The sequence below is a fragment of the Mytilus galloprovincialis genome, chromosome 9 (assembly GCF_965363235.1).
Source record: "Mytilus galloprovincialis chromosome 9, xbMytGall1.hap1.1, whole genome shotgun sequence".
Taxonomy (NCBI): Eukaryota; Metazoa; Mollusca; class Bivalvia; order Mytilida; family Mytilidae; genus Mytilus; species Mytilus galloprovincialis.
This window is the reverse complement of record NC_134846.1, coordinates 7,198,656-7,270,744: the sequence shown is the minus strand read 5'-3', so window position 1 is coordinate 7,270,744 and position 72,089 is coordinate 7,198,656. Positions and strand designations below refer to the sequence as shown.

Sequence of the window (72,089 nt, the reverse complement as noted above, 5' to 3'; positions counted from 1 at the left end):
TATAGCTTCTCTGATACTAATATACACTTAAATTACTACCAAGTGAATATACAAGAAGAAAGACGACCGTTCCCGAAACTTGATAGGAAGTTTGCTGTACCAATCAGTCACGATAGGTTATACATGAGTATTCGAATTTAATGCTTTATCACAACCTGCAAGGAGTGCCAAACATGAATATATTTGGATAAGTGAATATCTCAAATGTCCTATGTAATTAATCCACATTTCTATGTGATTATCATCAAATTAAGTTAAACATAGGAAAGGAATTTTAGATATTGAGTTCCTTATGGTGATGATGATTTTAGCGACAAGAAAAATACTTTGTAATTTACATTGCACATCTGTGTAAAAAAACAAAAATGAATTTAGATGAGACATACATACGCCTTCATACTTATTTTGAATGAACCAACAACGATGAAAATGAAGAACTGACCACAAATAAACATATTGTAAAAGCTTTCTGTAAGCCAAGATAGGGGGAAAAACAATAAGCAATATCAAATGAGTTAAAATCTAAAACAAAAAAGTCCCTCTGGTATCTTTCGCCCCTCTTCAAAGATAAGATGTAAGATAATAATGTATTGTGGACATTGATGATGGATGACGTTTATGAAAAATCTCCATCTACGACAAGTGTTTGGAAATTTTAAAATGTTATAAGAAAGTTTAGTCGAGTGGTACAAATAAAGGCAACAGTAGTATACCGCTCTTCAATTAGGAAAAAAACAACAACACCAACACTTGAAAAATATCTTTAGTAAATAAAGAAAGAGACAGATGAAGACACTTTTGTTTAAACCTTTGATCCTTGTACTCTAATATTAAATCGCTCTTTTTGTGTACAACGTTTTTTAAAATAAATGAATATGACATCAAATCGAATCTTCCAAAAAAGTGTTGAGAATAGGCTTGAAAAACGCTTTATGCTTTTAAAGCAAATATTTATAATATGGCTTTGTTTGGTTTTTGAAACATGTATGCAAACAAATCTCCGAATTATGTTATCGATAGGGTAACCTTTAGACAATTAACTTCTTTAGAACTGGTGTAGTTTTATAATTTTACTAATCGTTAAAGTTAAGACTGGCAAAAGAGATGGAAACCTTTTTCTCTTCTGGCAAATTTTTATAAACTGATACTTCAAAAGTAAAGTATTTTCTGTTATTTGTGTTAATGTTGTACATAATCTTGATGTAAGTGTACAACCAATTATTACAAAAATACAGTGATTCAACCACAAATGTAAGATTAAAATCATCAACCTAAATCTTTCCTCGTTTCCGTAAACTAGCGTTTAAAATTACTGTTTAAAGGTCATTAAAAGGTTTTCATTATAACGTCACTGATGAATTTCATGTAGACGTTTAAACACGTGTCTTGGATATAGAGCTGTGTGCCTAGGATCTTAGAACAGTTTGTACAGAAAGTAAATTCGAGTTTCTGTTGTTCGATAAATTAGTTGACAGTCAAACAAACTCAAATTGTTTATTGAGTCTTCTGTCGTTTTCTTTTTACGAATATAAGATAGGCCTTTATTCAAAGCCTGTTTTAAAGTTTTAGGAACTATGCTTTATTATAAATAATCTGCTGAGGGTATACACACCAATAGACGTTCATGACTGAAAATACGGAGCGCCCTATATAAACCCAAATTCGACTTTTTATTAAGCATGTTAAGAACCACAGAGAGAGAATAGTTTCATGTCAATGCAAATTTTCTCTAAAACTTCTTTTTACGAATTATATCATTGTAATCGACCAGTTTATACCCATTAAATTTCACCCGGTTTGAAATTGATATTTAAACATTTATTCTATACTCGATTATATTTACATATTGTGAATACCTTGGATGCAAGATATATCAACATATTTACTCTTGTATTATAAAAGTGAAGTTAAATTGTACAAGTACTATTGCAGAGAACTTCTTGCTATAATGTTGGGTTATCAGATTCGATTTTATAGGTTCCATTATTATTACACCACAACATCTTTTCTAAGTTTTATTCCGACAGCGGCCAAATAAGCAATATTCTGTTCGGCCTTGAATTGGTTTGGTGTCATATCATAATCTTAGCAAATATATATATGAAAATAAGGAGATGTGGTATGAATGTCCCTCCCAATGACAATCCATCAAAGTTCAAACGAAGTGGATTTAAACAATTTTGGCAACCGTACAACCTTCAACAATGAGAAAAAGCTATACTGTATAGTCGGCTATTGCCAGTTCTGTATATGAAATATTTTTATAAAAAAATAATGGCATTAATCAAACAAGGAGGTAAGATAACATTTTGCAAAGTGTTATTCGAACGCAAACACATCAAATGATTAGGCTTTTATAGGATTATATACATTATAAGTTTGAGTGTATCGGAAATAAATAAGAACAATGTCTTTTCCATATCGACTTTGTAATCTTCACTCAACGCATTAATGGAACTCGACTAGTACCTCTGGCTACTATAGGACAGACTTGGGGTAATTGTAATTGTAATCGTTAATCAGCTGTAATTGATTACAATTTTTCAAGTAATCATTGTAATCATTAATCAGCCAAAAATCTGATTACATGTAATTTAATTTAATCAATTACTTTTCAAAATACCCTGTAATCCTGATTATTTTATGATTACATTCTGATTACAATGAAAAAAAAATCTTAAACTGTGTTTATGGTCAATAAATGAACCTTTTTGTTATTCTTATTTAATTACTAATAATATTTAACGTTAAGATAGTTTGGTTTACTTTTTTTTTATAAAGCATGATAATTGGTTTGTATACTTCAGTAAAAAATAAACTGTTACAGTATTGAAACGTCATCAATGGCCTAAGTAAAAGATATTGTACATATATTCACAATTAAAAAAATTACATATATATATTTGATAATAACTGTTATATTCAAGTAATACTTTTCTTTAACCCTTAATTATAATCTTTTGTTAATGTTGTGATTTTTGTCAACTTTGAATTGACAGGTAGGAAACCAATTAAGGTTTGTTTTTGTTGCAATTACCAATTGAGTATAGCTGTAGGACAGATAAATCAGAAATGTGATCATTTATCTAATTAGCACAAAATTAATTAAAAGTTGGACAAATATCTTGTTTAAAATTAGCAAATTTTTATTTGTATGTATTTGGACTTGACATGTAAAATGCAATGATTTTTAGTACTTGTATTTTGTTTACAATTTGATTAAACTGGTAACTTTATATTATCCATATTTTAACTTCCATAAACTGCACTTTGAAACAAATATAAATTAAAGTCTAGAATAGGTCAGAAGACAAACAGCAAACTCTTTTTATTATAAAGCTATATTCAATTAAAGTCAAAATAATTCAGAGATCAATGATGATAAAGTGCAATGGGTCATAACCAGTGACACAATGTTCATGGATGTATGAAGTGAACTTTTGTGGTTTATTAAATAGATGAAGTTTGAAGTTATCATTTGATAATATAGCAAACAAAATACTTTCTAAACAATGCTATATATATACATACAATTTTTTTTTTAAATTCATTGTAATCAGATGTAATCATGATTACTTTGCAAATGTAATCATTAATTTAATCAGACACTTTCAGAAATGATGTAATCATTAATTTAATTTAATCGTACAAATGACAAAGTAATTGTAATTTAATCAATTACATTGAAAGTAATCGGACCCATCTCTGCTATAGGATGATTACTTGACTGATATTAAGGGAAACATCATTTATTGATAAACAAGGTTACCAGAGCGTGTCGCAACCCGAAGGTCAGAAATGGATCGTGGGATTACACTAGGTGGATATGGGAAATGTCACATATTAATATCGAATATGTATATCAAATACTTCCGGTACGAACGCACTACGTTATACTAGGCTGACCATATGATGTCAGATTGGGTTTTGATAAGGTTTTCGGAATGAAAACATTCGAATAGCACCTCGGTACGGTTTTTTTTGTGAGCTATCATGTATATTTGTCTTCAGTTTTATCACACATGAAGAACTGGTCACATATTTAGTTAATGGATTATGATAAATAAATGTGATAGCTATATTATAGAATTGCATGTAAACAGTATTCGGAAATATTCGGATACTCTAACTGTTATACAAGAACATGTTTAATCGAGTCAGATCTCGAAATAAAAAACTTAACAGATATCAGTCAATTTGTTTAAGAATTATTGGTTTTATGTAGGACTAGTAAGTTATATAATAGATGGTTCCTTTGTTTAGTAATCTTTATATCAAAACCAGAAAATAATATTATTACCTTTTACACAGCTGTCCCCCAACACGATGCATCGGATGTACGAATTGACGAGAAGTTTAAACTTAACTTGAATCCTTGATAGGATTCGGAAACTTGGTTTTTACTTATATTAATCCATTTCCTAATGTTAACAAGCAAATTTTATAAATTAAATACTTGAGGAGCATATGTCTGATCTGATTTTAAGATTGCGCATATATATGTATGAGTGCAAGAATGTCCTTTACCGTCAGACACCAAACGGTCATTTTCGGCTACTGTTTGCATCAACTTGGTTAAAATATTACCGTGAATCATAAAATATCGTTATCGTTATTCGTCAGAGGTCTAAAGTAATTATCATTACCGTTATTTTTGGAAAAAAATTAACGTGATTTGTAAAAATTTGTTGAATTTTTCTATCGTCTAAAAGTAAATTTTATCGTCTTAGTAATTACTGTTAATGTCATTAAGCAAGATTTTTTTTACCATTCTTCTTCAATTACCCCAATTACGACCTCATGTATCGGAATTTTGATGAGGGGTTCACATTTTTTTTTAATTATTGACCTCTGACAGACATGTTAATATCTGTTTGTTTTTTTTAGACATCAGCGTCAATATAGTGGAATTTAATGCGACCGTCATTCAAGTGAGAGGTTTAGCTAGCTATAAAACCTAGCTATTAATCCAACATTTTCGACATAAATGTCTGTACCAAGTCAGGAATATGACAGTTGGTATCCTTTCGTTTGATGTGTTTGAGCTTTTGATTTTGCATATACCTTTTAAGCATGTTAAAATTACATATAAACATGAAATAGTATCGTTTCATGAACAAAAAATATATTTTTCTTTTACGAAAGAAACTTTCCCAACATATATATTGCACATTATGAGATATACTGATTATATTTCTATTTTAGATAGAATGTATAGATACTATACAATTACATAATAAAAATTAATGCAATATAAATAATAACAAATAGTATAACACATTAAACACATGAACGAAAAACATAGATTAAATATCTGTTAATCATTCTTCAAGAGTAACGCCTTTTGCAAAGTTACGTAAGGCAACACACAAAAAATCCAGAGAGTTATCAAAGCGAAAATTTCTGTTGTAAGGAATCGTTTTTATACAAAAAGAACATGTATAATATTTCCACCTAATAATATGTATATCACATCAAAATCTTTTTTTATATAAATTTTAAACATAACAATCTTCCAATTCAGTAAGATATGGAGACAGGATCATGACTCTTTTAACTTTTTCTATATCATATTTCCGTAAACAACGATATCTGGTAGAAATATAATACATGTCCTTTCTTAGTAATTAAAGCAACATTTTCAAAAATAAGTAATATTGTATGACGTCAGAGGAGTGATGATGCTGAATGTAGTTAATTCAGTTCATGAAAAACAAGAAAGTATTGCCAACAAAATTTTGACCAATATTTAACGTTTTTTCTATGTATTATTTCCTCACGTATTCACGCATTTATACATCATTGCGTTTCAAACATATTTGCTTAGATACTTCCTAATGAAGGTAAATCTTTTAAAAGCAATTGGTACGCACCAATTTATTTGATTAAGATTATAACACAATGTTGACTGTTGTATTTTTGACATTTCTACCTATTATGTCTGTTTGTTTTGTTCATGCATCGTTGTCAATATAATGGAATTTGATGCGACTGTCATACAAGTGAGAAGTTTAGCTAGCTATCAAACCAGGTTCGATTCACCAATTTCTACATGCCTGTACCAAGTCAAGAATATGACAGTTATTATCCACTTATTTAATGCGTTTGAGTTTTTGATATTGCCATTTGATTAGGGATTTTCCGTTTTGAATTTTCCTCGGTGTTCAGTACTTTTGTGATTTTACTTTATTTTTATAAACCGTTATTAAGAAAAGAGCTTCGGACGCATGTAAATTGCAAATTGATGTTTTTTTTTATTTTTTAATTCGTATCCACGGCATCGAAATAAGATATCTTATACTCATAAACATTGGTCAAATTCGCGATATCAAATGCTGTAATGACAACGTGATAAAATACAAAATCGATACTTTGAATTTCATGTCAAATCGATTTCTCCAATTAAATCATCTTTAACCAAATTTAACAGATTTTCAAAACAGACATACATAAATAAATTCGTTTGGTAATATTATATACATGTATGACAACAAGACAAATTAAAGCTGGACCACGACGACGATGATAATAATAATGACGGCGACGACTTATTCAAACTATCTTGAGATTATTCATATTGATATGCACCATGAATTGGGTTTTCATGAATAAGAATATGGATAACATTCTTCTTTTTTATTATAATAAACAGATTACAGTCAACATTACCGATCAAGTGAATAAAGTATAATGCAATTGCATGCTATAGTTACACTTTGTCATTAAACTATGTTATAATTATGTTGCATGGAGGACATGGTGAGCTATTCATATACTAGTATATATAAAATGTACATGAATAATTTTAATTTCACAATATACAGTGTTATTTAATAAGTTTACATGAAGTGGTTAATTTTGTGTAAAATAAGTTATAGGCATGACACTCGATAAATGTCTGCGGTTAACAGAAAGAACTGGGTGAAACGAATGTATTGTTTTGAAAACAGAATTTTAACTGGCTGCTATCATGATAACTCTGAATTACACGAAATTGAATATCAAATCGTACCTTTTTGGTTAATTCATTCTTTAAAAAAAAATATATTATATAACATCAAGTTGAACCTTTCAAAAAATATCGCAAAAAGGATATCATCAAAACGCAACTGTCATTTTAGACGTGCAATAACTGGGCTTTATTGTCTCACCAAGTTTATATAAATCTAACCTCTAAATGTATACGCTTAATAATGTAAAATAAACAAAATAACCTTCATTAGTTGTTATTTTTGAATAGGATATGTCAAATTTTAGATGTATTTCAAATAGATGACGGACTGGCGAAAGAGATTGCAGATTAAAAAAAGAAGTCACCTAACTATTGGTTCGATCCAGAATATTTTTATCAGTCTTATTTCTGCTTTGTTCGTCCAAACTATAGATATAATGTAGGCTATTATTGAAAGCTTGCGTTAATTCAAAAGTTTGATCAGATTTGGTTTATTATATATAACCTCTTACTGAAAACATTGTGCACCCAGTACAAACAGAATCAATTGTGCTTCTAGTACATAAATAAATACTACATTTGTATGGCTTATACGAAAAGAACATTGTATACCATGGCAATGTAGAAATACTTACATGAATATACAAAACAATGCACCTTGTACACTTTTTTACGAATTGAATCGGTGAAATCGATTAATTTTGTATCCATTTAAATTTGCCTCACCCAGTTTGAAGTGGATTGGTGTCATATGTGATTACAAGATTCATTTACACAACATTGCATTCATAGTTTACAGTTAAAGCCTTGAATTCAAATTCTATATCAAATTATCCACTTTTGTATTATAACTGTGGGAGTTTAAATTATATAAGTTATAAACTAATAAGCAAGATTATTTTCAAATTGCAGTACTTGAACCTAACTGTCTCTTGCTTGGCATGATGATAATCATTGGCGATTGCAATCTATTTGACCTATATAGATCGTTGATTTTGTTTGCTCATAAAAGTAAGTGAGTACATTTGATCTGGATTTTAATCAGATTGGTGCGATAGTAAAGCTACTCTTTACTTTCCTGTCCATATTCTGACAGCAAAGATATAAGAGCGATAAAATATTCCTTCTTTCTTATCACTCGGCGTTTTCTGGTTTGAACTGATAATAAATACCTGGATAAAGTACTAGTATTCACAATTTCAGTTGATAGCTATTTGTCAATCCGGCATACATTCGTTATTCTATATATCCTAATAAATACTGTAAACGGATACTATATTTCGCGTTTAAATTTTTCTATCCCAATGCGCTGCGTTTCAATTTCGCGATTTCCAGATTTACTTGATGTAGTTAGACAAGGAAAGATCCATGTTTTCAATTGTTTGCGACGATTCATATTCGTGTTATTTTTCTTCTCGTGAAGGTCGCGAAAAATAAGTTTACAGTAACCGAAAAGATAATCTGAAAATATCAATGAATGTGGATCGATTGCTGTTTACATTAAGCAGAAAAGCTTAAACATTAACACATGATTAACCCACGAATTACAAATATCTGGATATGTAAGGAGTTATATAACGATAATACCTCATCAAAGATAACAGACTTAATCACGTAAATATTATACAATTATGGCCCGTTGAAGAGATGAATATCCAAAATTGTCAAGGTTATTTCATTGAGGGCGCAGCCCGAAGTGAAAAAACTTTTGAGGGTTGACAATTTTGGATATTCATCGATTCTAAGGGGTCACAATTGTTTTATTATACCGAACTAACAGTGGAAGTGCATTTCGAACACTTACTAGTCTATATTTTTAACATAACACACAGACTGACGTTTAAAAATACATTTGTGTTCGATTTTCTCGAATATACATCTTTTTGTAAGATATTTATATCCCTGAAAAGGACCGTTTATAAAAGACATCATCGGCTGCTACTCTCAACTCTATTTATGTCCAATGCCGTATTTTCTCGTCTCTCGATGGGCTACCAGTGTAACGTGAACGCTGTCATTTTGTGTGACGGGATTGCTTCCCTTAGAACATTTGGTAGATACTTAGTCAGCCGTAAGCGGTTGAGCTAAGGAAGTACTTCTTTAGCTCAGTCGGTATACGCGCTGCCTTGTAACACAGAGGTCCCGGGTTCGAGTCCCGGTGGAGACAAGCAATTTTGTAATGAAATTCGTGCTCTCTGGTTACATTGGCGCCCAACTAAAAAAACCCACGGTAGTTAGAGAGAAATTTATCTAGGGTATGTTTGTGCATGGAAGTATTATATTGACAGGAACTACTACGACCAGACTTCAAACGTTTCATCTGCGATGCCGCGCGCAATTTAATGACATGTTAATTAGCTTGAAACATGGCACGTTATTTACATACCAGCGTGTGGTGACCTACAATATTGTCATTCTCGGTTGCTTTCGGGATTACGGAAATAAACGAAGAAATCGAATGTTGTGATAAATTCTTAGGAAACAGCAATCGGCAAACCTCGGCAGATTCCGTTACCTTACATCTGCATATGTGTGCCGATTGAGTGATTGATGGATTAACTCGAGACATCATTAATTCTATAGAAAAACACATTGACGATGGAAATTTGTACAAAATTTATTGAATAAATGCCCCATTTTTATTGATTTGTTTTTCGGTAGAAATTGGACTAATAGTATATATGTAATATATATCGCAAGTTGTGATTATATAATAACTACTGTTTACTCCACTGAGTGGCACACATTTCCTGCATATTTAAGACGATTGTAAATGATCGTTCTGATAAAATCAAATTAAAGATCAAAGAGATTTTAGATAAATGTAGGAATTATTAGGTTTCGCTCTAAATCCAGGGTAAGATCATTGGTTGGTATATACGAATGTTCAGCTGAACCCCGATGTGTTGTTGAAATTTGTTTTCGCGACTGTTCAATAATATTTACCAGTATCATTAGGACGGTTTCATTTGGTCGGATAGTGATAACATGTTTTAGGGGACAAAAATGTATTATATAAATAGCTATATAACGTAGTTAGATCTCTGTTTTCCTCTGCTGTATTTTATTGATTGGTACTTACTCGATTAATTTTCGAATTGTAAACTGGAAATTTGTACTTTCCAGGATTATCCAGTAACTTAACCTTATATATTACTCTGAACTTCACAGTTTTAATATTTATCAAATATATTTATTGTTAACCGGCGGTAACCGGAACACACCTTAATCGCGATTTAAACTTCACCCACAAACTAATAAAATAATGTCACTCAATATTTCCAATCGTTGTAGAATAATTAATTCTGGGCCGATTTTCATTTTTTATGCATCAGTCGATTTGTTAAAATAAGATGTTCACGGATAATGGTTTATCGACGCGATTGAAATAAATAAAGGTGTTTTACGACAGGTAATATTGTTAAGCTGCTCGATAAAAACCACGTGATTGATAAGAAGTATCTCTGGTCAATTTATGACCGCGGCATCGCAGATAGTCACAAAAGAAATTAACGACAGCGTACTAATTAGACAGTTTCCATATCTTTTCTACAGGGCTACCCGGGTTATAAATAAAAGCTAACTAATCGTTGTAGTTCCTGTCAATATAATACTCCCATGGTTTGTGTGAGAGTCATAATGGTATGATGACTCTTGAGGTGGGGGAAGTGTGACGGGATTGCTTCCCTTAGAACATTTGGTAGATACTTAGTCAGCCGTAAGCGGTTGAGCTAAGGAAGTACTTCTTTAGCTCAGTCGGTATACGCGCTGCCTTGTAACACAGAGGTCCCGGGTTCGAGTCCCGGTGGAGACAAGCAATTTTGTAATGAAATTCGTGCTCTCCGGTTACATTTGTTTATTTATATGTTTGTGACGTCAGTTTTATGGGAGGTAACTCAAGTACAAATAAACAAACTCAAAAGGTTATTCACCGGTGAATAATAGGGTTATTCACCGGTGAATAATAGGGTTATTCACCGCTGGTGTAAATTCTTTAGGGTTATTCGTCCTTCCTTGCAATTGAATGAAAATTAACTGAATTATTCCATGTCACGTGATTACGTTTCACCCAATAGAATTGTTTGAAATATACGTAAGGTATAATAATAGCATTTATTTGACCAGAACATTCAAGGCGATATCAAATAAAAAGACATGCAATTGTTAGATTTTCCAATGGAATTAACCGGAATACAACACACGAACTCTGTACTGACACTTGAAATGGTCGATAATGGCATTATATTATATTGCAACATGATATGTAAGGACCTCACAAAAAGTTACTGTTGAAAAGATTCTTTAATTAAAGAAAGCTAGCCTAGACGTATGCATGCATGATGCATCCGGATTGAAATGGTACACATTGATAAGCAGATACAATCAAATTTGAATTATCAATAGGATTCGGAAATAAGTTGTTATCGTATATTAATCCTTTTCCTAATGGAATCACAAGTACATTTCTGTCATACTATGTTGAATATTCAAGAACATAAAAAAGATTATAATCAATGAAAGAGACAGCAGTTATTCAATGATAGTGTCAATATCTCTTGATAATAACAAACAAGAAAAAAAGTAAGTTGTGAACACACGAATATTTGAATGATGAAGCAAATAATAATAAAGTGCGTGTTTATAATCTGACACAAGTATGTTTGACATGCACTGAGGACTTGTCGAACAAAGAAATATTATCATATGATGAAACGTTTGCTACTGGGAAGGATTTATTCGGATTGAATATTCATTTTTATCTGTTGATACACCGGCCTATTCATTTTCACTTTTGTACAAAAATAATTCCTGAACCTTGTTTCGCAGAATATTAATTTTAAGCCTGTCATTAACTATAAGAATTTATTTGCACCTGATGCATTATTTCCTATTCTAATATGACGGCCTATTATCGTCAACCAGTATAATCGCAATATATCTACCTTTAGCACAAACGCAGTAAAACACAAAAAAAAAAACGGCTGTTCCGCCTACGACCTACGTATTTGTACTGCCAGATATTCTCAATTTTCGACATCAAAACCCCCAGTTTGCGTAGGCCAAGATTCAGATACAATGTATTTATCTCTATTCTACAGCCAAAATAAACAAATCAGTCCATTTCAATTTATTTTTCATGGTAAAATTTCATAAAACGAAAATTCCGTGAAATGATGTTATTGTCTTGGCATGGCAATGAAAACTAGAGGCTCTAAAGAGCCTGTGTCGCTCACCTTGGTCTATGTGAATACTAAACAAAGGACACAGATGGATTCAAGACATTCTTGCTGCTTACAATTATCTCTATCTATAATGAACTTGACCCAATAGTTACAGTGGAAAATGTTAGTAAAATTTTACAAATTTTGTGAAAATTGTTAAAAAAAATGACTATATCAAGGGCAATAAGTCCTTAGGTGTCAATTGACCATTTTGGTCATGTTGACTTCTTTTTAGGTCTTACTTTGATGTACATTATTGCTGTTTACAGTTTATCTCTATCTATAATAATATTCAAGATAATAACCAAAAACAGCAAAATTTCCTTAAAATTACCAATTCAGGGGCAGCAACCCAACAACAGGTTGTCTGATTGATTTGAAAATTTCAGGGCAGATAGATCTTGACCCGATAAAATTTTTTACCCATGTCAGATTTGCTCTAATTGCTTTGGTTTTTGAGTTATAAGCCAAAAACTGCATTTTACCCCTATGTTCTATTTTTAGGCATGGCGGCCATCTTGGTTAGTTGGCCGGGTCACCGGACACATTTTGTAAACAAGATACCCCAATGATGATTGTGGCCAAGTCTGGATTAATTTGGCCCAGTAGTTTCAGAGAAGAAGATTTTTGTAAAAGATTACTAAGATTTACGAAAAATGGTTAAAAATTGACTATAAAGGGCAATAACTCCTAAAGGGGTCAACTGACCATTTCGGTCATGTTGACTTATTTGTAAATCTTACTTTGCTGAACATTATTGCTGTTTACAGTTTATCTCTATCTATAATAATATTCAAGATAATAACCAAAAACAGTAAGATTTTCTTAAAATTACCAATTCAGGGGCAGCAACCCAACAACAGGTTGTCCGATTCATCTGAAAATTTCAGGGCAGATAGATTTTGACCTGATGAACACTTTTACCCCTGACAGATTTGCTCTAAATGCTTTGGTTTTTGAGTTATAAGCCAAAAACTGCATTTTACCCCCATGTTCTATTTTTAGTCATGGTGGCCATCTTGGTTGGTTGACCGGGTTACCGGACACATTTTTAAAACTAGATACCCCAATGATGATTGTGGCCATGTTTGGTTTAATTTGGCCCAGTAGTTTCAGAGAAGAAGATTTTTCTAAAAGATGACTAAGATTTACGAAAAATGGTTAAAAATTGACTATAAAGGGCAATAACTCCTAAAGGGGTCAATTGACCATTTCGGTCATGTTGACTTATTTGTAAATCTTACTTTGCTGAACATTATTGCTGTTTACAGTTTATCTCTATCTATAATAATATTCAAGATAATAACCAAAAACAGTAAAATTTCCTTAAAATTACCAATTCAGGGCCAGCAACCCAACAACGGGTTGTCCGATTCATCTGAAAATAACAGGGCAGATAGATCTTGACCTAATGAACAATTTTACCCCATGTCAGATTTGCTCTAAATGCTTTTGTTTTTGAGTTATAAGCCAAAAACTGCATTTTACCCCTGTTCTATTTTTAGCCATGGTGGCCATCTTGGTTGGTTGACCGGGTCACCGGACACATTTTTAAAACTAGATACCCCAATGATGATTGTGGCCAAGTTTGGTTAAATTTGGCCCAGCAGTTTCAGAGGAGAAGATTTTTGTAAAAGTTAACGCAGGACGACGACGGACGACGACGACGACGGACGACAGACGCCAAGTGATGAGAAAAGCTCACTTGGCCTTTCGGCCAGGTGAGCTAAAAAGTGACGTCACAAGTATGTTTCCGTAAACAAAAATCAAACGTAAATACCGAGAGTTTTAAAGCTTCTTATACGCCTCAGAATGAATAAAATTACATTGGACGAAAATATAGAAGTGAAAAATGCAATTAAAAAAAAAATAATCATTGAATTATATGATGCTACTGGTATTATCAAAATTGGGTAAAATGGAAAAGCCAAATCAGTATGGTACAAATGTATGTATAGGGCTTTCACGGTTAACAAAATTACCGAATTTGACCTATTAGAATCGAAATAATTCATGGCAACCGTAGATTTGTTTTCATTTAACCACGGGTTGGGCATTTATATTCTTATACATGTATTTCTTAATCAAATGTACTGTAAAATTTCTTTTAATGGAAATAACTCAAGTAAAAAGTTTCTTGAATAGTAGGTCTTGAATTGCTAATCATATTCATTGTGACAGTTTTTGTCAATTTATAAGTAAGGGTTTTCAAGATAAAACAAAGAAATGCTATAATTTGTCAAAAATTTTCATTGGAGGCCTTTACAAAACAAATCAAAAGAAACAACACTGTTATTGCCAATCGTAATCTCAAAGACACAAGGATTTCTCAACAAGGAGCAAATAATCATAGTATTTTTGTAATCTTGTATTGCAGATCAGTTTTGCCATTTACGCCAAGGGTTGGTTAGACTTGATAACATGGGCATTCAGTATTTAAAGCCTTGCTAAAGTGTAGTCTGTAATTTGCCTTCCAGGATGTTTATCGGCGTGTTATGCAATTGAACTGTTATATGTTACTAGTATTAAATAAATCATTATAGAAACCAATAGAGTATTTTAATTTTATAGGCCAGACGCTCCTTTCGTCCAAAAAAGACTCATCAATAATGACACTTGAATTTAAAAAGTTTAAAAGCCAAAAAAAGGTATGAATTTGTAGAGCTTTGAGGACCTAAAGTTCCTAACAGTTTTGACAAATACAACTTAGATAAGTTGTCACGTCATGTGGGTATTATGTCATAAAATCTGTAAAGAAAGTGTCTGAACGCCAATCACCATTGCAACAACTCTCTTATGGGTTAATAGGGGTCTATTGCCATATACAACACAACGTCAATTTCACCTCAAAATTTAGAATCTCAACCAACCATGCAGAACCTATCTGATGTATAAATTGTAAATTTGTTTATGTCTTTATTATAACGGAAATATTTGTCACTTGAACAAGCAATAGTCTCTCAGTAATAATTAACTGCATTCCAAATCAATCTTATCTTGCAACAGACAACCTACTGATCCCAAAGAGAGTTTTGTTTTTATTTTGTCAAGTTTGTGTTAAGAATTTATCATCTTTTCTTTTCCATATTTTATATGAATGAAACCATTATAACCTAGAGGAGCTACAATACATATCTAAGTTAACATATGGGCAGAGGAATTGAGAAGGAGCTACCAATACCATCAGATGAATCGCTTATATATTGCTTCATACATGTAACTCCCTACAAATATAGTCAGCACTTCTATGTTGACTTGAGTTATCAATAGGTTCATAATTATAAATTAACTGTTGACAAAACTTTGAAATTTTGAAATACAAAGGTTTTTCTACCTCAGGAATAGATTACCTTAGCTGTATTTGGCAAAACTTTCAGGAATTTTTGGTCCTCAATGCTCTTCAACTTCATACTTTATTTGACCTTTTTAACATTTTTTGATTTGAGCGTCACTGATGAGTCTTTTGTAGACGAAACGCATGTCTGGCCTAAATATAAAATTTCAATCCTGGTATATATGATCGAGTTTTATTGACACTGTCAGGGACAAAACAAACATAAATAAACATGTGATAAAATTTTATTCTGATATAATTACAATCGTCTGCTGATAGCACTATATTATAAGATGGATAATACATGAAACTTACATGATCTTATTGGGTGAAATTTACATACAAAAAAAGGACTAAAAAATGAATTTTACATAATTTAACGTTGTGAATTTAATATACATTTACATGAACAACCAGAGCTAAAAAATATGATGGATTTAGACTGTTAAATGTATATTTTAGTTACAATTCATGTTTTCAATTTCTGTTGTGTTAATGATTCTCTGTTTTAGTATTAGTATTAAAATTCATTTGTATAAATTATTCACATTATAATAATTTACAATTAGGCATCCAGGCCTGAGTTTATAAGAAAATAAGAAAGAAAATTCAAGACATTTTTTTGTACAAAATATTTCTAACTTCTACACTAAATATAAAAACCTTATAAAATGTGACAGCAGAAGAAAAGAAAAAGAAGAATAGAGAATTGAAATTCAGAAGTTATCAACTATACATTTTTATTACAAATGCAACTTGTTTTTATTTGAATATGCAGTTTTAAGCATTGTGTAATACATTCTTGTGCAACTCAATTTAACAATTCTGGTCAAACTCAATCCAGATAGTGTACTTAGTGGAAATCATTCAAATCAAGAAGTTCTATATAAGTTAAGTTTCATTAATCTTGAAAATTTTGAAACAGTAACTTTGGTTCTGACAGCATCTGATATCTTTGATTGCAAAAACCCAACATTAAAACATGTTTGGAACATAAAAATTATACTAAAAGATATTTGCAAAAAGTTTGTTTTTTTAATAATAAAAAAAAAGAAGACAAATATCAATGTCTTAAATAAAAGATAAAGATTATTTTTGATTCCTTTTTGTTGTTTGAACATAAAATCTTCTGAAAACCCTCTCCTGAAATAGTGGGACACACAGAACAACAGTGTTTACAATTGCATTTCAAAATTTCAAAATATGTTATTCTTAAATAATTTGTGATAGTCTGTACAATACAAATAGGGATCTAACAACAATTATACAAAAGTTAGCTACTTAAATTTCAACAATATCTAAATACAAAATCTTTGTATAAAATTTATTGCCTTTATGTAATTCGTCTAACAACCAATTGGTTAAGTAATCAGCAATTTACAAATTAAAATTCCTTAGGGTCGGATGTGCCAGACAACCGTCATCTTTACGTTTGACAAAAAGTGGTTAAATGTGCAATATTTTTCTATATACATGTTGTATGATGGTAAAAATAACCTTGCCATTTTGATTTTACCCTCTGGCCAATTTTTTAAAATAAAAATATAAAAAAATTGATCTGTACCTATTGGTTAACACGTCAATAAAGTTAGCTGCATATAAAATAGAAGTTAAAACTAGCCCTTGATAATATTTAATTGCCTAATTACAGGTTAACTGTTTATAAGGTTGTGAAACTTTGACAGAAAAATATTTTAAATATCTCCTTGGTTGATTCTTGTATACATTTTATTGTGCTGATGACTACCTCCATTCTGTTTACTAATTTATTAAATAGAAGGCCATAGATAATCTGTTTCATGCTAATTTCTAAGATTATGACATTGGCATTAGCTTATGATGTCATCACATTCTCTGATTTAACCTCTCGTAGCTTAATTCAGAAAATTATCATTTCGACAGTTCAAACAAAAATTTATGAAAATAGTAGTAGCTACATAATTTTTAGATTATAAAGCTGATTCTCCTTAATAAATTCCAAAAGAAATTCCAAGAAATCTCAAATGGTTAAACCTTTGAAATGTTTGAAAAAATCTGTAGAACTGATGTGCTAATGAAATACATACAATGTATAAATTACAAACGGAAAAAAGTAACAAAATGTTTTCACCTACATCTAGAATATGAAAAATCTTTAAAACATACAACATCTATGAAATGATCTGAGAACAACTGACTAATGTTTGACACATAATAACAAATATCTAATATAAGTCGGTATAAAATATTTATAATGTAAAGATCATCTGACAGACAAATTGTACATTATTTACAAACTGAATAAACATTTCACAAATAAAACAGGATTTTGTACAACTTAAAGGTAAATTTTTAATAATTTCTACTAATTGGTATCTACTATGGTATGTTATTTGCTAAAAACACTGAGGACTCATTTATAGTTCAGTTTAAAACGAGGGCAAAATGTCCTTCAGCATCACAATACCCCCTTTCTCTACTTTTACATTCAAACATGCTTAATGGCAGTTAAAAATTTACTATAAATTTCAAATAGGATTCTCTGAAACACAAAAAATCTTTTTTTCAAATACTTCAAAATTACAAAACGAAACAAATATTCAACAGCAGGTTTGTTTTGAAACTACATATTTAACTTTTACTTTATAATATGTATTTCAATGATCAATTTGACTAGTAAAATGGTAGACTGCTATTTCCTTCAAGACAGCAGAATACACAAATTTATGTAATAACTTTCATTTGTTAAAACAATTTGCATCAGAGGCGGATTTAGGGGGGGGGGGGGCCTAGGGGGCCCGGGCCCCCCCTTTTTGGGAAAAAAATTGGTTGCTTATATAGGGAATCACTGAAGCATGACTGGAGCGGGCCCCCTCTTAGGTCAGTCAGTGGGCCCCCACTTATGAAAATTTCTGGATCCGCCACTGTGCATAAATGCACAGTTTCTTGTAATAGTTTTAAGATTTTTATATATTTACGTTGTCTGATATACCTTGAATGTTTACATGTCCCAAATTTCAACCAGTCACAGGCAAAGTTAACATATATAACATCCAACATATGTCAAACTATAAAAAAAAATTTGAAAACTATGAACTATAAATGAGTCCTTAGTACTATGGCATATGGAATTCTATTAAAACTGAGCAACTATATCAATCTATAAGACATTTACAATAGATATTCCAGCACAAAACATTTCAAACAAACAACAGAGTACAATACTTTATATAATTATGCAATGGAATAAAACTGCAAACATATCAAATTGTCATTCCTCAGAAATAAATACTCACACAAGCATTGTACAGCAAAAAGCCTGTGAAGGTTAATGTACATAATGGTGCTGTTATTGACAGGTTCTTGCCCAAATTCAGATATCAGAAGGACTGTGAGGATATTGCCCAAATTTAGATATCAGAAGGACTGTGAGGATATTGCCCAAATTCAGATATCAGAAGGACTGAGGGATATTGCCCAAATTTAGATATTACAGAACTAAGGTTCTTGTCCAAATTTAGATATTACAGGACTGTACGATTCTTGTCCAAATTTAGATATTACAGGACTGTACGGTTCTTGCCCAAATTCTGAGAAAAAAGCTCTGGTTTAAAGGGTATAATATGATGAATACCCATAAAAATTAATTTTTCACTGAGCCTTGACAGTGGAAACGGTAATAAAATAGTGAGTACCCATTAAATTTCATTTGGCATTTCTTTTAAATTCTATATAAAATCATTTGTCAAATAACTCTGCTAAGCAAAATAATTTTCAACAAGCTGCCAGGCTATAAAATTAAGTATGTTCTACATTTTGATCAATATAAAATATTTTGGTAAAGCAACAAACTCATCTTTAATACATGTATAGAGCATTTGATGAAAAAGTAATCACAAAGTGAAATATAGTCTCTACTGATTCCTTAAAGGGCAGAAAAAATTCCCTGCCCAGCTTGAGCAAGGGGAAGTACAGTTTACACATTGGAGTACTTCCAAAACATTATGCATAATGCATTTAAAATGACTTCCTTTCAGTTTCTTAAAACCTAAATTGCTGTAACATTGTGTAATCAAACTTAAGTCTTTAGCAAACGCTCTATAATGCTATGATACATGTGGTAATGATCAAGTGATCAGATAAAAAGTTGACCTTTTTTATGGTTGAAAAAATCTGATGCAAATTTGTTTTTAAAAGGCTGGTGTGTTTGACAGTGGTTTCTAATCTAATTTTTGTGTTTCATTGTGAGATACATTGGTCAGTTATCATCCTTTAAATATGCTACATATAAACATTATAATCTCCCTTTTGTTTTTTCTTCAAAGAGGAGGTTGTTGTACTCTTTGCAATCAACGTTTATTATCAAAAGACCCTGTGGTGCTTCTTCACTTGCAACAATCATTTTAATTGAAAACATTAGTTTTTAAGTGCACTGTATTAAATTTATTTGTACATTACTTGATTTAAAAAATGTAATTCTTATATGAATTAACACTGATTAAATATCAATGAAACTCAAACTTTTTTTTTCTGTGATGATCTCTCAAAAATATTTTGAGATTTTTCCAATCATAGAAGTTTAAAAACCCAAAGACAAAGGTGAAAGGTTGGTATATTGGACTTATACTGATCCTAAATATTTAATGATGGACCCACTAAAGCCTCTGGTCAGGGATTATGTTGAGCACTGAAAATTATAATGCTCCAACACACGATGTTCTTCAGGGAGTTGGCTCAAACACAACCTATTAAAGGGAGATAATTAACAAATGATTCTCTGGTAAATATATATGCAAGAACAGATATTTCTTCATCAAATGAGTATCATATTTGGGATTAATAGGAAATATACGGTCTGTTTGGACTGTAAAAAATTAAACATACATTGAAAATGTTATTTATAGAAAATCAATTTCAACTGTCTTGAGGTAGCTAAATATTTATTATGCTTCCAAACATAACATTCGACAATATAAAGTTTGCATATTATTTATAAATATGAATGTGTGAAAATGAAATGTTTTATGTAGATAATGATTGAATTAAATAATGGAATATAAATTTTACAGCTATTAAGACATTCAATGGTCATGATGGTTAACTTGTACAAAATTTATGTTAGTATATTCATATGTACAAATGTAGTTTATAAGTGAGGGCATGTTAGCCATGTACACAAGCATTGAAGCATGGTTATTTGGTTTAAATGTATGATATATAATAAATAAATTATTCTTGCCTAATTTTAAGACTGCAGTTATTAATAACATTTACTCTAGACATTAATTAGTAATGTTAATAATCAAACATTCCCCTCTTAAATTTTGTTTCATACTTTTACTCGAGTTCATTGTGAAAACAACGTGTAATGCATGTTTTAATTATAGACCTGTTTTGATTGACAAATGACAAAACATCATGTGTTATTCATTTCCATTCCATAAGTGATTTTGTTTCAATAAAAATCTAATTAAGAAAGCTACTTGTTAAAAATTGACTTGAAATTAAAATTTTGCCAAAAAGAATTAGTTTTTCTTTATTAAACACCAAATAATTTGCCTGTTTGAAATTTTCAGTTTAAAATTATTAATGTTTTTGTTTGACTTTAGGGTTATTCCATTAACAAGAATGTGGGAGAGTAAAATGGGAGTGAAATCCTCTATACAGCCAATTCACTCTCATTTTAGTAAATTGTAATATAAACCTTCAAAAATAATGGAACTGTCCAAAAATAAATCTTCCCATCCTAACCTCACACATTCATTATAATGGAATCACCCTTATTAAACAGACATCATATATTTTGTTGGTTCATTTAAAATGCAACAGTACAACCTACAGAAACTGATATGAAACACACACTCAATATAAGTTCAAAGTTCAAACCACAAAATATAAAGAAATATCTAAACAAAAATTAATCTGATTAATAGGTTCACAAACAATCTTTAATTGCACAAATATGTAAAACAAATATATAATTAAAAAAAATCCTCACTTAGTCTCACATAAGTTAGGAGTAGTTCTAATTTACACATCAAAAACAAAATTGACAATAAAGAGAACACCGAAGAAAAGAGAAACAAAGAATTATCTCTATTAAAAAGTTTGACATTTTATAAAGCACTGGTATGTAGCCTTAATAAATAAAGAATGGACAGAACATTCTGTGATAGATGTCTTGCTATGATATTCCACAATCCACACAATGTTTTCATCTTAACATTAAGAAATGAAAACTGCATATTTGAAAATAATATAAATGATCTTTTTCAACCACTGGCCTTAATCTTATATATTTCAAACACTCACACTGCAATCAGATGAAAAAGAAAAAACGTACAAAAATGACCATTCTAATCTAAAATTCAATAATTATGGAAAATTTGTGACATGGAAATTTTCTCTTTTTTGGATCAAACTGAAAGTTATTTGATGTGGATTTCAACATGAACATCTTTAACCAACACATTTTATTCTGTATCTTAAAATGGTTAATGTCATCTTATTCTATGAGATCCTCTCTATATATACATCATATAACTCATGCACTTTTATGAATGGATTAGTTAATGTTCAATGAACCGTGGTATCTAGGTCAAAAATGCCTCTACTGATTTAACTACAACGATGGGCTAAATTCAAATGAATATTAATGCTGTAATGTGATTTATATCTGAGTCGATGGAAAATATGACATTATTGCTATCAATTCGTCTGTAAGTTCAAGGTTGTAAATTTTACAAGTAAAGACAGAAGAACAGCTAGTTCATAATTTCCTCCATCTTAAGAAAGAAGATCAAATCTATAAAACTAGATTCAACTTATTCCCAGATAAAATGTTCTTTCTAATTATCAAGTTATAAAAAATTATTGGACCCTTTTCAGAATAATATCTAATTGTCTAAGCCAGATGTAAAATTCTACCAGATATTTTAAATTGAAAAACATATTTATCAAGATAAAACAACTTAACAAATCTAATAACCAGCTTTACCATAGTTTTTTTTAGCTGTACTTTTATAATTCTGTAGACCCCCTTAATAAAATTTTGGCAATAGTGAAAAAATAAAAAGTAAAAAATTCATTTTCTTTCTCCAATATTTTTAGATCTATATCTTTTTAGCAGTTTCATATAATATTTTACAGTGATACCTTTATTTCTATTTTACAAAAGCAAAGAGTTGAATAAAATTAAAGTTATCACCATTTATTTGAACATTTTTTATGTATTTAAATATTGCATGTATTATACATGCATGGTCAATATATATTTATCTAACATTGAACTAAAAAGAAGAACTATTGTCTGTTATTTTATGGAAAACAATATGATATTCTAGAAATACCAAAATCTACTAGACCATTAGCATCAAACAGTCTGTTGTAAAATGCATAGACACAAAGTATGTGGCAGTCCTTCTCTGACATGAGTATAAAAAAACTTGGCCTTATTTCAGTTTTCAATTTTGTTTTTCCTTCCCTTCTACATATTTTTCCTTTCCTCTTAGGGCTATTCCAGAAAAAAATGTATGGGGGGTTGGGGGGGTTGGAAGGCACATTATATAAATAATACATGGGCGATGGGTATTAGAGCAACTTTTAACACTATAATGCACTACAAGTCTCAATTACAATTGTCTGGGTGGCTGGTGCTGACAAAAACTGCCTTCCAACACCCCCATACATTTTTTTCTGGAATAGCCCTTACATATATTTATCAAGACATAATATTATTAAACTAACAATTGACATCTAAATCCAATTTTAGGTTTTTCCTTCATCCTACAAATTCATATATAAAAAGTATTTCATATAAATATATTTGTCACAATTCATTATTTCTTTACACTCTATTTTTCTTCACTCTATAATTGTTTGTACGCCTGACTATTCGAAGATCTGTTTCTCACTTTTCTGGTTGTAATTATAATCCCTTATGAATAGTTGTCACTGAAGTCAATATTTGTTCTTAGAAGTAAAACTTCATTTTGTAAATTGACTAATTGAATAATTCTTTAAATAATTGACATAAATACTTGAAAGTTTTCAAGACTATTCCAACAATGCAGTTACCATCCTTGGTGAAAATTTTAGTTCATCCATTTTCGACATCGTTTAGCACCACAACAACAAGGAATTTTATGTTGTTCATCTTCAAAGTCAAATTTATAATCATATGTAAGCTGAAAAAAGAAACAAAAAGATCAAATGATATATTTAATAAACTTTATAAAGTTATTCATTTTTTAGTATGTCTCTTGAATTGTTGAACACATCATAGTTAAAGAATCAAAAACCATTTTTTTGGTAGTTTTATTTGGTTTAAAAGCATTGTGGTATGGTGACCTATAATTTCTGTGTCATTTGGTCTATTGTTGAGAGTTGTCTCATTGGCAATCATACCACATCTTCTTTATTATATATCTGCAGCACATATTTTATGATGTTTGCAAACCCTTCATTCTTAAAACTTGCACCCAGACAGAGTCTGTGATTTAACCCTCTATATGAGATTTGTTTGAATTAAGTTTTTGTTCCTTTTGTTTTAATATTGCTTATGAAATACAAAATTTGAATTATATGAAAAACATAAAATCAGTATTTGTGAGTCCATTTAAGGATAAAAATGTTATGTATATCTGATATATCCTAACACTCATATATTGTTAAAAAATGTAAATTGCCTTGTAGATGTCCTCTCTGATTTTTTTCAGGAACAGTGTTGCGTCCTCAATGATGTATACCCACATAATTCTTATTCAAACTTAGGCATGGAAAGGTGCTAGAAGTTTGAAAATTAATATAAAAACATCATTTTTTTTCCAATGGTAGTACACCAATATGTGTAGAAATGAAGTAAGTTAGATACCATGGAATCAATTTTCCCGACACTAACCAGAAATACACGACAATTTCTCTCAACCTAATTGTCAATACTAACCTCCTCTCCTTTAGGTATCCTCCGATTTGTTATAATAATAATTTTACTTTCTTTGTCAAATGGAACGACTTCAGCCACACAATTAGGATCACATGAATGATTAATATACCGAGCAGGTCCTCCAGCCATGGTAGCATCCACAACAATATCAGAGTCTATACGGAACATATATACACCACGATTCTACAAAATTTGAATAAGTTATTTATTAGTTTTCATACATGTTTATGTATTCAATTGCATGATTTTCTTCAGATTAAAAAATAACATCTTTGCAAATCTGTCTAGAGAAAAAGTCAAAAAAAGCATGCTATTTCTGACATGTGCTTTTTTATTTTTTTTAATGATGTCTGTTTTCTGCTTGAATTATTTTGGAGTCTTGTTGATAATTCAAAATCTTAAAAGGAATATAACCCTTCAACACAGACTATAAAATTATCTAAAAATATTCAACATGTCAAAAGGATGGTTATCTTCTTAAACCTAGATTTGTCTAGGAACTACTTTTATAATTATTTAAATCTTATTCCCCAACTTAAACAGCAATACATAATAAGTTTATTGGGAATCAAAAGCATTATTTCAAAATTTACCCTTATGATGTTAATGGAAAAATTAAGTATTTAGTTGTAAGCGAGTCAACATTTCAATGAAAAGAAGAATAATTCTTATGTTCCAAAACACTGAAAATAGGTTGAAGAATTTTTTGTACAGCATGACCATTCCCCCCCCACCCCGCCCACCTATTAATCTTACATAAAGACATATTTACAAATTCCTATTTAAATAGCCAATTAGACTCTTGTGGAGAGTTGTCTAATTGGAAATCATACCACATCTTCTTATTTATATACTTTAGATTTTAACTCATTATAAGACTTAAATACAGTACCTGTTCATCATAAACTACTTCCAATCTGTTAGCTACTTCATTCCGTATAAGATAGCCTATATATTCTATCACCATGGTATGTTTCTCTAGATCACGGGCAGCAAATAACCCTAGTCCCTGTACAAAAACATATATCATATTAATATAAACAACAATTAACCCTAGTCCCTGTACAAAAACATATATCATATTAATATAAACAACAATTAACCCTAGTCCCTGTACAAAAACATATATCATATTAATATAAACAACAATTAACCCTAGTCCCTGTACAAAAACATTTTAATGTATTTTAATGTACTGATGTTTAATGTACAGTAGCTATTATATGCACAATCAGCATGATCAGGGCAAAACAATTTAAATCGATATGAGTATGACCCATTCTTTGTACTTGACTGACACACTTAGCTTGTTTTAAACTTGCAAGTTCACAGGATCTGCAGGAAACATGTCACCATATTTAGAGAGTTAGGAATGCTTACATTTCGGATCACATTATATAACCACCTCGTTATTTCAGTGGCACTCATGTTCCCCAATCATTCTTTTCTATGAAGTGTTTTGTGGACTGATATTTGTCTATCTTCTATTATCTATTAGTGTTCTCACAAAATAGAAGATTGAAATGGAAAAAAATATTCTAGAATATTATTTCCACTGAAATGAATATTACAGCATATGTTCCAAACGGAATAGATGGTATATTATATTTGTTCATAACAAAGTTTCCTTTGGAATTTCTGTTAGGCGGAACAAATATACATTGTATGTTGACAGTGTTGTTGTCTGTTTTTTATCTCCTTCTTGGACTATTATTTTCATCATACAAGTTTATGTAAGCATGTATCAAATATTTGAATTCTAATGTACTAAGGGAAATAACTCTGAAATAATTTGTAATATATCTAAACATATATCAGTTTTGTATTAATACAAATATCCTATCACTTAAAACAATTTTAGGGGGCAGTGAGATGAGCTAATCCTTTTCTTTTTTCGACAGCCAGAACTTGGTTCTTAGCTTTTTTCTGAATCAAATAAGTTTTTCCCCTTTTTATGTTATTGATTAATGAATCCCTACTGCAATCTACATGATCTACATCTGATTTCAGAAAAACTAAAGCATAACTTGTTGTATACTGCATACAAAACCTAATGGGATCTTTTATGTCTTTGTTCCAGCAACTGTGTAGTTAACAATTAATTAATTCTAACCTGAATTCTAGATCTGCCTAGAAAGACATTAATTTTCCATTCTGTCTTTAACCTTCTATACTGCTGAGATTTGGAATGGACAAACTGTTTCATGTATGGAGAATTAATGTCTCCGGTCACCCCTGTTACCATGGCAGGGAGTGACCGTGATGTATGGCTGGATTGTAATGTATGCATTCTGAAAATGGAAATTTATTATTGAAGACATGGGCACACAAAAATGCTAGAGCTTAAATAATACAAACAACGAATACACATGATTCTGAAATATAATAAAATCACAAATGTTTGAATGCATTAAAATTTTTAACCCTAGTCTTGATTTTTGAACAATGAAGAAAAATTACAGATTTATTATTCCTACTTCAGTATAAGCTCCTTATGAATAATAATATAAAATTTGAAATACAACTTTTTTTACTTTTTTGTGATACCTATTCTGTCGCAATTGTAATAATAATAAGAATATGTGCAAGTTTTGTGCAAGTTTAGTGAAATCAAGATTGTTTCACACAGCTGCAGATTAACCCACTGTTATATTAAAGCAGAAATGTAGTAATTTTATGCATTAGTATGTTAAGTATGGGAAATCTCAAAACCACTCAAATCAAAATTAGAAAAGCAACAGATTAAATAAGTGATGCAGGTGACAGGAAAAGACACCAACAGAAATTTCGTCACAGATTCACTGCCACACACTATACATTGAAATTCATCAATTCTTATGGATACCAATCTTAGTGGATTAAGGATAAATTGTGGATGTCCATGTTTTTTGATGTAAGATTCCATGTTTTTGATGTAAGATTCCATGTTTTTGATGTAAGATTCCATGTTTTTGTGGATGTAAGATTCCATGTTTTTGTGGTTGTAAGATTCCATGTTTTTGATGTAATATTCCATGTTTTTGTGGATGTAAGATTCCATGTTTTTGTGGATGTAAGATTCCATGTTTTTGATGTAAGATTCCATGTTTTTGATGTAAGATTCCATGTTTTTGTGGATGTAAGATTCCATGTTTTTGTGGTTGTAAGATTCCATGTTTTTGTGGATGTAAGACAGTGATATTGTTGTCTTTTTTCAAAACTACCTCTACCGTTTTTTATTGGGGAAAAATGCATATTTTTTATTGAAATTGGGAAATTTGTATTTTTTATTCTAAACACATCTCCGATTTTTTGCTGACCTTTGCTGTCTTGTTTGCACTATTTTTTCATGTATATTTTGGTTGTCAGACATTTTCTACCTGAAAGGTACTTTCCAGAGAAGGGAAAGAAACCAAAACAATGATGGTACTTAATGCATTGAAAACCACATGTGTTACAAACACCATGATGATTCTGATCAGAAAACTGGATCTCAAAAATGCTTTCTAATATCAAAATAATAACATGAATACGGTATTTACAAACATTACTACCAAAGCCATCACTGTTTTGGGAAAATGTAAAACTTTTTGGGAGGAATTTTAAGCCATTTTTTTTTAGTAATTGGGAATTTTCTCTAGGGGAAAAGGCCGAATTTCGGCTGTAATTTGAGGCAAACAATATCACTGTAAGATTCCATGTTTTTGTGGATGTAAGATTTCATGATTTTGTTGATGTCTGCATACAATCCCATAGAAAATTTGTACTTGTGAAAATTTAAAAGTGGTTTTCTTCTGTCCACAAAATGTATGAATAATAATGAATCAATAGAAATTTACATAGACAGAATTTTGCTTAACCAAATGAAACAGTTCCACAGTCATCTAGATCTTCTCTTGGTCAATGTAATTAATATTTGTCTGTTCTATTGTCCCATTGAACAATAGCTATGTATTTATTCAATTGAACAGTATAACATTAAAATGTTTAAATACATTGACCATGTTGACCAAGAGTATATGACTATAATAACACTACATACGTCATACTTACTTTCTAAAATGAGTTCTAAGTTTTGGTTCTGTTCTAGCACATCCTGATGGATTGATTGTTAATGGCATTTCAATCAATTCACAGCGGCCATATTTAAAAGCGTAGTCTAATAAGAGATCAGTTCCAGGTAGCTGTAAAATAATATAATTCATTTGATTATTGCAAAATGTATATGTTTCTGTTAAGATATACAAAACCATAAAATTCTTCTTGCCTGCAATTCAAACACACCACACAGTAGAAAATACAAAATTTCTGGAAGCTCTGATTCTTTAATCCTGATAAATATGCTACAAATTTTTAATCATGGCCATTACCTGTAAGCCTTCGTTCAGAGAGGTTGATCAAAGACATACTTTTAACCACTATTACGGTTAGAACAAAAATAATTTGAGCTTAATAAATGTATCAATATTAGAAGAAGAAAAGCAATCTCATGATTTCTATAATTGTGACTTTGGAGTGGAATAACTCCATTTAACTTTGTGACTTAGGAGTGGTGGAATAAATCCATTAAACTTTAATTGTGACTTGGGAGTGGAATAACTCCATTAAACTTTGTGACTTAGGAGTGGTGGAATAACTCCATTAAACTTTAATTGTGACTTAGGAGTGGAATAACTCCATTAAACTTTAATTTTGACTTACGAGTGGAATAACTCAAGATATAGAAATCTTTTCAATTTGAGTTAATGGCAGATTTTGTATCCTCTGTTCAGCTTTTCCCTTTTTTTTTTTATTTAATTAGGGAAATTTGTGGCTGTACATATTATGAATAGAAGACGGTAAAAGAAAGATAATCAAACTTTTTCTTTTAATTTTGTTTTGTTTTATTGGGTTGCTGTCACATTGACATAAATGTCCATTCATGAGATGAAAAAAATTTAAAGATAAACTTACAGATTCAATCACCCTGATAATAGCTGGTTCTGTTAAACCAAACAATTCCTCTCCCGTCATAAAACTGGGAAATATTTTCACTAAGTCTGCATTTCTTCGCATTTTATCTAAAGGTTCTAGCACTTTAAACCACACAGAACGTGGTGAACTGTCTTTCATAACAATATCCTCGAAGCCTGCTTCCACTACACGAATCATGAATTCAGGTCGACCATCATTGTCACTAATACTGCAGACGTACCGACACCGTTTATATAACCTCCTCATACTCCAGTAAAATCGACTAGATTTAAAACCAACCTGTCATTACAAAGATAACAATGGTTTTAAAAATCATTTTAAATTTTTCTGATTGGCCTAATAATGCTGTTAAAACTAGTTTTGTAGGATTCATATTGTAGTTTTTATACAATTTTCTATGTTTTGCTTCTGTTTTCCATTGAACTAGTTACATTTTGTTATTGGCCAGCTAAATTTCGGCCTCCAGGTGCAGTATTTTCTTGCTGTGTTGAACACCCATTGGTTGCCTTAAGCCTTTTTCTCTTTGGCCAGCTGGTTGTGTCTTTGACACATTCCCCATTTCCATTCTCAATCTTATTTTCTTGCAACGTGTTAGCAATTTTTATTTCATGTGTTTTCTGATTTAAAGCTCAGTATATACTTTGTGTTATGCACATTGGCTAAAAACTATTTTCTTTGTCTTTCATTCATTAACATTCCTTACAGTATACTTACAGGGTATATAAAATCTCTGGTATGAAATTTCCCTGTTGCTATTTGATGTGGTAGTAATTGTCCTACACTGTGTAAAATTAGAGAACTGATCCTTAAAGCATAAGTCCCCTCTTCCTGCCCTCGGATCATACTGAAAATAATAAGAAGACATTGTTATATTAAACTGCATTGAGATTCCAGATAAAACCAAAGGAAAGGGTTGATGAAGAACTGCATTGAGATTCCTGGTAAAACCAAGGAAAGGGTTGATGAAGGGTCAATTCATCTCAAATATTGCCAATTTTGAAATTGAAAAGGTAAATATTCAGATTTTAAAATATTTTCATTTAAAAAAATATTTCTTGCTAAAAAATAATATTGAAAATACCTGAATAAAAGAGCAATTTATTGTTGATTTCTTGATATTACAAAGAATTGATGATAACTAGTGTTACCTGGCTACTTGTTTATCTTCGTCTCTATTTACATAAACTTTCCTATATACAGATAAATTGGTCAGCACATTGTCAGGGAATATCTTTGGTGCATGAGTTGGACAAAGGATTGTCTGAAAGAAAAACATATCTTATATAGAACAATACATCTCTAATTACAATTTTAAAATTGGGTTTCTGAAGGTTTAACATAAATACATTTCGTCTAATATAAAATAAAACTATATAAGTTGGTGCATCTGAAGTGTTTTTCTGGATAAACCTTCTGAAACCCATTTTTTTTTAAAGGCAAGGATCTATAAATACTTCTGCCTAGCTTTCTGAAGTATCTGATATCCTCTCTGTAGGTTTTTAGTGATCTTTGTGTTGCTCAGACTTCTGAAGTATCTGATATCCTCTCTGTAGGTTTTTAGTGATCTTTGTGTTGCTCAGACTTCTGAAGTATCTATTATCCTCTCTGTAGGTTTTTAGTGATCTTTGTGTTACTCAGACTTCTGAAGTATCTGATATCCTCTCTGTAGGTTTTTAGTGATCTTTGTGTTACTCAGCCTTCTGAAGTATCTGATATCCTCTCTGTAGGTTTTTAGTGATCTTTGTGTTACTCAGCCTTCTGAAGTATCTGATATCCTCTCTGTAGGTTTTTAGTGATCTTTGTGTTACTCAGACTTCTGAAGTATCTGATATCCTCTCTGTAGGTTTTTAGTGATCTTTGTGTTACTCAGCCTTCTGAAGTATCTGATATCCTCTCTGTAGGTTTTTAGTGATCTTTGTGTTACTCAGACTTCTGAAGTATCTGATATCCTCTCTGTAGGTTTTTAGTGATCTTTGTGTTGCTCAGACTTCTGAAGTATCTGATATCCTCTCTGTAGGTTTTTAGTGATCTTTGTGTTGCTCAGACTTCTGAAGTATCTGATATCCTCTCTGTAGGTTTTTAGTGATCTTTGTGTTACTCAGACTTCTAAAGTATCTGATATCCTCTCTGTAGGTTTTTAGTGATCTTTGTGTTGCTCAGACTTCTGAAGTATCTGATATCCTCTCTGTAGGTTTTTAGTGATCTTTGTGTTGCTCAGACTTCTAAAGTATCTGATATCCTCTCTGTAGGTTTTTAGTGATCTTTGTGTTACTCAGACTTCTGAAGTATCTGATATCCTCTCTGTAGGTTTTTAGTGATCTTTGTGTTGCTCAGACTTCTAAAGTATCTGATATCCTCTCTGTAGGTTTTTAGTGATCTTTGTGTTACTCAGCCTTCTGAAGTATCTATTATCCTCTCTGTAGGTTTTTAGTGATCTTTGTGTTACTCAGACTTCTGAAGTATCTGATATCCTCTCTGTAGGTTTTTAGTGAGCTTTGTGTTGCTCAGCCTTCTAAAGTATCTGATATCCTCTCTGTAGGTTTTTAGTGATCTTTGTGTTACTCAGTCTTCTGAAGTATCTGATATCCTCTCTGTAGGTTTTTAGTGATCTTTGTGTTACTCAGACTTCTAAAGTATCTGATATCCTCTCTGTAGGTTTTTAGTGATCTTTGTGTTACTCAGACTTCTGAAGTATCTGATATCCTCTCTGTAGGTTTATAGTGATCTTTGTGTTGCTCAGACTTCTAAAGTATCTGATATCCTCTCTGTAGGTTTTTAGTGATCTTTGTGTTGCTCAGACTTCTGAAGTATCTGATATCCTCTCTGTAGGTTTTTAGTGATCTTTGTGTTGCTCAGACTTCTGAAGTATCTGATATCCTCTCTGTAGGTTTTTAGTGATCTTTGTGTTACTCAGCCTTCTGAAGTATCTGATATCCTCTCTGTAGGTTTTTAGTGATCTTTGTGTTGCTCAGACTTCTGAAGTATCTGATATCCTCTCTGTAGGTTTTTAGTGATCTTTGTGTTGCTCAGACTTCTGAAGTATCTGATATCCTCTCTGTAGGTTTTTAGTGATCTTTGTGTTACTCAGACTTCTGAAGTATCTGATATCCTCTCTGTAGGTTTTTAGTGATCTTTGTGTTACTCAGACTTCTGAAGTATCTGATATCCTCTCTGTAGGTTTTTAGTGATCTTTGTGTTGCTCAGACTTCTGAAGTATCTATTATCCTCTCTGTAGGTTTTTAGTGATCTTTGTGTTGCTCAGACTTCTGAAGTATCTGATATCCTCTCTGTAGGTTTTTAGTGATCTTTGTGTTGCTCAGCCTTCTGAAGTATCTGATATCCTCTCTGTAGGTTTTTAGTGATCTTTGTGTTACTCAGCCTTCTAAAGTATCTGATATCCTCTCTGTAGGTTTTTAGTGATCTTTGTGTTACTCAGACTTCTGAAGTATCTGATATCCTCTCTGTAGGTTTTTAGTGATCTTTGTGTTACTCAGACTTCTGAAGTATCTGATATCCTCTCTGTAGGTTTTTAGTGATCTTTGTGTTACTCAGACTTCTGAAGTATCTGATATCCTCTCTGTAGGTTTTTAGTGATCTTTGTGTTACTCAGACTTCTGAAGTATCTGATATCCTCTCTGTAGGTTTTTAGTGATCTTTGTGTTACTCAGCCTTCTAAAGTATCTGATATCCTCTCTGTAGGTTTTTAGTGATCTTTGTGTTACTCAGACTTCTGAAGTATCTATTATCCTCTCTGTAGGTTTTTAGTGATCTTTGTGTTACTCAGACTTCTGAAGTATCTGATATCCTCTCTGTAGGTTTTTAGTGATCTTTGTGTTACTCAGCCTTCTGAAGTATCTGATATCCTCTCTGTAGGTTTTTAGTGATCTTTGTGTTGCTCAGACTTCTGAAGTATCTGATATCCTCTCTGTAGGTTTTTAGTGATCTTTGTGTTACTCAGACTTCTGAAGTATCTGATATCCTCTCTGTAGGTTTTTAGTGATCTTTGTGTTGCTCAGACTTCTGAAGTATCTGATATCCTCTCTGTAGGTTTTTAGTGATCTTTGTGTTACTCAGACTTCTGAAGTATCTATTATCCTCTCTGTAGGTTTTTAGTGATCTTTGTGTTACTTAGACTTCTGAAGTATCTGATATCCTCTCTGTAGGTTTTTAGTGATCTTTGTGTTACTCAGACTTCTGAAGTATCTGATATCCTCTCTGTAGGTTTTTAGTGATCTTTGTGTTGCTCAGACTTCTGAAGTATCTGATATCCTCTCTGTAGGTTTTTAGTGATCTTTGTGTTACTCAGACTTCTAAAGTATCTGATATTCTCTCTGTAGGTTTTTAGTGATCTTTGTGTTACTCAGTCTTCTAAAGTATCTGATATCCTCTCTGTAGGTTTTTATTGATCTTTGTGTTGCTCAGACTTCTGAAGTATCTGATATCCTCTCTGTAGGTTTTTAGTGATCTTTGTGTTACTCAGACTTCTGAAGTATCTGATATCCTCTCTGTAGGTTTTTAGTGATCTTTGTGTTACTCAGACTTCTGAAGTATCTGATATCCTCTCTGTAGGTTTATAGTGATCTTTGTGTTACTCAGACTTCTAAAGTATCTGATATCCTCTCTGTAGGTTTTTAGTGATCTTTGTGTTGCTCAGACTTCTGAAGTATCTGATATCCTCTCTGTAGGTTTTTAGTGATCTTTGTGTTACTCAGACTTCTGAAGTATCTATTATCCTCTCTGTAGGTTTTTAGTGATCTTTGTGTTACTTAGACTTCTGAAGTATCTGATATCCTCTCTGTAGGTTTTTAGTGATCTTTGTGTTACTCAGACTTCTGAAGTATCTGATATCCTCTCTGTAGGTTTTTAGTGATCTTTGTGTTGCTCAGACTTCTGAAGTATCTGATATCCTCTCTGTAGGTTTTTAGTGATCTTTGTGTTACTCAGACTTCTAAAGTATCTGATATTCTCTCTGTAGGTTTTTAGTGATCTTTGTGTTACTCAGTCTTCTAAAGTATCTGATATCCTCTCTGTAGGTTTTTATTGATCTTTGTGTTGCTCAGACTTCTGAAGTATCTGATATCCTCTCTGTAGGTTTTTAGTGATCTTTGTGTTACTCAGACTTCTGAAGTATCTGATATCCTCTCTGTAGGTTTTTAGTGATCTTTGTGTTACTCAGACTTCTGAAGTATCTGATATCCTCTCTGTAGGTTTATAGTGATCTTTGTGTTACTCAGACTTCTAAAGTATCTGATATCCTCTCTGTAGGTTTTTAGTGATCTTTGTGTTACTCAGCCTTCTGAAGTATCTGATATCCTCTCTGTAGGTTTTTAGTGATCTTTGTGTTACTCAGACTTCTGAAGTATCTATTATCCTCTCTGTAGGTTTTTAGTGATCTTTGTGTTACTCAGACTTCTGAAGTATCTGATATCCTCTCTGTAGGTTTTTAGTGATCTTTGTGTTACTCAGCCTTCTGAAGTATCTGATATCCTCTCTGTAGGTTTTTAGTGATCTTTGTGTTACTCAGACTTCTGAAGTATCTATTATCCTCTCTGTAGGTTTTTAGTGATCTTTGTGTTGCTCAGACTTCTGAAGTATCTGATATCCTCTCTGTAGGTTTTTAGTGATCTTTGTGTTGCTCAGACTTCTGAAGTATCTGATATCCTCTCTGTAGGTTTTTAGTGATCTTTGTGTTACTCAGACTTCTGAAGTATCTGATATCCTCTCTGTAGGTTTTTAGTGATCTTTGTGTTACTCAGCCTTCTGAAGTATCTGATATCCTCTCTGTAGGTTTTTAGTGATCTTTGTGTTGCTCAGTCTTCTGAAGTATCTATTATCCTCTCTGTAGGTTTTTAGTGATCTTTGTGTTACTCAGACTTCTGAAGTATCTGATATCCTCTCTGTAGGTTTTTAGTGATCTTTGTGTTACTCAGACTTCTGAAGTATCTGATATCCTCTCTGTAGGTTTTTAGTGATCTTTGTGTTGCTCAGACTTCTGAAGTATCTGATATCCTCTCTGTAGGTTTTTAGTGATCTTTGTGTTACTCAGCCTTCTGAAGTATCTGATATCCTCTCTGTAGGTTTTTAGTGATCTTTGTGTTACTCAGCTTTCTGAAGTATCTGATATCCTCTCTGTAGGTTTTTAGTGATCTTTGTGTTACTCAGCTTTCTGAAGTATCTATTATCCTCTCTGTAGGTTTTTAGTGATCTTTGTGTTACTCAGCTTTCTGAAGTATCTGATATCCTCTCTGTAGGTTTTTAGTGATCTTTGTGTTACTCAAACTTCTGAAGTATCTGATATCCTCTCTGTAGGTTTTTAGTGATCTTTGTGTTGCTCAGACTTCTGAAGTATCTGATATCCTCTCTGTAGGTTTTTAGTGATCTTTGTGTTACTCAGACTTCTGAAGTATCTATTATCCTCTCTGTAGGTTTTTAGTGATCTTTGTGTTACTTAGACTTCTGAAGTATCTGATATCCTCTCTGTAGGTTTTTAGTGATCTTTGTGTTACTCAGACTTCTGAAGTATCTGATATCCTCTCTGTAGGTTTTTAGTGATCTTTGTGTTGCTCAGACTTCTGAAGTATCTGATATCCTCTCTGTAGGTTTTTAGTGATCTTTGTGTTACTCAGACTTCTGAAGTATCTATTATCCTCTCTGTAGGTTTTTAGTGATCTTTGTGTTACTTAGACTTCTGAAGTATCTGATATCCTCTCTGTAGGTTTTTAGTGATCTTTGTGTTACTCAGACTTCTGAAGTATCTGATATCCTCTCTGTAGGTTTTTAGTGATCTTTGTGTTGCTCAGCCTTCTGAAGTATCTGATATCCTCTCTGTAGGTTTTTAGTGATCTTTGTGTTACTCAGCCTTCTGAAGTATCTGATATCCTCTCTGTAGGTTTTTAGTGATCTTTGTGTTACTCAGACTTCTAAAGTATCTGATATCCTCTCTGTAGGTTTTTAGTGATCTTTGTGTTACTCAGCCTTCTGAAGTATCTGATATTCTCTCTGTAGGTTTTTAGTGATCTTTGTGTTACTCAGCCTTCTGAAGTATCTGATATCCTCTCTGTAGGTTTTTAGTGATCTTTGTGTTACTCAGACTTTTGAAGTATCTGATATCCTCTATGTAGGTTTTTAGTGATCTTTGTGTTACTTAGACTTCTGAAGTATCTGATATCCTCTCTGTAGGTTTTTAGTGATCTTTGTGTTGCTCAGACTTCTGAAGTATCTGATATTCTCTCTGTAGGTTTTTAGTGATCTTTGTGTTGCTCAGACTTCTGAAGTATCTGATATTCTCTCTGTAGGTTTTTAGTGATCTTTGTGTTGCTCAGACTTCTGAAGTATCTGATATTCTCTCTGTAGGTTTTTAGTGATCTTTGTGTTACTCAGACTTCTGAAGTATCTGATATCCTCTCTGTAGGTTTTTAGTGATCTTTGTGTTGCTCAGACTTCTGAAGTATCTGATATCCTCTCTGTTGGTTTTTAGTGATCTTTGTGTTACTCAGCCTTCTGAAGTATCTGATATCCTCTCTGTAGGTTTTTAGTGATCTTTGTGTTGCTCAGACTTCTGAAGTATCTGATATCCTCTCTGTAGGTTTTTAGTGATCTTTGTGTTACTCAGACTTCTGAAGTATCTGATATCCTCTCTGTAGGTTTTTAGTGATCTTTGTGTTGCTCAGACTTCTGAAGTATCTGATATCCTCTCTGTAGGTTTTTAGTGATCTTTGTGTTACTCAGACTTCTAAAGTATCTGATATCCTCTCTGTAGGTTTTTAGTGATCTTTGTGTTACTCAGCCTTCTGAAGTATCTGATATCCTCTCTGTAGGTTTTTAGTGATCTTTGTGTTACTCAAACTTCTGAAGTATCTGATATCCTCTCTGTAGGTTTTTAGTGATCTTTGTGTTGCTCAGCCTTCTGAAGTATCTGATATCCTCTCTGTAGGTTTTTAGTGATCTTTGTGTTACTCAGCCTTCTAAAGTATCTGATATTCTCTCTGTAGGTTTTTAGTGATCTTTGTGTTGCTCAGACTTCTGAAGTATCTGATATTCTCTCTGTAGGTTTTTAGTGATCTTTGTGTTGCTCAGACTTCTGAAGTATCTGATATCCTCTCTGTAGGTTTTTAGTGATCTTTGTGTTGCTCAGACTTCTGAAGTATCTGATATCCTCTCTGTAGGTTTTTAGTGATCTTTGTGTTACTCAGACTATTTTTATGTAATATTTTGCTGACTTAAGAGTCTATTTTGTTTAGCCATAGCATTTCCATTTTCTCTTTGACTTAAGTTTTGAATGTCCGCTTGGTATCTTCTCAAAATTTTTTTTACAAATGATCGCTACTGTAAACCAACTTATTTCGAGATACTTTATTTTGCATTTTGTCTTATCTATCTTAATTTGTGGTGATTTAATTAAAAAGTTTTCAAATTTACTTGATATAGTTAGACAAAATTTTGAATTTTCGTAATGATTTATATTTGTGCTATTTTACATCTCACAAAAATAAATCGCTCTTGTTAGTTGGTTTATGGTATATATATATATATAGGACTCACCTTATCCTGAAAGAACATGCATCCAGCTTTCTGTGCACAACCAATGTGAAAAACTTTAGAACAGTTGACTTTAAAACATCCCAGTGTAGCTCCTGATTTCTTACACGACTGACATTCCAGTGCCTGGGCTCGTTTGAACGCTACGTCTACATTCATCAAATCACCATTCAAAGTCTCGTAAACTTCCGATGACCAGAGGGCACAATTCAAATGTACCCACTTATCGACATCCATGTTAAGCAATCTGAAGATTATAATATTATAAATACATAAATTTGGTACTCATTAATATATGTATATAATAAGGTTTAACTATTCCACTATAAACAAGTATTGTAAACAATGAAAAAACTGTACAAAGATGTGATATACAAAGAAAGGATGATGTACTGCGAAGTGGGATTTTTTTCCTTATACACAAATAAGATAAACATAAAATGGTTCCATGTATGTTTGTTTACCAAAGGCTTTACTAAAATAAATATGATTGAATCCAGCTTGAAATATTTTCCGCATTGAACCATCAAAATACAAAATATATAAATGTGAATGATATTATACCTCCCTGGTCCATCAGTTGGTCCATCACCAATAACCTGACAGAACACACAGGACCGTTTGTCTTCAGGCATGGGGTCTGGAGTTATTATTGTACCTAGGGCCTTCCATAGCTGAAATATGTCAAATGTTTATTTTAGACCTATATATAAAACATATAATGGAAGGTAAATAAATTCAGAAATATTTCATACAACTGTTTTTCTTACTGTGAATTCAGAAATTTGTGCATGCATTAATTATTGTGCTTGAACAAAGGACAACCAGGTGCTCCGCAGGGCATAGCTTTATACGACCGCAGAGGTCGAACCCTGAACAGTTGGGGCAAGTATGGACAAAACATTCAAGCGTGATACAGCTCTGAATTTGGATTGTGATCAAATTTTTGACATTACATGGTGTTTTTTTACACAAAACAAATGTCAAGATTTTACAAATCAATTAAAGATTTCTTCTTCAAACTTTTTAAATCTAAAATTAAATAGTTGACACAGCATAGGTTTCTGACACAGAATGAATGTACATGTGGTCTAATGAACTTAAAAGATTTTTTTTGCCTTTGAGCAATTCACTATGCTGTTGAATATTAATCCTCTCAAAAAAATGTTTGAAGAAATTTTCTTTTTATTTATGAAATCTGAAATGAGAAAAATTTAACCCCCCCCCTTTTTTTTCACATCCCTGTTTCCCTTTTTCCAAAACTGATATCAATTCAAATTTCTAATGGAGTTTGCAACAATAACTACTCTTTTAAATACATCATAAAATATTAAAATGTAAAATAAAGTGCTTGTTATCACTGTATGGTAAAGATTGGTTGGTAGTAAAAGTGAATATACATTGTTTATTGTATAAAACAATAAAAAAAACTTCATCAGCAACATTTTATATTGGCAAATTTCCAATGAAGTTATTTACATAAAGTTATTGGCAAATAAAAATAAATAGAAAATGACATCACCCGCATAGTCATGTCTGGCAAATGTCCAACAAACATTATCTAAAAACATTTTAGATAAGATAAGGAAAAAAAGCTTCATCAGCAACATTTTATATTGGCAAATTTCCAATGAAGTTATTTACATAAAGTTATTGGCAAATAAAAATAGAAAATGACATCATAGTCATGTCTGGCAAATTTCCAACATATATTATCAACTACTATTCTATACAAAGAAAGATAACTCCAATTGAAAATTAATTGCTATTGGACAATATTGTGCAATTAGATATTTCTTGCTATTGTGCAATACTGTGCAATTGAAAATTTCTTGCTATTGCACAATACTTGATATGGAATCCTGATTTGGACCAACTTGAAAACTGGGCCCATAATCAAAAATCAAAGTACATATTTAGATAAAGCATATCAAATAAGCCCAGGAATTTAATTTTTGTTAAAATCAAACTTAGTTTAATTTTGGACCCTTTGGACCTTAATGTAGACCAATTTGAAAACTGGACCAAAAATTAAGAATCTACATACACAGTTAGATTTGGCATATCAAAGAACCCATTTATTCAATTTTTGATAAAATCAAACAAAGTTTAATTTTGGACCCCCATTTGGACCAACTTGAAAACTAGGCCAATAATTAAAAATCTAAGTACATTTTTAAATTCAGCATATCAAAGAACCCCAAGGATTCAATTTTTGTTAAAATCAAACTAAGTTTAATTTTGGACCCTTTGGACCTTAATGTAGACCAATTTGAAAATGGGACCAAAAATTAAGAATCTACATTCATAGTTAGATTCGGCATATCAAAGAACCCCAATTATTCAATTTTTGATGAAATCACACAAAGTTCAATTTTGGACCCTTTGGGCCCCTTATTCCTAAACTGTTAGGACTAAAACTCCCAAAATCAAACCCAACCTTCCTTTTATGGTCATAAACCTTGTGTTTAAATTTCATAGATTTCTATTTACTTATACTAAAGTTATGGTGCAAAAACCAAAAATAATGCTTATTTGGGCCCCTTTTTGGCCCCTAATTCATAAACTGTTGTGACCTCAACTTCAAAAATCAAACCCAACCTTCCTTTTGTGGTCATAAACCTTGTGTTAAAATTTCATTGATTTCTATTTACTTATACTAAAGTTATTGTGCGAAAACCAAGAATAATGCTTATTTGGGCCCTTTTTTGGCCCTTAATTCCTAAACTGTTGGAACCAAAACTCCCAAAATCAATCCCAACCTTCCTTTAGTGGTCATAAACCTTGTGTCGAAATTTCATAGATTTCTATTCACTTAAACTAAAGCTATAGTGCGAAAACCAAGAAAATGCTTATTTGGGCCCTTTTTGGCCCCTAATTCCTAAAATGTTGGGACCAAAACTCCCAAAATCAATCCCAACCTTCCTTTTGTGGACATAAACCTTGTGTTAAAATTTCATTGATTTCTATTCACTTTTACTAAAGTTAGAGTGCGAAAACTAAAAGTATTCGGACGACGACGACGACGCCGACGACGACGCAGACGACGACGCCAACGTGATAGCAATATACGACCAAAAAATTAAAATTTTTGCGGTCGTATAAAAATGCAAGATAATTTATTGTTATTCATAAAAGCCAAGCATAAAGAAATGCTATCAAAATTTAAAAAGAAATATAACAAATACAGTCGTAGTTTTCCTGACATTCTCTGTGTAAAATAAAGGAATTATTGGTTCCTTGATGAATGTACTCACCACTTCAACTTCACTTTTAGGAGTTTCTGGTCGAGGCTGTAGTTCTTGTGAGAAAGATGGATCCCACTTTTTATATCTTATATTCTTCCAACGTTTTGGTGGAGGCTGCAACAAAGATATAAATATTTCTCATTCAATAACACTAAATAAGCATCTAAATAGAATATTTGACAAAATGTTATTAAATTATATTCTATTTCCATAGTATAGTGTTTTGTTCAGCTTAAAATTCATTTTAATGCTTTACCATACCTACAAAAAATCCAGGAACATTAATTACATTCCCAATAAAAGTTAAGATTTTTGAATGCTTGTATTTCAAAAGTCCTCATAAAACCTTTATTTTCTCTTCATGTATAAGAATGTCATTCTTAAATTTCAGACAAAGGTGATTACATATATATTTTTTTGGAAATTACACTTAAACTGAAATTGCTCCTAGTCCACATTATTCCTACCTTAGGTGGCACATCTTTTTTGTGTTTCCTTCCCTGAATCTTTTCCAGTTCTTGCCTTTGTCTCGTTGGTGTCAATGACTCCACCCCTCCCATCAGCATTGGGGCACCAGTTGGTGTTGTAGGTGTCAACTGTGGAGTTCTCTCCCCTGAGGAGTTAGGCGTTAAGAATCCCGACCCCCTTGGACTAACTATTGTGGGTGGAGTAGAAGGGAATGGACTGAGGGATGCTGCTGACGGGGATTTGTCAGAGAAGAAAGCTGGATCCTGTCCTAGTTTACTGTGCAATCCCCCAGACTTAAATATACTTCTATACACCATCACAAATCTCTCAAAACATTTCTGACTACAGAAAGCAATATCTTCATCTTCTGATTCCTGAATAAGTGTGAAATACATGTAAACTAACATTAAAGACTCATAGAAAATAAGAGTGAAATACAGGTTTTTAACTCATAAAGTTTACAATGTGTGAATTTTTGTAACAGATATGTCATTTGCAAAAAAATCTTTGTTTATAGTCAGCAACTTCAAATATGTTTTGATGTGGCATTAACACACATTGGAAAAAGATGTATTTGAAGAGATACATGCATTTGATTGGTTGATAGTGTTTACTGTCCCTTTTAGCTATATCACAACCACCAGTTTGTATTAGAGGAAGCCAGAATTCAGGCAAAACCACTGATCTTTAAATGGTTCTAGATAATATTAGTCATTGTGGACATGTAATTAGAGCAATACAATTTCTTTTCAATTTTTCGTTTTGTTGGCTTTTATCTTATTGTAAAACTAATATTTTATTTCATTCATTGTGTTGTTCTCTGTTTGTTTACTGTCATTATTGTAATTGTATATTATGTTATTTTGCTATAGCATTATGTTTGCTTCTGCAATAAAATATATTCATTCATTCATTCATTCATTCATTCATTCATTCATTCATTCATTCATTCATTCATTCATATTTTCATCTGTTATATCGATTGTTAGAAGAAACCTGTGAATTTTGACTTAGTTTTTATTACGGTCATCACTAGAGGTACTTACCCTGAAAGTAAAATGGTCCTCTTTGATCATAAATGGCATCTCAGATTTCTTTCTAATGAATCCTTTGTCTAGAACCACCATATCACAATTACGACAAAACTTTGGCTTCATTTTTATCAAATTATGAATATTAATTGGATCTTCTTTATCTACAAAAGAAAAACATTCTTATTGTTAATGTTAATTATTATATTTTTTAAACAATTCTTTTGTAATATAGGAACAATTTCTTATTTTTTTTTAACAGAAACTCCATGTTCACAAATGAAAGTAACTTGGACAAAGGGAAGCAACTCTAGTTGAATTCAATTGCAATTTAAAAATTTTCCAACAATTAATAAAATTGAAAATGAAAATGGTGAATATGTCAGAGAGACAACAATATGACCAAAGAGCAGAATACAGCCTATAAATAAAAAAAATGACTAAACAGGTTAGGATTATTCCATTCCATTAAATGTCACATTAAACCCGTTGCTTAATTATAAATGCACCACATGTTTTATCCGTCTCAAATATCTGTAAAGTTTCTTACGTTTAAGGTTCATTTTAAGTGAATCAGGCGATGGACTCCTGCTGACTTGGTAAGTAGGTGGCACTGCTATCTTCAACAGTTCTGCTATACTGGACAGAACTCCACCGATATCCTCAGCTGCCTTGGCTGACAAAGTTAAAGTCACAGATATATCCTTGTCTTTGAGAGGATGGGACAGAGAAGAAGTAAAACTATTGCTTTTGCCCGTAATATCTTTTTCTGCCATTGCAGCAACGGAAGGATCAAACTTTGCCAATTTTTTATCACTAATATCATCAGCCATTAGTCTTGTGGTTTCTGCATAATCTTCTTTTCTTTCAATCTTTTCTTCTTTGATTTGTAGAGATTCTGCTTTGATAGCGATCGGCTGAAGAAGAGGCAGGGCTGGTGAAGAACGGCGATCCTCCTCAGCAGGCGGATCAATAGGTTTCAACATTGGGAAATCCATTTCTTCATCTCCATATTCGTGTTCAGGAGAAGACGAGGAAACTACTGTATCAGGACTATCAGACATCCTACAAATATAAAATAGTGAATTTTATAAAAGGTCAAATTGGAGGTGCACAGAATAACTGGAAATTAAAATGGTCATGATGGCTTTCATTGTTGAAGGCCGTACGGTGACCTATAGCTGTTTCATTTGGTCTCTTGTGGATAGTTGTCTCATTGGCAATCATAATCACATCTTCTTATTTGTATTTGTGTTCTCCCCAGGCCGTTTCAGAGCTGCGATTTTCAGCGCTATCACAATTTCCCGCTGTTCTATTGCACTGACCACAGCGCTATACAACGCAAGCACGTCACTATGTTTTTTTTGTAATTTTCGTAATTATTCAAATTTCCAGCTTATTTTTCACTTCGGATCACATGATCAACTGGTTTACTATTTCTGAATGAATTATTTCGGTTGTATTAAGTAACTCCACAGACCAATCTAATAAATTTTACAAAATGGTGACTTTGAAAGATGAAAATAAACAAAGATTTCAACATTGACATTAATTGTTTTAATTAATAGAATATACAGAGGCATATATGAATGAAATGAAATACAATAAATTGACCGCATTTCCCGACAACACTCAAAATTTTGTTTAACGAACTTTGAGAACAAGCAATGATTTTAAAAACGATCAAACACAGGGGGTTGTTACAATTTGCCGGTCTTACTATCCATACAAACCTCGAAAATGAGCAAATCTTTGAAGTACATTTGTAATAATTATAACCTTTTAGAACTAATTATTGGTAAGGTAGCAATTCTACAGTAATGAATTTTACCATTTGAAAACAATTGAGAGGACATGATTAGAAAAACAAACCCCAAGCTGATACAACTGGAGAAATTCACTTTCTCAATGTCCAGCTTGGATGAAGCCATTTGAATAATATAACGTTAAGGTCAGAAAAATGACAAATCATTATGCTAAAATAAGTCAATTCCTGTCAAACGTCGTAAGGTTAACAGTACACTGCTACAGTGGGTTACAAAACCAAACATAGAAACTGACAATGACTTTATTGTTGGTCCTACATGTTCTGCAACATCACCTGTTAGTGCTAAGAAATCTTCACATAGGCAGTCTGGTATAGACCCATCATGGAAAATACTTCTCCTTGGGTTTTATACGCAGATAATATGAGGATTATATGAATTTACAATGGAGAAAAAAAGAATTTTCTTCCATCATGTCTATATCCATGATATCCAGACAATAACATTAGCAAACAAAGGGGTAACTTCCATGAGCATGATGAGGACATCATTAGAAGAGAAAACATCAATAGCATAATTTAAGAAAAACACATAACAAATTAATTACAAACAAACCGTGGGCCGCAACAAAGTTACTGAGAATTGTCAAAAATCACAGGCTTACCACAGCGCTATCCAAAAATCCTCGGGAGAACACTGTGTATGATGAATGAAATATATAAAATAAATTGTGAATATGTCCATGAGACACAGATGATGCTCCTGCCATTACATAATGTTATAAAGGGATATAACTCAAGAACAGTTAATGTGACATTATCCAAATTTGTAGTTGATCTCAGTTTTGTTGTAATTAGCATTGTGTATTAGTGTCATAACGTTTGGTAAAGGCGAAGATATGTTAGAGATAGCAATTTTTCCATTTGCAAAGGGACATAACTCTAGAACGGTAAGGCTGATCCACAAAAATTCAAAACTTTGTGTTTTTTTGGTAATAAGGATTGTGTATAAGTTCCAACACACCATCATTTATATCCCTCAAGGCAGTTTAAGAGTATAATTTAGACAGAATGATTCCTAAATCCCACCCAAACTTTGTTTGAGAAAGAACACATCAGATATTTCTACCTTAAAGCCTGTACTCGAGGTTCAATCCTTGGTTGTGATGGTAATGATGGTACCACTGGATTGGGAGCCATGCCAGTCAGAGAACCCATAGAGAATGGTGTGTTTCCACGAGATCCTGGGACTGCTGCTTCATTTCCTGGTTTTTGCTTTAGATGATCTGCAATAGCGTGAATAAAGATTAAACATGTTAAATATGAAGTGAAAAAAGAATATTTTTCCATAAGACACCATGCCCCACCAAACTGTCACATTCCCATGTTTCTTGGACCATGATATCTGGGTCAAAACTCTAAATTGGCACGTATATTACACACTTGACTTCATAATGAATATGTGTTTTCAACTTAATGTGACCACATACGACACTAAATCAAAACTTTAATTTGATAAATGGACTGACAGACACACTGACAAGAAAACATAATGCCCCTCTATAATAATTGACATAAAATAAAAATTTTGATTCATAACTTTGTCCTCTATGTAAACTTCAATGGTTAGCAGTGGGTAAGTATATGGAAGTGATAATTTTATTTCTTATGAACCAACTTTTCACACTATTCTGAAGTGTTAAGAATAATTAATTGACTTCACAAATAAAATTATCACAATGCGTAAGTTTCTTTTTTAGGAATGTTAACTGTATAGGGTTAGAAAGTCATGGTTTTGACATTAAATAGGTTAAAAAGATTTGAAGAAAATTTTTTATTCTTGATATATTGCATATAACAAACAACTGATTAAAATACAATGTTGAAGTAACAGTTAATTGTTGAAATAACAAATTTTTACACATACACTTACTTTCGATTTACTATCCATACTTCACAAATAATAATATCTTCATTTATAATGTCAGAATAACTATTACCATGGATACAGATAATCAACTTTAATTCATTTAATATATCAGTTATTTCAAAATTTGAATAATATGATTTCCTAAGAAGGAATAGTTTAAATTTTAAATATAACTTTTAATTTATGAATGTTTCTCCCTGACATGCATACACTATTGTCTCAGGTTAAGGTGAAGGTTGGCATCTATAAAAACATTTAAACCAGCAGTTACCAGCTGCATTTGTTTGTTCCTGTCATAAGTCAGGAACCTGTTGTTTTCAGTGACTGACGTTTTTTGATGCGGTTAATAAGTGTTTCTTGTTTTTTTTTACATAATTTATACTAATGTTTTTCCTGTTTAAATGGTTTAATACTATTTATTTTAGGGTCCTTTAAAGCTAGCAGTTTTTGTTGTGAGCCAGGGCTCTGTGTTATAGGCTGTGCTCTGGATTCTGTTTTGTTCCATTTTCTTAGTTGAAACTATATATAACATATCAATCCCTCTTACAGTATTTTACAATAAAGCTCCATCATCAAATAATGGTTAACATTTCTAAACTTGAAAATAATAAAAATATGATAAAAAACGTAACAAACCAGCAATATCCTGTCCATCACTTATTAATTTCCTTCCTGGTTCCATAGTTTTTGGTGGTTGTAAACCAACTAATGAACCTAGGGGAGGTAATCCACCTAACAGGGTACTCCCATAGAAATCTGCTACACCATCTAAATAGGCATTACCAAAATCTCCTTTCAGTTGACCTTCACCTGTAATAACCATATTAAAATTCTACAATCATCAATCATACATTATCATTAGCTGTTGAAATGAAACCAGGTTTCAATGAACCCCTAGAGGATTGAAGAATGTTGTTATTTTAGTAAGAAATGAAAGCATAAGGATCTACATTTTCTGAAATTGAATAGTTTATTTGGCCTGTTTCTCAGGACAGAAGTACCAGTTTTATTAGTACTTAAGGTGGTATCCAACACTTTAACTAAAATTAATTTGGCTCTTTTAATTTTCATAAAATTTTGACAAAGTATTTACTTTGACCCTTTAACAAAAATATAAAAATTTCAAAAATTTTGAACCAACCATTTTATCAGAAAAATTACACTGGTTATATAGTAGTATGACAAACACCAATTTTGATCATTGAGAAGCTTAATATTCCTTTTACAACACAACTTCATTAAAACGTTTAGCTGATTTTACAGAGTTATCTCCCTGTAGTGTAAGGTACCACCTTAATGACTTTTGGAAACCAGTGTGCTCTTATCAATTATTAGCACAATTCAGAGAAAATTAATGTATTTCTTTAAATGAAATTACTGTCACTTATCACAAACTTAATAAAAATGGCAAAGTGCATGAGCACGAACAAGAATGCTGCATATCATGAAATAGAATATTTAAAAAAAAATGGAGCCATAAATTAGTGGTTTTATACCTTTTTAACATTTCATTAACAGGTTGTTTTTTAACTTATGAACTGTTGTTTATATTTTTAAGGGTGATAAGATCTTAAATGACTTGTTAATTTTAACCATATGGCATAACAACTAATTCTGTCCAACCCAGCTGCCATGTGCAGGGTTCCAATTCACAAGCTCACAGGCTAGTAATACAGTAGTTGAACTACTTATACCACTCATCCATTGATGCCCAAAATATTTTTAAGAAGTTGTCTGAATGTTTATTAAAATTCAGTCTAATAATTACAGTTTTTTTAGATTTCATATAAGATGTTGTATTTCTGATCTTTTACAAATAAACACAAAAAGCATTAAAAGTATTTTTTTTATTATTTAAAACATTTGTTCAAAATCAATGAACACAAATCAAAAAGCACTAAAACAAATTCTTTGTCTTATTTCTAAATAAAATATATTAAAACAAGCATTCTGTAGTTATTGCATGGCAATACAGAGTCCCCTACTGGTTACAAAATTCATAGTATTGGAACAAAATCCCAACTTGATCTATAACTTGTCATATTGTAAACTATTAAACAAATATCAAGTAATTATCTTCAAGCATGACGAAAAAAGGTGTGGAACACTGATTATTTGAGTGAATTTTCTGAGTCCAAGGAATATAACTCTGCACAAAATCATCAGACCAGAACAAAATTCAAACTTGATCTGTAACTTGTAATGAAAAAAAATATATACCAATTATCAAATCAATATTTTATTATGTTCATAGCATGACGAAACCAGATGCTCCGCAGGGTGCAGCTTTATACGACCAAAGAGTTTTAACCCTGAACAGTTGAGGCAAGTATGGACACAACATTCAAGCTTGATACAGCTCTGAATTTGGATTGTGATTTAATAGTTGACACAATATAGGTTTCTGACACAGAATGAATGTGGTCTAAGAACTAAAACTTAAAAACTTAAAATTTCAAATTGGACATTTACCTACAATGACCTATTATGGTCTAATATCCAAAATCTAAATACATGGTTAGATTCAGCATATCAAAGAACCCCAAGAATTCAATTTTTGATGAAATCAAATAAAGCTCAGTTTTGGACCCTTTAGACCTCAATGTGGACCATTTTGATAACTGTGCCCAAATATCAAAAATCTAAATACATGGTTAGATTCAGCACATATCAAAGAACCCCATATATTCAATTTTTGTTGAAATCAATCAAAATTTAATTTTGGACCCCGATTTGGACCAACTTGAAAACTGGGCCTATAATCAAAAATCTAAATACATGTTTAGATTCAGCATATCAAAGAACCCCAAGGATTCAATTTTTGTTGATATCAAACAAAGTTTAACTTTGGACCACTATTTGGACCAACTTGAAAACTGACCCCATAACCAAAAATCTTAATACATGTTTAAATTCAGCATATCAAAGAACTCCAAGGATTCAATTTTTGTTCAAATCAAACAAAGTTAAATTTTGGACCCCGATTTGGACCAACTTGAAAACTGGGCCCATAATCAAAAAACTAAGTACATGTTTAAAATAAGCATATCAAAGAACCCCAAGAATTCAATTTTTGTTAAAATCAAATTTTGGACCCTTTGGACCTTAATGTAGACTAATTTGAAAACGGGATCAAAAATTAAGAATCTACATACACAGTTAGATTCGGCATATCAAAGGACCCCAATTATTCAATTTTTGATGAAATCAAACAAAGTTTAATTTTGGACCCTTTGGGCCCCTTATTCCTAAACTGTTGGGACCAAAACTCCCAAAATCAATCCCAACCTTCCTTTTATGGTCATAAACCTTGTGTTTAAATTTCATAGATTTCTATTTACTTTTACTTAAGTTATGGTGCGAATACCAAAGAAAAATGCTTATTTGGGCCCCTTTTTGGCCCCTAATTCTTAAATCGTTGGGACCAAAACTCCCAAAATCAATCCCAACCTTCCTTTTGTGTTCATAAACCTTGTGCTTCAATTTCATAGATTTCTATTTACTTATACTAAAGTTATTGTGTGAAAACCAAGAAAAATGCTTATTTGGGCCCTTTTTTGGCCCCTAATTCCTAAACTGTTAGGACCAAAACTCCCAAAATCAATCCCAACCTTCCTTTTGTGGTCATAAAACTTGTGCTTAAATTTCATAGATTTCTATGTACTTCAACTAAAGCTATAGTGCGAAAACCAATGTGTATTCGGTTGGCGTCGATGACGCCAGCGTCATACCAATATACGACAGCAAAATTTTTTTGCATTCGTATAAAAAGTGTGAAAAGCTTATTATTTGAGTGAATGTTTTAAGTTCAAGGGTCACAACTCTGCACAAAATCTTCAGACAATAACAAAATTCTAACTTGAACTGTAACTTGTCATGATTAAACTATATACCAATTATCAAATCAATATCTTCAAGCATAAAGAACAAGAATGTGTCCAAAGTACACGGATGCCCCACTCACAAATTTGGCTTTAAAATTAGAAAGATCATATCATAGGCAACAAGTGTTCTAAGTTTCAAGTTGATTGGACTTCAGTTTCATCAAAAACTACCTTGACCAAAAACTTAAACCTGAACGGACGCACAGACGAACGAATGGACGAAAGAAGGGACGGACGAACGAACGCATGAACAGAGCCACAGACCAGAAAACATAATGCCCCTCTACTATCATAGGTGGGGCATAATAAAAAGTGTGGAAAACTGATTTGCTGGAATGAGGGATGGACAGACACACAGACGGACCACGGAGTGCAAACCTAAAGTTTAAGTCCCCTTCTACTTCTTCAGTAGGGGACTAACAAGGATAAAACTTTAATGCCCCCTCTGCTACGGTGTGTGCATTAAAATTCTTATATGACTTTCTTCAAACACTTTGAGTACATACTAGTGGTAAAATATGAATTGATTGCTCCCATGATTTATTTCTTAAACAAAATTTACCTGTAAGAACAGACGGACTGCCATGTACTGGACTATTTACAATAGCACTAATGACTTTAGGTTCCTGGAGTGGCACGTTCGCTAGCGTTCGTAACTGTGCCAAGAAGCTCTCCACTTTAGCATCTTTATCCTCTTCCATGTCCACCTTTTTCTGTTTCGGTCGTCTCTGACGTTTCTTGGGTGGTGGCTGAAGTGGCTGCTGCTGCTGTGGCATCATCATCTGACCATCACTGAACATTTCTGGGAATATCTGGTCCATGGGCTTCTTTTTACGCTTCCGTGGTTCTGCTGGAGGCTTCCTTTTCTTTCTAACCTCTTCAAATTCTTTTCTTTTCTCTTCAAAGGCCTGCTTTCTTAGCTCTTTAAAAACAAAATTCTTTGTTATTTTAAGAACTGTTCAAAGTAATAATTGCAGACAGGTGTCAACAAACCTCCACTCGTGTTAACACTTTTATTATTCACAGTTAACACCTGTATAGTTGACATTCTTGGTAAAATCGTTTTAATGCTAACTATTCATAAATATCATTCAACTATTTATTATTATTACAAAAGTTGTAAATTATGTCTGTATGAATTACGATTCTGCCACTTAGGAGTGATGTTTTAGCATAAAGTAAGTTTTTACCACATTTTGCAATTTTTTAACACCTGGAATCATCCTAGTAAAAAAAATTGTTTGACAAAATTTGTTTTTCACAAAAAAATTTACCCCCTTATTATCACAAAAAAAATTATCAATATTGTTATTCATGTTATTGGAAATCAATTTTGAATTACACAATATTATAATCATGATAATTGACTTGTAATTGACGTAAATGACATTTTCGGTTAAAATTCCAGCATTTTTTATTTTTTAAAGTTTTTTAATGAAACTTTCATAAGGACCTGTTGTTTCTATTATAACACTATAAAAATTGTGAAAAATCAAAAGGTTAATCTTAACATATCATACAACAAAGAACAGCTAACTGACAGACATAGTGATTACTATAGGGCAATGTGGACTAGGGGTCCTTTATCAACTTCACATGTATACTTACACTATTTTATACATGAATTGTTTTGAATACTGTGGTGGTTTTCATTCATACAGTTTAACTTGAATTCAATACTAAACTAAGAATATATTTTTATAAACCAGACTTATTTATAAACTTTGGGAATACCAAAACAAATATCCATGAAATGACATCCCCCCCGATCTAAATTAATGCTAAAATATATAACTATTTGATTTAAAGTAATTACTTAAAAAAAGAAATAACAAGCATTAATGAATGAACCTAGTAACAAGGTCAGTTGACAGGTGTGAGCAGGTTGAGACTGATATTTTGATCAAGAGCATTCTACATGACGCAAGTTCTCACACATGTCACAAACAGCAACCTGATGAGGTTCTCACAGAAAGAAATGAGTCAGGGTGATAATTATATTGAACTCCTACATATTTTGCATGGTGTGAGTCACTCTTGTCAGACTGTCAGTTCATTGTTCTCAAAGGGAGATTGAAGGTTCCAAAGACAACTTGCTAACACCATAAAAAAATAAAAAAAATAAAACAACATAAAGACAAACAAGAGTTTACAAAACACAACACAGAAGATAAAGTCTGAGAGATATCCAAACAAAAATGGGAGGCGATCTCTGATGCTCTACAAAGTTCAGCTGCTCCCCATGTGACAATAATTATGTTGCTTATGTATATACAAATTGGTATTGTGACATTTAAAGAAAAGAGGTCAGAACTGTGGTTATAACAATTGGAACATATCAATTGAAATCTTTGAAACTTATTTTTGTTTACATAGAATTTTGTTTAATCCATTTCATTATTCAAAACTTCCAAGTTGCTTTTCTTTTATCAAAACACAACATCAAATAAAACTAGAGGCTCTAAAGAGCCTGTGTCACTCACCTTGGTCTATGTGAATATTAAACAAAGGAAGCAGATGGATTCATGACAAAATTGTGTTTTGGTGATGGTGATGTGTTTGTACATCTTACTTTACTGAAAATTCTTGCTGCTTACAATTATCTCTATCTATAATGAACTTGGTCCGGTAGTTTCAGTGGAAAATGTTAGTAAAAATTTACAAATTTTATGAAAATTGTTAAAAATTGACTATAAAGGACAATAACTCCTAAAGGGGTCAATTGACCATTTCAGTCATGTTGAATTATTTGTAAATCTTACTTTTCTGAACATTATTGCTGTTTACAGGTTATCTCTATCTATAATAGTATTCAAGATAATAACCAAAAACAGCAAAATTTCCTTAAAATTACCAATTTAGGGGCAGCAACCCAACAACGGGTTGTCCTATTCATCTGAAAATTTAAGGGCAGATAGATCTTGACCTGATAAACAATTTTATCCCAGTCAGATTTGCTCTAAATGCTTTGGTTTTTGAGTTATAAGCCAAAAACTGCATTTTACCCCTCTGTTCTATTTTTAGCCGTGGCGACCATCTTGGTTGGAAGGCCGGGTCACCAGACACATTTTTTAAACTAAATACCCCAAAAATGATTGTGGCCAAGTTTGGATTAATTTGGCTCAGTAGTTTCAGAGGAAAAGATTTTTGGTAAAAGATTACTAAAATTTAAGAACTAGAGGGTCCAAGGACCCTGTGTCGCTCACCTGATATTTTTATTTACAATTGTTGCATGATAAATGCAACTGTTGTACTGTCGTTTAGTTTCAGAGATATAATACTAAAAAGTGCATTTGAAACCTATGTTTTATTTCAGCCATGTGGGCAGGCAGGGTCATCATACACAGTGGTCCCTGGATATCCTAGTGGTGATTTAAACCAAGTTTGTTTAAATTCAACAGTTGTTTCAGGGGAGAATTTTTGTAAAATTTATCTAAAAAGAAATGCAAAGTAATGAGAAAGTTGTGAAGTAGTTTTGTTGTTGTGCAACCCCCCCCCCACTTTGCCAAAAAAAACCAAAAAGGTAATAAAAAATTATCATATAAGGGCAATCTATCCTATTAATGATTTCTGCAAAATTCAGTTGATTGTGCAAGGGTTGTATAGCCAGCTGAGGTAGTTAAAAACTCTCTTTCTTTTGTTGTTGCAGATAGATCTTGACCTGATAAGCAATTTTACCACATGTCAGATTTGCTCTAAATGCTTTGGTTTTTGAGTGATAAGCCAAAAACTGCATTGGCGGCCATCTTGGTTGGTTGGCTGGATCACCGGACACAATTTTTAAACTAGATACCCCAATGATGATTGTGGCCAAGTTTGGTTTAATTTGGTCCAGTAGTTTCAGAGGAGAAGATTTTTCTAAAAGATAATTAAGATTTACGAAAAATGGTTAAAAATTGACTATAAAGGGCAATAACTTCTAAAGGGGTCAACAGACCATTTTGGTCATGTTGACTTATTTGTAGATCTTACTTTGTTGAACATTTTTGCTGTTCACAGTTTATCTCTATCTATAATAATATTCAAGATAATAACCAAAAACAGCAAAATTTTCTCAAAATTACCAATTCAGGGGCAGCAACCTATCAACGGGTTGTCCGATTCATCTGAAAATTTCAGGGCAGATAGATCTTGACCCCTATGTTCTATTTTTAGCCATGGCGGCCATCTTGGTTGGTTGGGCGGGTCACCGGACACAATTTTTAAACTAGATACCCCAATGATGATTATGGCCAAGTTTGGTTTAATTTGGTCCAGTAGTTTCAGAGGAGAAGATTTTTGTAAAAGTTAACGACGGACGACGACGACGACGACGACGACGACGACGGACGACGGACGACGGACGCCGGACGCCAAGTGATGAGAAAAGCTCACTTGGCCCTTCGGGCCAGGTGAGCTAAAAATGGTTAAAAATTGACTATAAAGGGCAATAACTCCTAAAGGGGTCAACTGACCATTTCGGTCATGTTGACTTATTTGTAAATCTTACTTTGCTGAACATTCTTGCTGTTTACAGTTTATCTCTATCTATAATAATATTCAAGATAATAAACCAACAGTAAAATTTCCATAAAATTACCAATTCAGGGGCAGCAACCCAACAACGGGTTGTCCGATTCATCTGAAAATTTCAGGGCAGATAGATCTTGACCTGATGAACAATTTAACCCCTGTCAGATTTGCTCTAAATGCTTTGGTTTTTGAGTTATAAGCCAAAAACCGCATTTTACCCCTATGTTCTATTTTTAGCCATGGTGGTCATCTTGGTTGGTTGACCGGGTCACCGGACAAATTTTTTAAACTAGATACCCCAATGATGATTGTGGCCAAGTTTGGTTAAATTTGGCCCAGCAGTTTCAGAGGAGAAGATTTTTGTAAAAGTTAACGCCGGACGCAGGACAACGCCGGACGCCAAGTGATGAGAAAAGCTCACTCTAAAAAGAACAGACAAAATTTCTCAATCTACAGTAAAGAAAACATATCTTATATAAATGATATATACCTAGAATCTTTTCTCTTTCCTCTGGTGTTTTTGATGCCCAATCTTCTGCGGAGAGCTCTACCTCTCTGATGACAGGCATACGCTCAATCATTTCTAGTTGCTTTTGTTGTTCTGGCGTCAACTGAAGAGCAGAACCATCCTCTGAGTCCTGATGAAGAAAATGTAAACATTGTGAATTTATCTTATTTATTGATAGTGGACTTATTTTCAGTATGCACAAGGACTAATTATAAGGGTTCTAATTTTCAATTCTAAATTTAATTCATTTTTTTTTTGTATTTTTATGTTCATTATTCTCTAAAAATTGGTTTTCTTAAATTCGAACTGTAACCTTTAACTAAGTTCCATCCAGGATTGGCTTACTGCACAAACAGACTGATGTATATACATTGCAACTTCCATTGATTATTATTCTTGTAGTTCGTTCCCAAACCAACATCACCAACATGACTTTAAAGCAAAATGCAATGCTTAAGTCTTGAACAGATCTGCATTAACATGATTAAAATAAAATAAAATATAGAAGTACTGTGAATTCATGTGTTTTTTGGTGTGTAACAATTTTCATTGATTGAGGAAAACTTGCAGCATTTTCAGAGTATTTGATTTCGTGGTTTTGACAAAGTCTGCATGAATTTCTATAGAAAATTTGCAATTCATTCAACATTTAAGGTGGTACCTAACACTACAGGGAGATAACTCTGTGAAGTCAGCTTAACGTTTTTATTACGTTGCGTTGCAAAGGGAATAATAAGCTTCCCAAAGATCAAAATTGGTGTTTGTCAAACTGCTTTATAACCAGTTTAATTTTTCTGACAAAAAGGTTAGTTCAAAATTTTTGAAATGTTTATATTTTTGTTAAAGGGTCAAAATTTTATCAAAATTAAACCACCTTAAATTCCTGGGTTCCCTGAACCTACAAAATCCAGAAAACTGGTATCCAACAAATAATACTGAGTCCACAGTATAACTTTTTATAAAACATTTGTGTTTAGTTATCAAATAAACAAGTAAAAACATGGAATATTTAACAATGGTGGACGACATTTAATCCAGACAAATCTATTCACTTCAAAATGCAGCAGGTTTGTAAAAGACAGGTACGATATGGCCCGTTTTTGGCACCCTATTTTCTCATTTTTCAAATTCTGTTTTTGGAAGCTACTTATTATGTTGTCATTTGTTTGTATAGTATATTAGTACAAGACTCTTACCTCTGAAAATGGTGTCCCTGGAGGTCGTCCTACTGCCATGTTTGCAAGCAGTGATTTGAGAAGAGCATTCTGGGAGGCAGTTCTAGCATCTATATCGTCTCCCAAACCTGAAATTAAAATTAACAAAATATTTTAAATCTTTTGTCTCCTGTTCCTTAGCACAAACTGTATAAAAAAGATTTGATGTGATGCATACGAGACAACTATCCACTGATAACCAAAGATGAACATGTTTTTAGGGCCTTAAAGAGAACCAATTGACAAACTGGTTTATTTTTTCTCATTGGCCATGTCCAGGGTTTCCCTGGGTCAAGTAATATTTTACATTTAATATTTTTTGTTTAAAAAATTACATCTTTTGCTACATCCCCTCCCCCCCTAAATAAGATGAATTTGCCTATGATTATTCTCTCAAACGTATCTTAGAGTCTACATTGTAATAAATAAAGTTATAAACACTGAACATTTACTTGTAAAAAGAAGGACTTTTTTTTAACTTAAAATGGGGAAACAGGAACATATATATTTAGATATGCTGTTCCCAGATATCAAATATTATGAATAAAATGAATACAAAATAATTTAAACTTCAAATGTATATAAACTAGTAAATGGTTTTCCATTTCCATTTTTAATTTTAATTTGAGACTTTTAGGAGTTGTAAAAGAAATTTACTTGTAGAAGTAACTTATTTTTATAAGATTATTCAAACCTTATAAAATAATAATTAAATCTTACAAAATTGATCAAAATTACCTATAGAAGTAAATATTACCTACATCTTTTAGTAAATAATGACTACTTGTATAAGTATTACCACTGACTGCATTAGATACTTACGTAAAATTTTCAAAAGGACCACCATGAAGTAACTATAAATATAATATATAATTTCTACACAATACTTTTCTGATTTCAATTAATATTTAACTTACAACTGCTACTGAATCTGTGCTCCGTTGGCTCCTGTTTGACTGGTGTAGACCCCACTGATGTGGTGTCACTGTTAGCTGGAGACCTAGGAACAGGACTGGGTGTCTTGTCTCCAGTAAAAGAGCTCATAGGACTTGCTGATGGAGCAATTGGTGAAGCAGAAGGATGAGGACTCTGAGACTCTGGAATACTCCTTATTGATGAGGTTGGCGAGGCCAGAGGAGGCATTGGTGTTTGACCAGAGAGAGATGCTGAAGGATGTGGCATTGCTGGAAGCCGATGAGCCCCTGCATCTGTTGGAGATGTCATAGGAGGCCCAGGGTATCTTGGTGGAGGCGGCATGTTTCTTGGTGGCATAGGCATACCTGGTCTCATACCAGGAATTTGAGGAAAAGGAGGCCTCATTCTCATTGCCCTGATAAATTCTATTTGATTTGGTGTAAGGTTTTCAAATTTAGGCATCGGTGGACCTGCTCCCTGTTCTCCTTCTGATATTGTTGGACCCCCAGCAGACATTTTCTGAGCCAAAGCCATCATTTCTTGAGACATTGCCATTCTTGCTATCTGTGGGGACATGAATGGATTAAAACCAGGAGGAAATCTTCCGAATTGTGGCATCATTCCTGCAGGCATGTCTGGTGCAGGTCCTCTCTGTTTCCCACTTGACATCCTTGGACCTCGAACCCTCATTCCTGGCTGCATAAATGGTAGACCCATACCTGGATGCATGGGAACCATACCCTGTTGATGAAAGTGTCCTGGCATTGACATTGGTGTACCAGCATTATGTGGCATTGACATTGGTGTGCTCACATTATGTGGCATTGACATTGGTGTGCTCACATTATTTGGCATTGTCATTGGTGTGCTCACATTATGTGGCATTGACATTGGTGTGCTCACATTATGTGGCATTGACATTGGTGTGCTCACATTATGTGGCATTGACATTGGAGTAGCATGAGACATCATTGGCATTGGTGTATTAGCATTAGGTGGCATTGACATTGGTGTGGTAGCATTTGATGGCATCTGTCCTTGATTTTCAGAAACTGATGGTGGTAATCGTGAAGTTGGCAAGCCTCTTGAAGGAACACGTTCAGGTTCTGGTGCTCCAGACTTTGATGATGGTATAGTATGATGGCTAGCAGATGTGACATTTGTTGATGTTGTAGCACTACTGATCGGTGCTGTTTGTGTAACCATTTGATTGCTATTAGTAGATACCATTGTATGAACATGGGCAGGCATAGGAATACCCCCAGATGTTGTCATCTTCTGTGATGTCATAGGGTGTGAGTGGGCTGGTAAGGGCAAAGACGCTTCACCTGTAGAAACGACCTTAGCACTATCTTGCTGGACAGACATATCTGTACTAGTTACACTAACACTATGACTTGATGTTGGTATAGAACCTGACGTAGACATAGCCAGGAATGGTATTCCATCAGATGAAGAAGGTTGTTTCAGTGATGCAGAGACATTCGTTGTTGGTACGTTGTCTGAATGTGTTGTTGTGACAGTAGTTACAGTTGGTGTATCTGTAAATGGTGAAGATGTTGTTGTCACAGTTGATTTTGATGCTGACATACTTGGATGAAAGGAATGTGCAGGTGGAGGTAGAGATTCATGTGTTGATGACATCCCACCTAAAGTATGCGGTGGCATGTCATGTTTTCCATAAGAATGTGCCATTTGCATCATCCCAGGTAGTGAAGGTGGTATATCTAATTTACCATGGGAATGTGCTGGCGGCGGCTGTTGAGACGATGGATGGACCATGTTTGTTGGTATACCAGGTTCTAAATGAGGCATACCATCTGCCTGTGTGGTGACCGGTGAAGTCATAGATGCATGACTTCTTGGCGTAGATGACCTTGATGAAGATGCTTGAGATGATTCGTGTGACGTTGTTGTAAAACCAACACTGGTGTGTGGTGCTGTGGGATTCTCAAGAAGAGGATCAATTTTGATCTGTGCTGAATCTGATGCTGGATGTCGTCCATGGTGTCTTAAGATTTCTGGTGGTAAATGCTGTTGGTGAGCTTTGCTCTGACGAGGACCTCTTGGTCCACGAGATCGTGGAGCTCTTTGAGGAGGTGTTTGTTGGTACCGAGGATGGAGAGGAGGCATTCCTCTGAACATTGGATGCTGAAATGCTGCTGCCATCCTAGGATCAAACATCATTCCTGGGAAATATGGATTCATCAAGTGTGGTGGAAACATGTTCATTCCTGCTGGCATGGCCATACCCGGAGACATCATTGAATTTGGTAATGAAGGAATTGGTATTAAATGTGGATTACTCTTATTATCATGTGCCTGAGGAGGCATTGGTAAGCTATGTGGCACTGATGACGGTGGTAATGATGAACTGTGTGACGATGAAGGTACAGATACTTTGTCTGCTGTCGTTTGATTACCTTCCGATGCATGATGTAAAGGCAATGAAGATTTTGCTTCAGAGTCTGGTGGTACTGATGATGATAGTTTTGGTGGTGCTCCTATATTTTCAGGAGGATGTTCCGCTAAGCTAGATGAAGGATGCTTCCTCTCCAATTGAGTCGGTTCAGTTGAGGGTATTTGCCTACTGTCAACAATCTGACTTGGTGTTGAAGAAACCTTACTTAAGCTGTTGTCGGCATTGTTGGATGGAAGACTTTCTTTCAATGAGCCATTTAATGGTACATCTATGCGTTGACTAGAAACAGATGATGCATGGGATACTGGTCCACTGTTGTTGACTATAGTCTGATGCGATGCTTGTTCTACATGACTAGGCATCTCACTTTTTATTGTCTGTGATGAATCAGAGAGTAATGTCCCTTGTTCCTGTTGTTTACCATCCGTGTGAGTTGTTGCTATACTTGACACTGGTTGTGAATCTGCTGACATATTCTTGTCTAACACAGTAACACTTATAGAGGTCAAACTATCAGCTTCTCCCACTGATAAACTGTTCTCAAATACTGTTACATTTTTATTTTTGAATGATTCTTTTGAGGATAAGATATTTGTAGTATTTAAAGAATGCTTCGGTAAAGTCAAATTCTCTCCCTGTTCACTAACTACATTATCCTGATTCACACTAGTTTGACCACTATCTTTCTGTGTCGAGATATCCTTGTCTACATTTGTTAAAACTTTGGAATGATTATCAAATGGAGATTCTTTCAAAGACTCTGACACGTTTTTATTTGTGGGATGAATATTTTCTATTACTTTGTTTGACACTGCGTCAACATTGTTTGTAATTTCTTGTGTACTAGATAATGGTACTATATTATTACTAGATCCATCATAGGTTTCTTTTTTTACTCCATTTATTGTTTGTGAGTCACTTTCTGTTTTATCCACTAGGTTACTTTCTACATTTTTTATTGAATCTGAATCTTGATTTTCCATGTTTAGGGTCTGGGAGAAAACAGTTTTTCCATCCTTGTAATAACATGATTAGTTGTGTGGCGTCCTACATGTCAATATGGACCTGTAAAGATATCAAACATTAATGACATACAAGTACAAGGTGCACAACTATATTTTTGTTTAGAACAGATAATAATTGTATGTGAAACCCGACATGCATGCATGATTAACTTTCTGACAACTCAAGGTTTTTGCAAGAATCAGCTCAATATCATATATATTACAACCAGATGCTCTGCAGGGCGCAGCTTTATACGACCGTACAGGTTGAGCCCTGAACAGTTGGGGCAAGTATGGACACAACATTTAAGCTGGATTCAGCTCTAAATTTGGATTGTGATTAAATAGTTGACACAGCATTGGTTTCTGACACAGAATGAATGTGGTCTAATGAACTATTTTTTTTTGTCTTTGAGCAATTCACTATGCTGTTGAATATTAATCCTCTCAAAAAAATGTTTGAAGAAATTTTCTTTTTATTTATGAAATCTGAAATGAGAAATTTTTTTTTTCACATCCCCCTTTCCCCTTTCCCTTTTTCCAAAACTGATCTCAATTCAAATTTCTAATGGAGTTTGCTACAATAACTACTCATTTAAATACATCATAAAATATTAAAATGTAAAATAAAGTGCTTGTTATCACTGAATGGTAAAGATTGTTTTAATTTATCAGTTGGTAGTAAAAGTGAATATACATTGTATATTGTATAAAACAATGATTTAAGTTGATTCAACTACTATTTTGGACAAAGAAAGATAACTCCAATTGAAAATTTCTTGCTATTGCACAATATTGTGCAATTAGACATTTCTTGCTATTGCGCAATATTGTGCAATTGAAAATATTTGCTATTGCACAATACTGTGCAATTGAAGATTTCTTGCTATTGCACAATACTGTGCAATTGAAAATTTCTTGCTATTGCACAATACTGTGCAATTGAAGATTTCTTGCTATTGCTGAATACTGTGCAATTGAAAATTTCTTGCTATTGCACAATACTTAATATAATAATTTTGGATCCTGATTTGAACCAACTTGAAAACTGGGCCCATAATCAAAAATCTAAGTACATGTTTAGATTCAGCATATATCAAAAAAGCCCAAGAATTAAATTTTTGTTAAAATCAAACTTAGTTTAATTTTGGACCCTTTGGACTTTAATGTAGACCAATTTGAAAACGGGACCAAAAATTAAGAATCTACATACACAGTTAGATTTGGTATATCAAAGAACCCCAATTATTCATTTTTTGATGAAATCAAACAAAGTTTAATTTTGGACCCCAATTTGGACCAACTTGAAAACTGGGCAAATAATCAAAAATCTAAGTACATTTTTAGATTCAGCATATCAAAGAACCCCAAGGATTCAATTTTTGTTAAAATCAAACTAAGTTTAATTTTGGACCCTTTGGACCTTAATAATGTAGACCAATTTAAAAACGAGACCAAAAATTAAGAATCTACATACACAGTTAGATTCGGCATATCAAAGAACCCCAATTATTCAATTTTTGATGAAATCAAACAAAGTTCAATTTTGGACCCTTTGGGCCCCTTATTCCTAAACTGTTGGGACCAAAACTCCCATAATCAAACCCAACCTTCCTTTTATGGTCATTAACCTTGTCTTTAAATTTCATAGATTTCTATTAACTTATACTAAAGTTATTGTGCGAAAACCAAGAATAATGCTTATTTGGGCCCCTTTTTGGCCCCTAATTCCTAAACTGTTGGGACCTCAAATCCCAAAATCAATCCCAACCTTCCTTTTGTGGTCATAAACCTTGTATTAAAATTTCATTGATTTCTATTTACTTATACTAAAGTTATTGTGAGAAAACCAAGAAAAATGCTTATTTGGGCCCCTTTTTGGCCCCTAATTCTTAAACTGCTGGGACCTCAACTCCTTAAATCAATCCCAACCTTCCTTTTGTGGTTATAAACCTTGTGTTTGAATTTCATTGATTTCTATCTACTTACACTAAAGTTATTGTGCGAAAACCAAGAATAATGCTTATTTGGGCCCTTTTTTGGCCCCTAATTCCTTAACTGTTGGAACCAAAACTCCCAAAATCAATCCCAACCTTCCTTTTGTGGTCATAAACTTAATTAAACCTTGTGTCAAAATTTCATAGATTTCTATTTACTAAAACTAAAGTTATAGTGCGAAAACCAAGAAAATGCTTATTTGGGCCCCTTTTGGCCCCTAATTCCTAAAATGTTGGGACCAAAACTCCCAAAATCAATTCCAACCTTCCTTTTGTGATCATAAACCTTGTGTTGAAATTTCATAGATTTCTATTCACTTTTACTAAAGTTAGAGTGCGAAAACTAAAAGTATTCGGACGACGACGACGCCAACGTGATACCAATATACGACCAAAAAATTTTCAATTTTTGCGGTCGTATAAAAATGCCTTTGGCATATTATTATTTAGCTTCTCTTATTGCGTTTATATAATGATATTCTGCATCATTAGTAAGATTACTTAGACAGGCCAATTTACCATCGCCATCATACTTGCTTCACACAGTCACACAGTTACCATGATTAGGTAGAGTAATGCTCCAAATGCGGCAAGCCTTAATAAATTCCTGTACCTGATTATTCTGCTTGACTATTAATATTTTTTCTCTCCAAAACTACACAAACAAAGACAAAAAATTACAAGTGTTGCATAACAAACAAAACAATATCTATTGTCATGCTGCAGAAATTTACTTAAAATGCAGTTGAAAAAACATTGTCTATTTTTTCAGCTTTTTAAAAAGGCAGATTTTTAATGGCTTCGACATGCAGAAATGTAATACATTTTCTATACTCTGAAAAATGTGAATTTGATTCTCTGAATGTTTAAACCTGATTTTTCGCATCATCCAATCTACATGTATAGCCAGAGAAAATTCTACTCTGATTACTACAGTACGCCCAGAGAGTATGTAATCGCGAACTCTAATCACCGATTTCCGAGTGTAGCGGTGTGACACCGCGAATCACGGATTATACCTTAGGTAATTATCTTGCCTGCCAAATGACATAAATGTAAACAAATAATTGTAACAGCATACTGCCGTTGATTGCCCATAAATAAGCTTTATTTAGAGTCGGCAAGGTATACAAACATAGACAAACACAGGGGTGTGGAAATATTTGTTGTGAGGACTTGTCCCTGGGCAAGTAAAACTAAACATTTTACTTGTCAGGAAAAAAATTTACTTGCCCTGATCATGCTGATGATCCCAATAAATATTGAAGTATTTCTTGTTATACATGTATAATATATGATTCTTTCTTAGCACTGTTGTGCATCACAAACAAATGAAATCCATTTGTTTAAATATTTGTAAAAAATTAGAAAAGTAGGAAATGGGTGAACACCAATGGGACAGAAATCTAACAACAAACCAACCCATGAAATGACATGTAAAGGAAAATTTTGAAGCAGTTTTTGAATAAAAATTGTAGCCAGTAGGTACATATATATACTAAATTTGAGGACAGTGATTGAAGAAATGTAAACTAAATAATAGATAAACTATAGATTTTGTGGTGTTTCTCTCAACTGACACACTTGTTCTTTTCTTGATTATTTATTATGGTCTTGATGGACTTTAAAGCGTCCCTTCTATTCACCACTTTGACAATAAATAGTATTGACCTTTCATCTATAAATAAGACAAAAACTTAATTTATTTCATGAATTTCCATAGATAGCCAGGGGCAACCTGATATCCACAATGTCTGAAATTCTCGCTTCTGTTTTTTGTTTTTTTAAATACTCGGTGTCCTCCATTTGCATTTAAGGTTTTCTACACGACTCATGACTCTTTTTGTCTTGCCTGTCCAGCTTTTTATTAAGTATTTATCAATCTGAATCTCGATACAAAATTTAAAGAAATGACACTTCCGGTAAATGATGGATAAAACCTAATCGACGATCCCGGGTCAATGGAAAAAGCCAATGCAATGTTACGCGACTCGGGTTCGCATACTTATTTTTATTTATTTTCGTAATCGATCTATTTCCGGTATCAAGTAATATTGGTCCTGTAATATTTATTGTCATGAACATTGCGATTTTTACTTGCTGAACATTGGTTTCTTTTACATAAATTAAACATCTTTATACGTTTTGAAATTAATTTTATGTTTTTGTTGGATTTGAACTTTGTCTTGTATATTTTTTTACTTGTCCACAGGCAACCAAGACAAAAATAATTACTTGTCCGGTTGTTCAAATGTACGAGTCGAGCGAGTCAGGCATAACATTTCCACACCCCTGAAACATAAGCTCTAAAGAGCTTTTAACTGACATCAACAAATCACAGTTGTTTCCCTTTCATTCCCTTGTTATACAAAGCATCAAAATGATGAAACCATATCAATTTTGGAATAATTCATAAATGATTGGTTGTACAAAACCTGTATAATGACAACCAACTATCTGAATAACATTGTGACCCTACATTGGGAGACAATAAACTAAAGATGCAGTCATATGTAGATTTTGTAAAATTGAACACATCAGATTTATAACTATATTAAAGGTCAACACTAACTGCATTTCTGCATCCATGTTCTATAATTAATTATATAAAACTATCTTAGAATATAGAAGAATATAGAAGAATCATATTGTAAATGAAAATACTGCAATAAATCATGTAATTTAGAAATTAATGGTTTCTTTTGTTTGTCAGAAAAATTGTTTAACGGTTAATCGGTTATGGACGTCTTTCAAAATTTGAGGAACATAATATGTTATGCCGTTACGATTTCTTTCATATTGAAGGCATGGTATAAACTTATCAAATAAATGTTGGGTAGTCGTTCGAATTACATTATTTTATAACTATTCGGACAAATTGCTATCAAACGTAAGGATCACATTACAAATTTACATGGCAACTAACTCCCCCCTTCGATGACCTACTTATTCAAGTGGTCAGTATTTAAAAAGTTCAGGACAAAATGTACCGACATTAATATTTCCGATTTATCATTCATTCAAGATAATGAAACCGCCAAAATAGTATGCTTTGAGGCAAGTATAACATCCAATTTTGGCAACATTTGATTGATCTTACCATTTTGTCCCGGACGCCATCTTTGTTTTGATCCGGAAATGGATATTTTGAGTCGTAGAGCAGATCGGAGTGCGTCCAATTACCCAAGTTTAGAAAAGGAAAGGGAACGCTATTAAGTTCACTATGTACATGTACATTTTAACTTTTAAGATGATAAATTATGTGATGTACGATTAAAGTGATACAGTATTTTATAAAATTTTTTTTTTAACCTAAAACCTAGAAAATAGAAATAAACATTATAAAAAATGCAATTAAATAAAACTGATAATTTTTCACTTTTTCACAAATTGTTGAACATCTCTAAATCATATTTATTTTATCCTATGCGTCTTTTAGGGTAAAATTCAAGTTTTAAGTATCTTTTTGCATCATGTACATGTCCTATGCATATACGGATTATTTATTCCAATGTACATGCCTCTATATGTTTTACCTAGTATACTCGCCTGATTATTGTTGTACCATTTGGGAAGTCTGTAATTTATTTTGCATAGAAATTTTTGCCTGACACAAATTATTAAAGAAGTCAGCACGTGAAGACCTACTTAGAAAAAAGTAAAATTACAAAAATATCGAACTCCAAGAAAATTTCAGATGTACAATACAATCTTATCAGAGACAAATGTTCCTCTACAATAAAATGTGTCTTTTCATAAAACTAGATGTATTTATATATATTGCTGTCGTTTTTAGGAACTATCTGTGACTCTCTTGTATTGCAGATCCCGGTTCATTTACTATTATTAATGTTAGAGAAAGGCAACATTCCTACACGTAACAGACTATATGAAACACCGCTTGATATATTCTTTTTATAATACCAGTCTGTGGACGATTTAGACGATGCATATGTTCAGTAACCAATACATTGTTTTCCTCCGTTGACTCTTTCTTATGGATATGCACATCCCAGTAGGTTCGATTTGCGTGTGTTCGTATTGACGTTCCTGCTGATTCCACTACTGTTGGAGCTTCTCCCGGAGCTAGGGCACAACCAGCCTAGTAGTGCGCACTTTTGTGTTGACGTTCCCGCTGATTCCACTACTGTTGGAGCTTCTCCCGGAGCTGGGGCACCATCAGCCTAGTAGTGCGCACTTTTGTGTCGACACAAACTATCATTGATATGCATGGTCATATTAAATTATAAAATGAATTGTAACAAAACTTTGGATTTCCGAAATACTATGGATTTTCCACACAATGAATATATAGACTTAGCTGTACTAGTATTTAACAAATCTTTTAGGAATTTTGGGTTCTCAATGCTCTTCAACTTCGTACTTTATTAATTTGGCCTTTTGATCTTTTATTATTCAAGCGTCACTGATGAGTCTTTCTTAGAGGAAACACACGTCTGGTGTACAACATTTCTATCCTTGTATCTATGAATGATAAATATTAAGACAGTTCACCACTTGTTTTGTTCTTTTATTTACCATTGTTTGTCATCTTATCAAGATTAAAGTTGGGAGGATAAACAGACCTATAAAAACACAAAAAAACCACTACGCAATATATGCAGGTCTCAATGTCCTTGTCGATCGTTATGCTATGATATATCTCAATGCAGTTTGTTATTTGAAGAAATATATCTTTGACAATGTCTGTTCTTTATTAATTTACCAGTATTCCATGTTTTTGCACTTTGGACGATTAAGAGTTTGTGAAATTGTATAGACACCGAGCTATTGTTTAATACTATAATATTAGAGTTTTCTTTAGTTGTCTTTTAGTTTATTGTGTAGTTAGGTAACTGTGATGTGTCACTTTGATACTATCCCTAATATACGCCAACAAAATCAAAAACCTAGAAATACTTTTAATATCCTAACAGTATAACATATCACCAATGTTTATACGAATAAGGAGATGCGGTATGATTGCCAATGAGATAGCTATCAACCAAACTTTAAATGAAGTGCATGTAAGCAATTATAGGCAACCATACGACCTTCAGCAATGAGAAAAACCGATACCTCTTGTTCAGCTTCAAAAGGCCCCACATGAAATATATTTGACAAACACGTTTTCGGTAAATGTATTTTTATTTGTATTCATCAGATGATTGAAGCCCTTTTCAACTGATTTTAGTTCGTTCTTATGTTGTACTGCTACACCACTGTCCTAGGTTAAGGGGAGGGTTGGGATCCAGCTTACATGTTTAAACTCGCCTCACTCTGTAAGTATGTGCCTGTTCCAAGTCAGGAGCCTGTAATGCAGTGGTCGTCGTTTGTTGCTGTGTTATATTAGTGTTTTATTATTTTTATGCCCCACCTACGATAGTAGAGAGGCATTATGTTTTCTGTCTGTGCGTCCGTCCGTCTGTTCGTCTGTCCGTTCGTCCCGCTTCATGTTAAAGTTTTTGATCAAGGTAGTTTTTGATGAAGCTGAAGTCCAATCAACTTGAAACTTAGTACACTTGTTGCTTATGATATGATCTTTCTAATTTTAAAGCCAAATTAGACTTTTGACCCCAATTGCACGGCCCACTGAACATAGAAAATGAAAGTGGGAGTTTCAGGTTAAAGTTTTTGGTCAAGGTACTTTTTGATGAAGTTGAAGTCCAATCAACTTGAAACTTAGTACACTTGTTGCTTATGATATGATCTTTCTAATTTTAAAGCCAAATTAGACTTTTGACCCCAATTGCACGGCCCACTGAACATAGAAAATGAAAGTGGGAGTTTCAGGTTAAAGGTTTTTGGTCAAGGTACTTTTTGATGAAGTTGAAGTCCAATCAACTTGAAACTTAGTACACTTGTTGCTTATGATATGATCTTTCTAATTTTAAAGCCAAATTAGACTTTTGACCCCAATTGCACGGCCCACTGAACATAGAAAATGAAAGTGGGAGTTTCAGGTTAAAGTTTTTGGTCAAGGTACTTTTTGATGAAGTTGAAGTCCAATCAACTTGAAACTTATATAGTACACATGTTCCCTATGGTATGATCTTTCTAATTTTTATGCCAAATTAGATTTTTTTACCCAATTTCACGGTCCATTGAACATGTAAATGATAGTGTGAGTGGGGCATCCGTGTACTTTGGACACATTCTTGTTTGTATATAAATTAGGCCATAAGTTGTTTCGTTTGAATTGTTTTACATTGTCGTTTCGGGTCCATTTATAGCTGACTATTCGGTAAGAGTTTTGCTTTTTTGAAGGCCGTATTGTGACCATAAGTTTTTTTTCTGTTTCATTTGTTCTCTTGTGAAGACTTTTCACATTGGCAATCATACATCATCATACCACATCTTTTTTTAATACATATCTACACATATCTTGAGTCTAATAAATCGTTCAGAGTTATCTTTCCTTTACCTGACAACATTAACATTTATATGGATAATAGAGAAGAGTTTTTAGAAGATAACTTTTTTCTCTATGAAATGATTCATAATAAATACTTTAAATCTGTATAAGAACTGAAAAAAACTAAATGTTATATTTCAACCAAATCAGAGCTGGGCAAATGTTCTTTAGCCAAGTAATTTTTTAAACCACACGTTGTGTTATATTTCTGTAGGTTGAATCATCTATATCCAATCCCAGTCTCGTTACAGCCAGTACAGCTAAACTAGTCCGGCCGATTGGTGAAAAAATTGCTCAAATAATGAGGAAAGCACCAATTTTTGCATGATGGTACATTTTTGTGTACTGAGCAGTATTAGCTATGGACCCACCTTCAAAATTCAATATGGCGGCTTATTTCAAGATGGCTGCCATAAGTTCTAAAATATTTTCCAGTATTGCACAAACCACAGTGGGTTTGATGCTGGAAGCACAAAAATCAACACATTTGAATGACTTGGTGTACTTAGCAAGATTTTGTTTTGATCTATCTTTGAAATACAAAATGGCGGCTATTTTCAAAATGGCCGCCATGAAAAATAAGCAAATATTCATTATTGAGAATTGACCTGAATATAAGCATTTTATTGATGTATATGGTCATTTAGTATCTGTCACAGTTCTGTCCTTTTTGATTTTGGCTTGCTTGTCATTTCATACAAAAAATAGTCGCTTTCCTAAAAAGCTGCAGAAGTAGCTTTCATTAAAAGCTGCACTATTTGTTGTCTTGGGTCTCACAAAAACAAGATATCTGTGATTTGGAATTTATCTGCCTTAAGATATTATTCAGTGCCTATCTTATTTCTTGGGTCGCAATATTTTGCAGCTTGAAATATTATACTTATTTAAACACATATTAGTGAAATGGCAGGAATTGAGGACAACAAGGACAAGAACATTGAAATGGCAGAAACTGAATCACTTGGGGATATGGAGAAACCCACAACTGAAGACGCTTTGACAGAGGAAAGCTAAAAAATGACTATTAAACAATTGTACCAAGAATTTTTAGCAGATAGAAAATCTAATGCTCAAAGAACAGCTGATTTACCGCAATATAAAACAGAGCAAAGCGTGAATTGATAAAATATGTGTTGGTCTCATTACGATTCAAGCTGAACAGAAAGAGACAATGCATATTAATAACGAACAGATGGAAGCAATATCTCAGCAACGTCAGCAGTCTGAAGACAGGATAGACCAGAAGGCTAGTGGTAATTGTGGTAATTGCTTGGCGGAATTGATGGTGAGAACAATAAGATATTCAATGCTGTGGTGAGACGAGTGGACAAAATGACAACATCTGAGGAAGGAGACACAGTTCAATTCAAAAGTGCATTTGAACAGCAGGGTACCTTCCTACAACTGGCATCTGTTGTAAATGAATTAGTGGACAATCGAAATAAAGGAGTTAAAATTCCTGCAATTGACACATCATCTTAGCCAAAATTTGACCTTAGCCAGTACAAACCAAGTTTACCAAAAGTAAACAACAAATCCGTGCCTTGGGTCTTTCCCCTATTGTACCGCACCAACTCTGTTGAAGGTGTCTTCACAATTTAATCAAAAGTCCTATGTCAGGGCCCTTGGCCCTACATGAGACAGTTCAAATTATACAACAACAATCTCCATTTAAGAACATACTATAAACCCCTAGTTCTAATCAAGGATAGCAGCAAAAAGGCTTATGTGTCTTCTTACGCACATTTGCCATCTACTATGAGTCAATAATATTTGGTTCAGAGCAGCACACCATTACAGAAACAATTGGCTGCAAGTGGATTTTATCAAGTTTCTCCAATGCTAAATGCAGTGCCTACTTACGGTATCATCCCCGCCGAGTCAATGGCAAATCCCACATATATCACTCCAATTATGACAACCTCGTCAGCTCCTGGAACTCTAACATGCTTCCCATAACAACAAGCCGACTCCATTGACCGATCCAGATAAGGAAACCAAAAGAGTGTGGCAACAGCTCTTCTTCAGACTTCTCATTGGAGAGAGAATATACCCGATGGCAAGAAAATCATGGTGCACGGGACCGGAGCCGAAGCCCACAGCTCCCAAAAATACAAAAACTCAATTGAAGAGGATCCTTGAAATGGGAGACGTTCATTTACCAATTTGAACGAACTGCCGGTAGATGACAATGGGAAAACAGGAAAAATGTGTGTAGGCCCCAGATTGACAGGCCGATGTTGGCTTTGAGTACGCTAGCAAGGTACACACAGATGATGATTTAAAGGCCTTAAAAAAAGCATTCATTTGGAGCAGCGCTTCAGCAAGAAAGACGATCTGACCAGATTGGAACCGAAGCATTCCTCCGAGGAAGTACAGACAAAGATTCTTCAAGGCATGTAATAGAGAGGAACCAAAACATTCATTAAGGCGATAAAAACCATTGAAAACCTCAAAAGCAAACCAGATAGAGATATATGGATAAAAAACTGCCATTCATGACATCTACAAGTCTACTTTGGGGATGGCGCAGTATCACCGACCGATAAAGGAAATATGAGCAGTCCTTTGGATAATGAGGTGCATAACCTCGCACAATTAGTCACAAAACTAGCTGATGTTATGCTTTCAACTAACCATGGATTGGCCGATCAATATAACCTCGGTTCTTCTGATCAAATAATCATGGAAGATCACCAGTTCAATGGAAGATGACCTGATCAATATACACGTGAAAGATCTCCTGAGCAATACAATCGCGGTATCGCCAAATAGATATACACCCAATCTTAATGCCTGTCGATCAGCAACACCCCCACTAAGCTAGAGATCATATAGTTCCTAAAGACAACGG

General features: G+C 32.9%; 1 protein-coding gene across 1 annotated transcript; it reads right to left on the bottom strand.

Annotated features, from left to right (window-relative positions):
- Positions 1 to 18,568: 18,568 nt before the first annotated feature.
- LOC143044335 (uncharacterized) lies at positions 18,569 to 65,953 on the bottom strand. The gene is made up of 21 exons (XM_076216286.1): positions 65,921 to 65,953; positions 57,400 to 60,884; positions 56,465 to 56,571; positions 55,251 to 55,398; positions 50,811 to 51,170; positions 47,001 to 47,174; positions 45,564 to 45,720; positions 43,220 to 43,734; positions 42,685 to 42,833; positions 41,638 to 42,012; positions 41,180 to 41,284; positions 38,487 to 38,596; positions 37,926 to 38,169; positions 30,533 to 30,645; positions 30,099 to 30,228; positions 29,364 to 29,663; positions 28,464 to 28,594; positions 26,545 to 26,722; positions 25,324 to 25,440; positions 24,432 to 24,614; positions 18,569 to 23,673 (listed from the first exon to the last, which is right to left on the bottom strand). Exons 2-21 carry the CDS (start codon positions 60,800 to 60,802, stop codon positions 23,581 to 23,583), a joined length of 7,092 nt encoding a protein of 2,363 aa, XP_076072401.1. The 5' UTR covers positions 60,803 to 60,884; positions 65,921 to 65,953; the 3' UTR covers positions 18,569 to 23,580.
- Positions 65,954 to 72,089: the final 6,136 nt, after the last annotated feature.

Coding starts and splice junctions, on each gene's coding strand:
- LOC143044335 (XM_076216286.1), bottom strand. CDS start 60,802: ATGGAAAATCAAGATTCAGATTCAATAAAAAATGTAGAAAGTAACCTA. Junction 47,175..50,810: donor CAGTCCGTCTGTTCTTACAG/GTAAATTTTGTT, acceptor TGGTTATTACAG/GTGAAGGTCAACTGAAAGGA. Junction 41,285..41,637: donor AAAAAGATGTGCCACCTAAG/GTAGGAATAATG, acceptor TCTTTGTTGCAG/CCTCCACCAAAACGTTGGAA.